The 61,617-nt window shown below is 43.5% G+C and overlaps 1 protein-coding gene and 1 pseudogene across 7 annotated transcripts; one reads left to right on the forward strand and one right to left on the reverse strand.

Annotated features, from left to right (window-relative positions):
• Positions 1-10,696: 10,696 nt before the first annotated feature.
• Positions 10,697-37,025, reverse strand: Znf101 (zinc finger protein 101). 7 transcript variants are annotated; one of them, XR_001872223.2, is made up of 8 exons: positions 36,890-37,025; positions 29,838-30,173; positions 28,259-28,665; positions 25,882-26,008; positions 25,437-25,497; positions 23,227-24,657; positions 22,009-22,148; positions 10,697-14,554 (listed from the first exon to the last, which is right to left on the reverse strand). XR_001872223.2 is itself a non-coding variant. In XM_017795994.2 (6 exons), exons 3-6 carry the CDS (start codon positions 28,295-28,297, stop codon positions 23,616-23,618), a joined length of 1,269 nt encoding a protein of 422 aa, XP_017651483.1. In that variant the 5' UTR covers positions 28,298-28,665; positions 29,838-30,173; positions 36,890-37,025; the 3' UTR covers positions 23,066-23,615. The 7 variants fall into 7 exon arrangements, 4 of the variants coding, with proteins under 4 accessions (XP_017651483.1, XP_029415170.1, XP_017651484.1 ...); XR_606919.3 differs by having other exon boundaries at positions 10,697-14,557; XR_003848002.1 differs by lacking the exon at positions 10,697-14,554 and adding an exon at positions 15,102-15,458.
• Positions 37,026-46,226: 9,201 nt separating this feature from the next.
• Positions 46,227-48,384, forward strand: LOC108490266 (annotated as a pseudogene).
• Positions 48,385-61,617: the final 13,233 nt, after the last annotated feature.

The following is a 61,617-nucleotide window of genomic DNA, read 5'->3' on the forward strand; positions in this document are numbered from 1 at the left end:
TGTGGAGAGCCACAGCCTCCGCCGCCATTACAAGATGGCGCCGGTATCCGGACCTTCTTAACAGTAAACATCCTGCTGCGCCCATAAGGGGCGTGCACAAGAGCCTGCTCTCCCTCGCCTCCTCCCGTGGTGTGATCTCCAGCAACCAATCCGCTTCTTATACGTCATAGATGGGACCTTTAGACTATATAAGCAACCGCTCTCCCGCTTCTCGGCGTCTTCGGTCTTTAAGCTTCTAAGAGTGTAAGATGCACATACAATAAACTGCTGCAGAAGGATCCTGACTTGTCCTCCCGCGTCGTTCTTGCCGGCGAGACGGAAAGCGGTCGGGGACACCCTACTCTTTTTCAAACGTGCCCTCCATTTACCTACATTCTACGTTATTGATAAAGATTGGGAGTGGGAATGTCCCAGGAGGCAAACGGTTCTTTGTGCCTCAAAGAACTGAGGATGAAACACACCAGTAGCACTAAAAGTGCTGATTTATTAAAAATGAAAATATCACAGAATGTACTCTACAAGAGTGGACTCGAGCAAACATGTGTCATAAAAGCCCTGTTTAGGTCCCAGGACTTTTACTACAAAAAGAAAGAAATTCTCTAAAGAGACAGACTTCTCTCTTTTTTTCTATCCAATACATGAATTTTATACAATACATCTTAATCACACTGAGATCCCCATCCCTATCTGTACCCCCCATAGCCCACCCACCAAATTTCATACATTCTGTCATATATGTTAAGGCCTATTGAGCCAAGTTTGTGTACCCAGATGTCCGTTGGTGTGAGTTCATTCTCTGGAGCCTGTTCAGTCTTCTCCTTCACCCAGAAATGATCAGCTTCCAACAGTTCCTTGGCTAAGGTTGGGGGTCTCCTGCCCATTTCCCCAGTTCAATGCTGAGTTTTTGTCTGCTTTGAGTTTGCATGTGTCTTGTGCATGCTGTGACCATTGCTGTAAGTTCATATGAGCAAATTCTCAGCAACCTGAAAGACTGTTTCCTTATGTCCATGCACCAACCCTGGCTCTTATAATCTTTCCCTCCCCCTTCCACAATGGTCCTGAGGCCTGAGTCTGCACTCTGCAGTCTCTTATTCTATACATTTGGCCAGTTGGACTTTCTGTCTTTCAATCATCCTCTGTTGTGTGAGGAAGCTTCTCTGCCAAGAGTTGAGGGACACATTAGTATTCTCTCTACTCTGTTCCACAATGTTTTGTGAGTTCTCCACACTGATTTCCATAGTGATGATAGATTTATCTTTTGGCAGTAGTAGAGGCCAATTTTGTTTGCTGGAAGGGGTTTGTAGAATCTTGAGTTGGCCCATGAGAGTCCAATTGGTCTTTCTTGGCTGCTATTCTGGAGTTAAATTATTATGGCACGGGGGCTAAGTGGTTAAGAGCACTGACTGCTCTTGCAGAGGACCCAGGTTCGATTCCCAGCACCCACATGGCAGCTACAAACCGGCCTTAACTCCAGTTCCAGGGGAATTCGACGCCCTATTCTGACCTCCGCGGCATTGCATGACATGGGTGCACTCACATACATGCAGGCAATACACTCATACACATAAAATAATAAAATAAATTATGGCACACAGTCCCTCTTAGCTGACCCAATCTTCTTGCCTCATTTATCCCGAGAGATATGATTCCCATAAATTTTATGGGAAACTGAGGCATAGGAGAGCTCATCTATAATAACTATTTCCAGCTGGTAAAGGTTTGTAGTCCCTACTTATTGGGGATCATGGAACTCTCATTCTAGCTGATCTGTGTCAGACAAAGACATCTCAGTTTTTTTTCTGGAACCAGTCTGAAGCCCTGTTAAAATTCCAGATGGACTTTGATTGCTTCTTGGAGAAGAAAAACAAGTTTTATTAGGAGATTTAATAAACAAAGGCCTAACAGCAGAACCAGGTGGAGCATTGGCAAGGACCAATTGGCAATGGAAAAGTAACCAAGAGAGCCAGTACCAAACTTCAGGTGAAAAGCCCCAAGAGTCAGAAAGCTGCTGGTAAATCACAGAAGCATAATCTGTCAGTTTGTGTGCATCATCTCTTATTAATCCACACTGGTTAACATTAAACCAATTTTTAAGGCATAATCCCACCCTCTTCTTATTTTCTTTAACAATTAAGAGATCTAATGCCCTTCAACTTTGGGGAGCTATTGTGCCTATTATCTGTTTGGTTTTGAAGGGTAAGAACATTCTGTGCAGTCTTATAAGTTATCAGAGAGCTATTTAGAGGTGCTCTGGTAAGGAGAGGGGATGACAAGTCAAAGAGCACATTTACTTATTCTAGCAGTGATTCCCATCCCTATACGGTGGGATATGACTTGCATGGCTCATTTGGTCTTGAAAGTGGACATGAGGAGCCTGGAAACTCATTATTGCCTGGCTGGTTTTAGTTCTCCAGATGATTAAACTGGAGGATGGAGCACAGGTGTGTTGGTCTGAATAAGGACTGTCCCCCATTGGCCGAGGCACCTTGGTTACCTTGGTGGTACTGTTTGGGGAGGTTGTGGAATGTTTAGGACATGGAGCCTTGCTGGAGGAAATACATCCCTGGAAGCAGTCTTTGAGAATTTACCTTGCCCCACTTCCAGTTCTCTCTCTGCTTCATGTTTGTGGTTGGAGATATGACCTCTCATCTCCTGTTCCAGCCACCTGCTGTCCTGCCTCCCTGCTATTATGGGCTCCCCCTCTGGAACAGCAAGCTGAAATAAACTCTTCACAAGTTGTTTTTGGTCACAGTGTTTATCACAGCAAAGAAGTGACTGATAAAGTGGGCTAGACTATTTTTTGGTAAGATGTTAGGAGTTGGAATGTATTCCCAGTGACTGAATGTTGGTCCATTCATACATTTTGAAGGTCACACAGGTTATTTCTAGCCACTGAAAGGTCAGGCCTTTTTCATATTGAGAGTGGACGCTAGAAGCCTGTACAATTTTAAATGATTTAACTAATAGCCACAAGAATGTTAGTTAGATCACACAGAGAGAAGAGGAGGTAATAAATGAGTATTTAGAGGGTCAAAGAGCCCAAGGTAAATTTGACTCCCAACTTGGAACATTCCAGCTCTCTGTATTCCTTGAAGTTCTAGTCAATCAACTTCGTGGAATGTTTAACACAGTTGTGGTTTTATTTGTGAAGTGAAGTTCAGAGATCTTCCTGTTGGACCAGCATCACATATTTTGTAAATGGAGCCCCAACATACTTGTTGCATGGAACCAGAAAGTGTAGGAAGAGTCTGTGGGGCAGTTTGGCAGGAATCTTAGCTGTAAATCTCACTTAAACCATTGAATTCACTTGGCTAGCTATGATTTAGTAACTAAATTTAACTAAGGAAATAAACCATACAGTAAGAATAAAACATTAATTATAAACAATTACATAGACCACTGCACAAAAATAGACAACCCATGTTAATACACTGAAAGGATACTGTTAAATGAACATATACAAATTCAATATAGTCTCATGATATTTTCAATGATAGTCTTCACAGAATAAGAAAATTTTATTATTAAAAAATTATATATGTATATACAATGTATATATGTATATATACATATATATGTGCATGCGTGTGCACACATGGAAGCATTCACCACTGAGTGATTTAATCCTGGAATTTCTCAGCATTAGGAGATTCCTTTATTAGTGATACACATTACTGTTCTGTCTAGATTGTCATGGTGTGACCTCAGTGTGACTCCTGTCACATCAAATTTAAAAACTGGTGTTATTTTATCATCATTACATTTTTTGTCCTTGAGCTTTTCCATACATTTCAAAGAGAACTGGGAAATGTAAGTTTTCACAAATTGATATTCATGGGATTCTTACCTCAACATGAAGCATTTTATATCTTAGATGTAAGGACCTCTGAGGAAGGTTTTGACATATTATTTACGTTCATATGGCTTTTTATAAGCATGAATTCTTTCATGAGAAGAGGAGGAAATGAGGCATTGACCACTGTTCCCATTCACAGGGCTTTTGCCCAGGATAAATTCTTTAATGCCTGAAAAGAACTGTGAGTGATAAAAAAAAAAACAAAAAACTTACAACATTGTTTACATTCATGATTTTCCTCCAGTGTGAATTTTTTCATGTAATTGAAGATACCTGTGGAATCTGAAGACTTTACCACATTGCTTACATTCGTAAGGCTGTTCTTCAGTATGAGTTCTTGCATGTAACTGAAGAGAACTTTGAGTTATGAAAGCTTAACACACTGCTCTCATATAATTTTTCTCCACTGTGAATTTTTATGTAATCAAAGGTATCTGTGGCATCTAAAGACTTTTTCACATTGTTTACATTCATATGGTTTTTCTTCACTGTAAATTCTTTCATGTAATTGAAAAGAATAGTGACATCTGAAGGCTTTACCACATTCTTTCCATACACAGAATGCTTCTTTCATGCATTTTTAAGAAACTGTCGCTCCTAGATCTTACCATACTGTTTATAAGAGTGAGTTCTTACATGTGCTTTAAGTAAATATGGGTAAAGGAATGATTTACCACATTGTTTACATTTATGGGATTTTTTCTCCATTATTTTTCTCTGGTATGTGTTCCTTCATGTTTTTAAAGGGAAGCGTGACATCTAAAGATTTTACCACACTGTTTATATTCATAGGGTTTTCACCACTGTGAGTTCTTACGTGTATTTGAAGTAAATGTGGATAAAGAAAGGACTTGCCGCATTGCTTACAGTCACAGGACTGCTCTTCAGTATGAGTACTTTCATGGAATCATAGAAAAGTACAACATTTAAAGGCTTTACCACTTGGTTTGCATCCAGAAGCTCTTTTTCCAGTATGAATTCTTTGATGCCTTTGAAAAACACTGTAAGAACTCAGAGCTTTACCACACTGGTTACATCATAGCATTTTCCTGCAGCGAGGCTTCCTCTGTGTGTGGAAAGTGAAGCAGGATGAACAGAGCTCTTTCCATACTCCTTGAGTTCATCGGGTTTTTCACCTTTATGAGTTTGTCGATGTATTCCAAATGAACTGAGAAAGCCAAAGGATTTTAAACATAACTTACACTCATGAGGTCCATTCACATTGCAGGTTCTTGTGTAATTCTTAATACCTGTAAAAGTATTAAAGTTATATTGCCTCCTTCTATATTTCTCATGCTCATACGGTTTGTATCCAGAGTGAGATATGATGTGCCTATTAAAGGATGAATTACTTGAAAATTTTCCACACATTTTGTATTTTCATAGTTTAACACAAGTAGAAAGTTTGTTGCTGATATTGAGATTTGGTAAACAGTGAGATTTCTCTATTCTGGATACTTTCTCTCAGAGTGTGTCTATGATGTAACACATAAAAAATGCAGTATACAAGCTGGGCATGGTGGCGCACGCCTTTAACCCCAGCACTCAGGAGGCAGAGGAAGACGGATCTCTGTGAGTTCAAGGCCAGTCTGGTCTACATAGCAAGTTCTAGGCCAGCTGGGGCTACAGGGAAACCGTGTCTCAAAAAGACCAAAAGAAAAAAAAATCTGAGGTAATAGCCACTTTACTGCTGACTGTTTGCCTGTAAGTAGGTCTTGGGCATACACTGCTGCTACAGTCAGGAAAGTGTATGCTGTTTGTGAAACCTGAATAACCCGAAACTAAATGGATTCAAGCCTCTGCAATACAGTTCCCACACACCTGTGATCCAAACAGTAACACTCATTAATATGGATTCCGAGTACTACTTTGAAGTGAAGTGTTCTGCACACATTCAACAGCTTTCTATTTCTCTTTGAAATTGTAGTAACTTATGGGAGAAAGCAAGAACACGGTCCCCCACCACCACACATGATGCAGTTTCCTCACAGTTCAAAGGACAATCAGCCCAAACCTGGGAAACTGCAGTGTTTCATTGTCTTTACAATAACCATACATAGGATTTGGGTGAGTTTTGACATTAATGTAACTATAAAAGGTTGCTGAGGACCCTAAATGAGATTATAGAGTGGCTTCTGAGGGACACCTGACAGGATTACAATCGATAAGGTAAAAGTCTGGATCACAGGGTGCAGAAAGATAGGATATCTTTCAAGTAAACAAAGTTAACAATCAATCTTGCTTGAGATTCTCAGGAAGAATCTAGAGAAAGAAATGGGGCCCTGTACAAAGTCATATACATTCAGGACTTAGGGTTGGTTAATTTTTTGTGGGGGTTTTTGTATTTTTTGGTCATTTTGAAACAGGGTCTCCCTGTAGCCCCAGCTGTCCTGGAACTCACTTTGTAGACCAGGCTGGCCTTGAACTCACAGGGATCCACCTGCCTTCCAAGTGCAGGGACTACAGGCGTGCGCCACCACAACTGGCTTTGGGAGGGGGGTATTTATTTGTATTTTTATGTGTATCAGTATTTTGCCTGTGTATATGTAAGTGTACATGTGAGTAACTGCACTACATGTTTGCAGTGCCCAGGGAGGCCAGAGAGGGTGTTAGAACTTCTGGAACTGGAGTTATCAATGATTGTTAGTCACCAGTGTGTGCTGGGAACTGAACCCTGGTCCTCTTCAAGAGCAGAGAGTACTCTTAATCACTGAGCCATTTCTCCAGCCTCAGTTCATTACTATTTTTACATAAAATAGTAATAGTATATATGAAATGAATATTATCTGTATGTCCACAACATTCAGGGAAAATGGTAATTGTGCAGGAATTCTTGCATCTCAACTGGCAAGATACTGAAGCTAGACTGTGGGTGAGGGGGCCTCTCCTCATGTCCCTGTAACATTTGTCTTCTTTTTTATTCATTATTTTTATTTTATGTGCATGTGTGTATTGCCTGCATGTAGGTAAGTGCACCCGTGTCATGCAATGCCCGCAGAGGACAGAAGAGGCTGTCAGATCCCCTGGAACTGGAGTTATGGACAGTTGTTAGCTGCCATGTGGGTACTGGGATTCAAACCCGGGTCTTCTGCAAGAACAACCAGTCTTAGCTGCTGAGCCATCTCTCCAGCCCCTCCATTTGTCTTTCTATCCTGTCTCAATTTTTCCCTCCAATAATTTGATCTTTTAATCTTAAGGGTTGATGAAGGCCAAAGATGCATTTTCTATACCTCATGAGGCTTATCAGATGCACAGAACCTATCTATCCAGCAATCGAGAGTCTAAACCGGTCTAAACTGGGAGTAACATAAGAGGTCAAAGTTTGGAGACCAAAAGATCATCATTTTAGAGAATCTGGACTGGAGGGAATCATTAATCAAGATGTCAAACCATATAAGAATAAAGTAGATTGCTATGTCTAAGATTAGTGCTACTGGAATTTCGGGATCCCTTTGTGGTTGCCAGATGATACATGGGAAAACAGGGCTCCCTCTTAGAATTCTTAGCCTCATTAATAAAAGAATTTTAGAAATAGACTCAAATGGAAGCTTAATAATTTTATTAGAAAAAAACTCTCAGGGAAGGATAACTACAAATCTCAGCAGCTTCCCAGAGGAGAAAAACGGAGGAGAGAAGAAAAAAGTCCTGTCCTGTTTAAAGCCAACATGAGGTCAGATACATGGCAAACTAGCAGCCACACAGCAAGGAGGACAGCTTTAGGAAAAAGGTAAGAAAGCCCAAAATACTGGGGCAGCCCAGAGTGCTAGGGGAAGCATGCTTAGGAAAGAGGTCTGTAGCTACTCAAAAAGCTACTTCACTAGGCGGAAGGGATTCTGGGTAAGGAAAATTCACCATCTCATTAACACACTAGTGACTCTGCCTAACTCTTTAGCATGACTTAAGGTAAACCCACCTTCCTAGGAGTGTTAGCGTGGCCAGGTGATGGACCTGACTGAACAGGAATCTTGGGTCTTCACTCAGGTCAGAGACTTTCATTCTCTTGGCCAATTTTCTCTTAAGGGGGCCTTTCTTGGTACTGTAACATTAGCACCAAAACCAGTAGGCCCTCTTTGTCATGAGATGTCTGGTAACTATTGTTCTAATTTGCCTTCAATTGCTGTGACAAAACACTCCGACCAATACCAACTTGGGAAGGAAAGGGTTTATTTGGCTTACATCTCCCGTCTCACGGTTCAGCACTGAAGGAGCCCAAGGTAGGAACTCAGAGCAGGAACCTGGAGGCAGGAGCTGAAGCACAGACCATGGAAGAAGGCTGCTTACTGGCCTGTTCCCCCTGGCCCATGCTCAGCCTGCTTTTTTAAACAACTCAGGACAACCTGCCCAGGGCTAGCACCACCCACAGTGGGCTGGATCCTCCCACATCCCTCAACAATCTAGAAAATGCCCCACAGACATGGCCACAAGCCATTCCAGTGGAAGAAATTCCCCAATTGAGGCTCCCTCAACCCAGGTTTGTCAAGTTGACAACAAAAACTATCCAGCACAATTGACCCTTGTCAATACAAATATATCACTATTAAACCACAAGCTTTCCATGTCTTGTCCCCAAGATATGTTAACCTAATATCACAACATAAGACAGTACAACTTTAAAAGTCCCACAGTACTCAAAAAATCCAAACATACATACACAAAAATAAATAAGTAAAATTTTTTTAAAAAAACCCAAACACTTTAACAGTTCAAAGTCTCTTTTAAGAGTTTTTTAACTGCTGGCTCCTGTAAAATCCAAAACAAGCAGTCTTATTTCAAAAGGGAAAAACTGGGTACACCTGAGCAAAACATAAGTCCAGCAAGTAACTCAAGGCTCAACACCTGGGATTCACCTGCTGCTGCCCTTGGGGGTCGTCCCATGGCCCTGGCACCTCCAAAAAGCTGGGGTCTCCACTGAAACTGAGGCTTCACCTTCACCAATGGGCTCTTCTGGCCTCTCAGGATGCAAAGCCTCATATTCTCTCCATGACCACTTCAGTCCTGGGGTCTTCACTGCAACTGAGGTTGCACTTTCACCAATGGCCTTTCCTGGCCTTTTAGGGTGCCAAGCCTCGGCTATTCTCTGTGACCCCTTCACGCTTTCAATGCCAGAACCATGTAGGAAACTCTTACACATTACCAAGTCCTGCTTCCAGCTTGAGATGGGGTTAGAGAGAATCTCAATGAAGTTTTAATTTCCATTTTTCTGAATGGTACAATTGTTGAACACTTGTTTAAATGTTTTTTGGCCACTTGCAATTCACATTTAAATTTTTTATTTATGTAGATGTATGTTTGATTATGTGTATATGCATTCAAGTGAATGAGGCCAGAAGAGGGCATCAGATTCTACGCTGGCTAGTTCTGTCACCTTGACACAAACTAGAGTCACCCGGAAAGAGGTAACCTCAACTGAAGAACTTCCACATCAGACTGGCCTATGGTCATGTCTACAAGGTATTTTCTTAATTGTTAGTTAATGAAGGAAGGCCCAGCCTACTGTGGGCAATGCCATCCCTAGGCAAGTGGTCCTGGGCTATATAAGAAAGGTAACTGAGCCAGGCGCGGTGGTGCATGCCTTTAATCCCAGCACTCTGGCGGTAGAGACAGGCGGATCATTGTGAATTCAAGGCTAGCTTGGTCTACATAGCGAGTTCCAGGCCAGCTGGAGCTACTGGAAGACCCTGTCTCAAAAAGACCAAAAGAGAAAGGTAACTGAGCAAATCAGGGAAGCAGCCAGTAAGTAGCCTTCTTCCACCGTCTACCTCAGTTCCTGTCCTAAGTTTCTGCCTTGGCTTCCCCAGATGATGGACTGTAACCTGTACATGAAATAAGCACTGCTTTCCTCCCCAAGTTGCTTTTGGTAGTGGTGTTTATCACAGCAACAGAGACACGACCTAGACCAGATCCCATGAGCTGGACTTATTTGGAAGTCACCCAGCATGGGTGCTGTGACCTGAACTCTGGTCCTCTGCAAAAGTAACAAGCACATTTAACCACTGAGCCATCTCTCCAGCTCCCATAATTCACTTTTCACAACTATTTTTTTCAGCAGCCTACTCGTTCATTGTGTTATTTCTTTGGTATTTCATTTTCTGAGGTTTTTTTTCTTTGTGTGGTGTGTGTGTGTGTGTGTGTGTGTGTGTGTGTGTGTGTGAAGGTCTACATCCATGTGTGCATGTGGAGGCCAGAGGTGCACATCAGGTGTAATCGTCAACTGTCTTCCTCATTTTTTAAACAGGGTCTCTTACTGAGGCTAGAACTCACAAATTTAACTAGAATAGATGGTCAACAAGTCCCAGGGCGCCTCCTCTTCGGTGCTGGGGTCACAGGCTCACATCACCATGCCCAGCTTTCTAAGTAGATGCTAGAAATCCAAATTAAGGCTCTCACATTTGCATAGCAAGCAAGCATTTTACTGAATGAACCATCTTCCCAGGTCTCTGCCATCTTTGTATAAATATTAATCCTGTCAGGTATATAGCTAGCAATGATTTTTCTCCCATTCACTAGGCTGTCTCCATTCAACTCTTCCCTTTGCTGTGCAGAAGCTTTTTAACTTCATGCAATTCCATTTGTCAACTTTTAGAATTATTTCCTGAGCTATCAGAGACCTTTTCAGGAAGGCCTTCTCTGGGTCTATGTCCTCAGGTCTCTTCCCTTTTGATTCCATTAATAGTATCAGTGTGTCAGACCTTAAAGCTTCTGATCCTTTTTCTTTTTATGTGTATGTGTGTATTGCCTGCGTGTAAGTGCACCCATGTCATGTAATGCCTGCGGAGGACAGAAGAGGCTGTCGGATCCCCTGGGACTGAAGTTACGGACAGTTGTTAGCTGCTATGTGAGTGTTGGGATTCGAACCTGGGTCTTCTGCAAGAACAACCAGTGTTCTTAACTGTTAAGCCATCTCTCCAGACCCAGCTTCTGATCCATTTTAAACTAACTTTTGTACAGGGTCATATACTGGGCCCACACAGAATCTTGCGAAGTTCAGCTTTCCTGGTGTGGTGTTTTGAATGATAAATGTCCCCATAGGCTCAAGAATTGAACGCTTGGACCCCGGCTGGCAGTGGTGTTTTGGGGATGCCATGGAATGTTTAAAGGCCTTCTTGGAGGAAGTACATCACTGGGGTAAGGCTTTGAGAGTTTATAGGCTTGTCCCACTTCCAGCTAGCGCTCCCTGCTTTGCATTCTAAGTAATACCCCAGATAGGTTACCTTATTGGAGCACAATTGGGCTTTTTTTTTCTTCAGACACATAATACCCCAATCACTGGAAGGTCTCAAGCAGCTCTTCAGTGGCTTGCTGACATTCCTCCTGGGTGTGGGTAGTGATGAGGAGGTCGTCCTCATGCTGCAGGAGGGTGATATTTGGGTGTTCTTGGCGATACTCAAGCAGGTCTGTACTAAGGTTTTCATTGAATAGAGTGGGAGAGAATTTTTAAACCCTTGTGGCAACTGAGTCCAGGTCAGTTGGCCACTGAACCCTGCTTCAGGGTCTGTCCACTCAAAGGCAAAGATGGGTTGGCTCACTGGTGCCAGAGGCAAAGAGAAAAAAGCATCCTTCAGATCCAGGACAGTGTACACAGTCCTCTCTGGATCCAGTAAGCTGAGTAGAGTGTAGGGATTTGGCATGGTCAGATGGATAGTTTCCACTCTTACTAACTTCCCTCAGATCTTGGACAAGACAACAGTCCTTAGTGCCAGGCTTAGCCACCGGGAGCAACGGAGTATTCCAAGGGGAATGGCAAGGGACCAGGATTCCTGCATCCCTGAGGCAGCAAATATGCTTTCTGATGCCAACCTTGGTGTCCCTTGGAATTCGGTATTGCTTTATTCTTACAGGTGAGGCAGAGTTTAGAAGTTAGACAATTATTGGTGGCCTGTGAGAAGCCAATCCAGGAGAATTGGTTTCTGCCCACACTCCAGGGACCTTTTGCATTAGCTCTGTGAGGAGGGATTGTTTGCTTTTAGTTCTTCTGGGTTCTTTTCTACTATTTTATATTCTTCTGATAAGGGGCAGGTTACTAAGATAGTTGGGTGTGGATTCTTTAGATGCAAGGTAGCTTCATTTTCACTAAACGTGATGGTGGCACCTAATTTTCTTAACAAATCTATGCAAATCAAGGGGTATGGGCAATCAGACATAACAAGAATGAGTTACAGTACTTTGTTTGAGATTCACATTTCTAGTGGTCGTCCAGGCATAGGTGCCAGTCCCTATTGCCCCCTGGATGGCGGTCCTCTTCTTGGTAAGGGGGCCCAGAGGTTTGGTCAATACTAAATGTGCGGCACCAGTATCTACTAGAAACCAGAGAGTTGGGCCCCCAACTTTCCCTGTCACCACAGGCTCACCTGGGCTCACTGGTATTCATGTTGGGGAGCCCTGGTCAGTCTGCGTTTGTTAGGCTGAGTGCTTGTTCCCCTTTCCCATGCTTACGCTTTGGACAGTTGTTCTTCCAGTGTCCTTTTTCTTTACAAAATGCACACTGATCCTTTTCCAACTTAGTCCGTGGCTGGTTCAGCCATTTAGGATTCCTTCCATTTTCACCTTCTTCCTCTCTGAAGGCTGCCATCACCATCTTGGCCAGCCTCTTTTCCCTTCTTTCATCTGAATCTCTATTATTAAAGTTTTCTGCACTATCTCTAATGACTACGACCTGCTCATTCCTGCAAACCTTTCCAATCACTGTAGCTTTCTAAGAATGCCTGGGGTCAACTGATTCACAAAGGCAAGACTGATAGCTTGCTGGTTATCTGCAGTGTCTGGGTCAATGGGGGTAAATTCCAAATAGGCTTCCCAGATATGCTCCAAAAACCCAGGATTCCTGCCCCCCTGAATAACTTCAGATATCTTTGAAAGATTAGTTGGTTTCCTGGCTGCTGCTCTCATTCCAGTTAGTAGGGCCTGGTGATGGGCGTCTAGTGCCCCCTTGCCATGGTCCATGTTAGGGCCCCAGTTCAGTCAGGTGGAGAGCAAGACCCCTCGCATCTGTGTCCTCCCCAGGTGTCCCTGGGACCACTACAGTTTGCAGGCCTCAGTCAGGATGTGATCCTTCTCTCAGCTGTGAAGAGAATTCCCAAGAGCTGCCTGCAGTCATCCCAGGTGGGCTGATAAGTGTAGAAAACAGTTTCCACTAAAATAATAAAGGCCTGGGGTTTCTCAGAGAAGGGGGGTCCGGGCTCCCCACCCGGTGGTGGGGGTCCAATTGGGGGTGCTACCCTGCTTCCCTAGAGGAAGAATAGCCAGAGGAGAACACTGTGGAGGAGGGGGTTGGAAAAAATGTAAAAGATGGAGAAATGGGTGGAGTGTTTCCTGGGGATTGAAACATTCCCTCAAAGAGGGGAAGGCTCCTGACACTCAGGAAGGAAACGAATGTCACATATCTGGGTGTATTGGTTATTTTCTGTTGCTGTGATAAAATACCTTGACCAAGGAAACCTATATAAGGAGGAGTTTATTTGGGCTTATGTTTCCAGAGGGCTAAAAGTCCATCATGGCAGCAGCTGGCAGGCAGCTGAGGGATCGCATCCTCATCTGTAAACAGAAGGTGGCAGCAGAATCCTGTCTCAGAGCAGAATTCAAGCCATCCTAAACATTCCTGAGCCGCAGGACAAAAAGCAAACGAGACCATTCCTGGGGACAGTTGGATATTGCAGGCTCTGGATACCTAACTTTGCTGAGATAGCTAAGCCATTATACCAAAGCCTGGGAGGAAAAGGCCCTCTGAGTTGGAAGGAAAAAGAAAACGAAGCTTTTCAAAGGCTTAGAAGAGCTCTAACGTCAGCCCCAGCGTTGGGACTGCCTGACACTGCCAAACCCTTCCACTTATTTGTGGATGAACGACATGGGGCAGCAAAGGCTGCACTGACCGCAGACAGCTATAACCCTAATAACTTGGACCACATAAAATTTGAATTGGTTCTGGTGGTCTTTTTCCCAGTGGTTTCAAACTCCTTAACAGCCCGACCCAGGTTCCAGAAGGAAGGGTGTTCTTGTGCCTGCCTGAAGTACAGGACTGTCCTGAGTCAGACCGATGCCATCTTCCAGAGCTCAGCTGTGCCCACTTGCCAAAGATCATTGCAGCTCAGCTTGTTGACCACTCACATCCCCACATAGCAAGGGCAGGGAGAGTCAAGGGACCCTCACCTGGGTGTCTAGCCACACCTCCCAACCTGTGGTGGGAAATTCAGCCCTAATTACTTGTGGCCTGGGGGGAACGGCTAGATCATATAGGCTGGGGAATCATATGCAGCTATGAGGAAGCCATCATCGATGCTGGGTGGAGACTTTCTGGTGCGGCCATGGGTGGGGAGAGCACCCACAGTCCTGTAAGTAATCTCTGGCCACTGCTCTGTAAGCCCAATAAACTCACTGGTTTCATGGAGTACATTTGGGGGGACTCATACCTCTTTTTGTTGTTGGGGCCAAGGGAAGGAGTAATGGATGTTGTTTATATGTCCCCTTCCAGAAGGAACTTTAACAACACTGTCGTTTGAGGTGGCTTCTCGGGTCTGACGGGATTTGAGCTGCAGACACTGTCACTGACTCTTCCTCTGCCTTCTGGCTACTCGGAGAGGCCAGGGTCTGGCAGGTGCTGGGAGGGCACTGCAGATGCAGCCACAGCCATGGTCTCTCCCCCAGCCACACCGTGCTGCTATGATAGTCCTCCACTAGGCCAACTGCCACTCCCAATATGTTTTCCTGCTGGAGAGAAATGTGCACCACTTACTCAGAGCATGATTGCCCACCACCGGGAATAGCACAGACTTTATCTGTATTTACTCTTTGATCATTTATGCCTTCTATGAACTGTTGCTCGGGATTTAAAGCCCTCCAGAAGCTCCCTAGCATAGCATTTGGCTTTCTGTCAGTTTTCTCCTGAGACACTCCAGCTTGACACAAAATCTTGCCACGTTGTCTTCAAGGGACCAGGACAAACCCCTTCCTTGGCTTTGTCCTGCTTTCTTTCTTTTTTTAAGGATAGCTTTTTAAAAATATTTTATTTATTTTATTTTATGTGTACGCATGTATTGCCTGCGTGTAGGTAATTGCACCCGTGTCGTGCAATGCCCTCAGAGGACAGAAGTGGCTGTCGGGTCCCCTGGAACTGGAGTTAGGACAATTGTTAGCTGCTATGTGGGTGCTGGGATTCAAACCTGGGTCTTCTGCAAGAACAACCGGTGTTCTTAATTGCTGAGCCATCTCTCCAGCCCCAGCTTTGTCCTTCTTTCATCTACTCTGCTTACAAACTTGATTCATATGCTGGTCTAGATAGTTCAGGTCTGCCAAAGCCTCTCCTGCTTCATAAAGATCATGTCCCAACAACAAGGCCACTGAGCTCCATACCAGTCTTGTTGAATTGACTTTAAAAAAAATTCTCCAGTCAACAAGGTCTTATCCGGTCCAGCGAACTGGAAACCAAACACTGCGTCTTTCAAGCCCAGTTCCCTCAGCAACACTTGTCCTTTTCTCTATCGTCTTCCAGTCCCTGATATTCACTTGGACCTTGTGAGGGTGGTGATGACAAAGTTCAGCCTTAATGGCTGAACTACCCATCCCATCTGAGACTGGTTTCTGTCATGTTGTCTCAGGTTATATCTTTGTCCTAAAGAGGAATGGGTAATTATGTTACTCAGTTTTTCTGCCTTCACAGCAGCAGATTGATCCCATCTGCCCCCATGTCCCACAGCTCATGAGCCAGTCTGTGACGGCCTCTTTCATTGCTTCTTTAAAGGCCTTTCCCAATTCGAGCAGCTCAGGTGCGAGTATTCCCTCATGATCATGGCTCCTTGCACTGAACCACTGTTAAGGCCCCATCTGCATGCGAATCACAGGCTTTTCCCTTCTCCAGTAAAGATCCACAGAGTAGCTTCTGTCTCTTACCACCCTCTCCTCACTCTCTGACTCTCCCCATGGCATCCAAGTTCTTGGATCTCAAGGACTTTCTAGAACAGATCTAACTTCTACTCTTTTCCTTTCTGCTCTGAGCCACAAGAAATGGCAAACCACCACCTCTATCTCATCCTTTCATTTAATTTACCTGCCAAATCAGAGGCTAACATGGAGGACGCTAGCCACACCTCCCTTTCTTGGTGTAATCCGTCCTTACAAACAAGTTCCTGCTGCAGCTACTTCTTTCTCAAAGGTACGTCTTATTACCCTCACCAGCAGCCAGGTAACCGCCAGTCACATGCCAATGTTCTCCGCCCCTATGTGCTATTCTCAGACTGCAAAATTTGCACTAAACCGTCCACTGTCCTCAGGACATCTCTGTATTCACACAGCAGACCCCACTCATCAAACAGCTGTGCCACTCCAAACCACACAGAGGAAGGCTGCCACACTGGAATTTCCCCCATGGACATCCCAAATCCTGATGGCTCAAGTCTTAGTTACATGTCTCACTATTCATAGCAGGAACGTGCAACTGCTGCTATCATGAGAGCACGCACCACGTGGGGAAGGACAACTATCAGAAATCCCCCTGTGGATGCCTCACTTTCAAAATGGTCAGATCAGTTGCATGCCTTGCTAGCCAAAGTCAAGACCATACAGTCACTCCTCCTAAACTTATCTGTGGTCCTTTCAGGTCCCTATGCAGATGCCAAGTGTTGTGAGAGACTTTCCCTAGGGAGACACAATAATCAATGTAATGGCTGCATCAAAATCCAACTCGATGAACCAATGAGTTTTTTTTTAAATAAATGAGTTAATATTTCATTCTTTTTATGATTTATTATTTGTGTGTATGTGCGTGCATGCATGTGTGTGCATCACATGTGCCCAGGTACCTGTGGAAACCAGATGACAGCACTGGAAACCCCAGGAGCTGGAGTTGAAGGTGGTTGTGAGCTGCCTGACATGGGTGCTAGGAACCAAACTTGGGTCCTCTGCAAGAGGAATATGAGCTCTTGAGCCATCTCTCTAGCACAACCAATGAGTTTTTATTGAGATTACTAACAGTATGGGTGGGGGGTTACTTACAGGAGCAGGAATAACTCAAAAGCAGCTGCATCACTGAAAGGCCCACCCAACATGGGTGATGACTCATGCAACCTGCGTCCCTGGAGCTCTCTGTTCAACCTCCAGGCAACCCAGTGGGATCCAGAAATCTTTCTGCAACTCAGTTGATCAGTCTCCTCTCCAAGTAGTTAGTTTACTTCTATAAAGCTGGAGAGGGGTCTTCAAGAATCTTCTAAGTTTCAGCTTTTCCAGACATGTAACATTTGTTCTTCCTTGAGTCTCTTTTCTCTCCCCCTCCCTCCTGGAGGGAGTGTTTCAATTAGGAGGAAACGATTATAGGACAAGCCCTCATACTTGCATGACAAGAACTGCAGAGAATGAGTTGTTTCTCAAGTCCTGAGCAAACATCATTCACAAAACAGATTTGGTAATTTTCCATTCTTTTTCTATCAGGGATCACACACCACATATATTATTCATAACTACGTCCTTTCTTATCCATGTTATATCCCTTCCAGACTCAACAAACACCTTGCAAGTCTTGGGTTCATTTCTGAGGGGATGAACCACACATTACATCTGAAGGGCTTGGGCACTGATCATCCTGCCTTGACTGGGTTGTACTTTCTGATGGACTTAATCACAGCACATGGCAACACCGAGATTCCTTCAGGGATCTCCTGATCACAGACATACTCCTCCTTCCTGTGACTGTGGAGCAGGACCTCATTTCTCCCTGGTATTCTGGATCAATCACTCTTGCTAACACATATGGCGACTCAAGGTCATCAAGAACCCAATGGTGCAAAAGGAAGTTTAAACTTCCATATGAATGGGATGTTTGATGTTTGTTGTACTTCCTGACAGAAGCACCGCCTGCTCTGCAAACTAACGTCTATGCCAATGAAGCATATAAGCTCTTGGGAATAGGAAACAACACATTGCTAGCAGGACTATAGTGGTGATGGTGAGTGGTCCCACGCCCCTTCTGCCCTTGAATCCTGCAACCTTTGGTCCTGGCTATAGGAGAAAGTATATGATATACAGGACACTAACTCAGAGCGCATCACGCCATCTGGACACCCTGACCCAGACCTTCAGGATTACTGCCACCTAGTTGGAGCTGGAACTGTGTCTCTAAGAGACCAGTCCACAGTTCTATGCCAGCTGCTACAGGATGGTGGAGAACTTTCAATACAATTGACTTCCATGGGCACAAGCACTACTGCTTTTCTTTGACAGTGAAATGAGTTCCTTGGTCATGAGCAATGCCTTGTGGAATGTCAACAATGGATAAGGCATTTTGTAATTCCATGGACAGTAGTTCTGATGGAAGCACAAAAAAGACAAATCTATGCTGTAACATCTATTCCAGGAAAGACACCTTCCGTGACAGAGTAATCCATTGTAGACGAACTGTGAACTGCCACAAGACCACCACCTGGTCACCATGGTGAATGGTGCCATATTGGGGATTCATTGTTGACTTCTGCCGTTGGTATACATAACACGCATGAGCACCGTAGCCAGGTCGGCCCTGGTGAAAGGAAGTCCATGTTCTTGAGCTATGAGTAACCTCCAACTCTGCCACCCTGACAAGAGTGGGCATGGACTCATTGGCCTTGAAAGTGATGGCCAGGGAAGAATGCTGACTACTATCGCAGAGCGGGTCATCTTACCTGCTTGATTATTAAAGTTCACCTCTGCTCAGAGGACAGTTTGTGAGTGTACATCCAACAAATCCTTCCGTAAATGCCTTTCCTATCAGTTTTCCAATTATGCAACTTAAAAGTTCATGACTACCCAGCCAAACACATGATTACAAATAATGAGCCTGTGTACAATCTCACATCTGGTCATTCTTCTTTCTAAGCACAGTGTACACCATGTGCATTGCCTGAAGTTCTGTCCCCTGTGAAGATTTCCCTTCATGGCATTCCTTCCGCACTGTACAAGAAAGCCATGATAATGCTGCAGCTGTCTACTTCTGGGTGGTACCCAGTGTACACACCATCTGTAAACCAGGACCTGACCTTTTTTTCCTCAGCCAACCAATCATAAGGAACACCTCCAGGAGCCATAGGTGCACGTCTGGAGACAGAAGGGACTGTAACAGGAGTAGGAACCATAGGCATTTGGGACACTTCTTCATGAAACTTAAGTTCTACTTTCTGGACCAGCACAAGTATACATGTATACCACTTTCATTACATGATGGATTACTGCTGTGCATACCAACTTTTTTTAGCTTAGTGGGTTAGTTAAACCCAGCTCAAGATGAACAGCGCACATTGAATGATAACGTGGTAAACTCCTGCAAAGTATTCAGTTTCCACTAAGGCCAAATGGCAGGACAAGAGATGTCTCTCAAAGGGAGAGTAGGTGCCCTCAGAGGATGGAAGGGCCACATTCCAAGATTTAAAATGTCTCCTCTCTGATTTACCTCACAAAGGCTCTGAACAGCATCCTTGCCTGACATTCACACTTCAAATACTACTGAGTATGCTGGATCAGAAGGCCCAGGTGACCAAGCAGAATGCAAGGGAAAGTAGAGAGCTCTCAGAGCATTCTCCCTTCATGGGCCCCTTCAAAGCAGCAGCTTGTCAGGAGATCTGATATATGAGCCAGAATATCACACCCAAATAAAACTATGAGTCTTTCTTGAGGGTTGGAGGAGCAAGGCAGAACAAATATCCTTCACATCAGAAGAAATGACTCTGTGACACCCAAAAACACTGGACTCAGAAAAATTTTCCAAGGGAGAGGTCCCTGAATTTTGGGTGCATCTATTTTCCATGTTCTGATATACAAATGCTTTACCATCATGTGCAGAGTGGGTGGTATCTGCTGCTCAGTTTGTCTAACTAGCATATCATTAATGTAATGGACTGGCAGAACACCTTAGTTATTCTGTTATCCCAAGCATCCTAACAGAGCCTGAGGAGCTGAGTAAAACAGCAAAAGTTAACTACCCATCTTGACAACCGAAAGCAAATTACTTCAGGTGGACCATAAGGACTGGTATGGGGGAGTACTGGGGGAGATAGGGCTAATGTACACCAGAAAGACAACCACCTCTGCTACAGCAGCTAGACAAATAGTAACGATTAATAGATTAAGCTTATTCTCCAAAATCCATCCCTCTTTTGCACCGGCCATCCAATACCATTAGAGAAAGAGATGGAGGAAACCACCCACACCTGCATCTTCGAGTACTTGACTGTGGCAGTAACATGCATAGTCTCCCTAAACACACGCTTGTTTTTCACTCCCCGTCTACCCTCGTAATGCCAGCTCTAACAGCTTCCACTTGGCCTGTCCAATCATCATAGCCCTCATCCCACAGGTCAGGGAATACATAGGATTGTGCCAACTCCAAAGTATAATTATTCCAATTATGAATTCTGTGCCTGGAGAATGAGTAATGGGACCCAGCAGACCCACTGTGAATTGCATGTTGGGCAAAATTGACCATCTGCTCTCCATAAGCACTACTTCAACTACAGGGCCACAACATGGGCTAGGATCTCCCATAATCATCAAATTCAATCAGTGTCCAACAGACCCTGAGAGTTCTGATTATGTTCTATTCCACAATGAACAGTTACCCAGGTAGACAGAAGGTTCTCCCTGGTGAAGGATTTAAGGAATGGCTCAGAATTTAAGAATGCTTATTCTTCTTCCAAAGCCCCAAGTTTGGTCCCCAGCACCCAAATCAGGTGGCTCACAACCCACTGTAACTCTGACTCCAGTGGATCCAGTGTCTTCTTTTGGTTTTTTGGTTTTAGTTTTTGTTGCTGCGGTTTTTGTGGTTGTTGTTGTATTGATTTGGTTTGGTTTTTGAGACAGGGTCTCCCTATCACCCCAGTTGGCCTGGAACTCACGTGCACATACATATACACACATACACATAAATAAAAATATTGAATTTTCAAAAAGATTAACAGTAAAACTTCAGTAATGTAGCAAGATCTTCCTCAAGAGGACCTGGCCTCCTGCCTCACTTGAATTCTGAGATCATCTATCCATGTCTGAGTGTCAGTTGTGAGGCTAAGGTTGTTGCTATGAATCAAGGTTTACTGCAGTTCCTTCACTCTGAAATTTTACTACTGATACAAGCCAAACAAAACCTTAGTGGGCCTCCTATTTCATTTCTAGAACTAGTTTGAGAGATGCATCTGCCCCTTAGTCCTACATGAGCCCAACACTGTGAACAGTGCTTGCCTATCTTGTCCATGACAGTAAGCAGGCTCGCTTTGCCCTTTGCAGTTTACTGCTTCCACCTGACCTTGCTACTCTAGCATCCCATTCAACCCACTGAATTCATGCTTTCAAACTGAACAGCCCCATCTACCACTGTAAGTCGTGGCACGCAGAGATGGGCAAGTGAGCTCTCCATGTATGCTGTTGTGCCTCTGACAAATTTATTTCCTTATTTATTTATTTATTTATTTATTTATTTATTTATTTATTATGTGTAGGTGCACACCTGCCACAGCACATCTGTGGAGGTCAGAGGACAACTTGTGGGAATCATTTCTCTGCTTCCATTCTGTGGGTCCTGGAATCAGAGCTCAGGTTGTCAGGTTTAAATACATTTTTAAACTTTTATGTATATGAGTGTATTTCCTACATGTAAGTGCACCTGTGCCATGTAATGCCCACAGTGGTCAGAAGAGTAGCTTCCCTGGAACTGGAGTTACAAATGGTTGTTAGTTGCCATGTGGGTGCTGGGAACCAAATGTGGGTCCTCCATAAGAACAGCCAGGTTCTAAATTTGTACTATTAGTGAAAGGCATATATTCTAGACCCTAATGTTGAGAATGAACAGGCTTTACATGGCAAATCCAAACCAGCATTCCAATTTCTTGAGCCTGTTGATTGTTTGCCAATATTAAACCATGAGATATCAGGCATCTTTAGTTCATTTGTAATAGACCATCTTTTGACCCAGAATACAGCCAACAAATCAAATAAACTGTATTTTTTTAATGCACAATCTGCAGCGGTAAACCCAGGATTTTTGCTCAATGTTCCCACACTGATGAATTCAGTCCAATCTACTCTTGTTTCTTCCACCATTATAACACACCAACAAGGCCCATACCCACACACACTCAAATACCGTCTATTTGTATAAATCAAAAACATCAAGTTCTTTAGGAACACATGGGTCACAATGTGCACCTTACCTCTAGGGTCTTGGTGAAGCTTGAATCTGCTCATACATGAGTGGGGAAGCTGGGTCCTGAGGGGAATCAGCATTATCTTGTTTAGTATTTCCTTCAGGAAACGTCCTTGCTATTTTCCTAGACCACGTGGAATTAATCTCCTATGGAAAGGGCAGAGATGACAATACTGCAAGGTGTGGGAAGAGGGATGCCTTTGTTACTTTGGGTTGGGTATTATGGGCCAGGAAAAATAAACCCACCCATCACTATTTGGACTCACACTGCTGGTGTGGTGACAGGCCTTTAATCCCAGCAGTTAGAAGGGAGAGTAGGAGACTATTTGTGTAGTGGGAGGCAAGCCTCCCTAAACAGTGAGTTCCAGGCCAGACAGGGCTACATAGTGAGACCTTGTCTCAAAAAAAAAGAAAGGAAAAAAGGAGGGAGGGAGGGAGGGAGGGAAAAAAGAATACATGTTTGCAGGAGGCAGAGGCAGGTGGATCTCTGAATTCAAGGCCAGCCTAATACATATTTGGAGAAGGGGGTGGGGCCAATAGGAGTCATTCCAGAGAAATGTAAACATATATGAAACTCTCGAACAATAAATTAAAAATACATTTGAAAAATAAGCCCACAGGAGCTGGAACGATGGCTCAGTAAAGAGCACTCACTGCTCTTGCAGAGGACTTGAGTTCAGTTCCCAGTATGCACATGGCAGCTCCCAACCATCTGTAACTATAGTTTCAGGGGATCCAACATCCTTTTCTGGCCTCCATAGACACTAGGCACACATGTGCTGCACATACATAGAATGCACACAAAACACCCATAACATGAAATAAAAATAAATCTTAAAAAGCCCACTACAATCTAGAAGTACAATGTTCCCGGCCTCATCGAGGTCCTTCCATTTACATCCACTTGATGTTACAAGTCCCCAACCTTTTAAAATCGGTGCCCACAAGGTAACTACAGACACCTTTCTGTTGCCAGAGGAGATCTTATGGGTGTCCCGGGATATGATGTGTACATTCTTTCTGCCTCAAAGAAATGAGTAAGACACACGGAAGTAACACTAAGAGTGCAGATTTATTAAAAGTGAGAATAACCACAGAGTACACGCCACAGAACAGGAGAGGCCTTGAGCATGCATCTCAAGAACCCAAAATGGATCCGTGGGTTTTCATTAGAAATGGAAAGAAAAAGTTCATTAAACCTAAAAGATAGGTAAAGTAAACCTACCTTTTGGTGATTGTAGAGGACGATTTTCTGTGGTTGCTGGAAGAGTTTATATGACCTCAAGATGGTTCACAGGAGTCCAAGTGATGGGCTTTCTTGGTTTTTGGGTCCCACAATCAAATTGTCATTGCTCAGTCACTCTTTTCTGACCCTATCTCCTCCTGCATCATTTCCCCCAGATACATGATCTCCATAATTTTTAATAGGAAGGAGGTATCTTTGGTAACTGCTTCCAGCTGGTGGGGTTCTGTAATCCCTATGCAGGCTATATCACATTGTTTACATAAAGGTTTACCATTATTTTGAGTTCTTACATATGTTTTATATGAACAGGAATAAATGTTCTAACTACACTGTTCACATCCATTGGGTTGTTGCCAGCGTAAGTTCTTTCATGCATCTGAAGGAAACGGGGATAAAGGAAGTAGATAGTCTTGACATTCATAGGGGTTTTCCACAGCATGAACAGACTGATGTCTCTTATAGGAACTGTGACGGCTGAAAGCTCTACCACACTGCACACACTGATAAGGCTTCTCCCCAGTATGTCTTCTTTCGTGTAATCGAAGATAGGAGTGATGTCTAAAAGCTTTACCACATTCTTTACATTCATAGGGTTTCTCTCCAGTGTGGCTTCTTTCATGAAATTGAAGGTAACTCTGACGCGTAAAGGCTTTATCACAGTGTTGACATTCATAGGGTCTTTCTCCTGTGTGAGTTCTTTCATGTAATCGTATGGAAGAGTGATATCTAAAGGCTTTACCACAGTGTTTACATTCAAAGGGTTTTTCGCCAGTGTGCGTTCTTTCATGCATTTGAAGTAAAGAGGGGTAAATGAAGGACTTCCCACACTGTTTACAGTCATAGAATGTTTCTCCATGAATTATTTTATGTCTATGATAGGAACTCTGAGATCTGAGGACTATACCACATTGTTTACATTCATAGTGTTTCTCTCCAGTATGAACCTTTTCATGTAATCGCAGGTGGGTAAGCCTGCTAAACGCTGTACCACAATGTTTACATTCGTAGGGTTTTTCTCCAGTATGAATTCTTTCATGTGACTGCAGGGCACTGAGATACCGAAAGGCTTTGCCACACTGTTGACACTCATAGGGTCTTCCTTCCACATGAATTTTCTGATGTCTTTGAAGGGAATTGAAAGAACTCAGAGTTTTACCACACTGATTACATTCATAACGTTTTCCTACAGTTGGACTCCCTCCACAGTCTTTATATTCATAGATGTGCTCGCCGTTGTAGGTCAGGTGATACAGTCCATAGGATTTTAAGCATACCTCACATTGAGAAGGTCCATTCGCAGTGTGGGTTCCCATGTTTGCTTCAATATTTGTGAGAGAATTAAAGTTACATGGCTTCTTTTCATGTTCTTCATGCTTGTGTGGTGTTTTTCCAGAATGAGATGTGACATGCCTATTAAAGGATGAATGACACATAAAAATGTCATCGCACACACTGCTGCTCACATTGAGATCTGCTATATGGGGCAAGGTTGCCCCATCATGACTGCCTTCTCCACTATCAGAGAGAATCTGCAAAATCAACTACTGTGAAAAATGGCCAGCAAATTAGTAACAGTTGCTCTCCTATTTTTGCTTATTAGAATTATTACTGTGCTTGCTTATTAGACTGCCTCGAACAACATGCTACCAAAATCAGGCATATCTGCCATACAAGAATAGTCTGAAACTAAATGGACTGATAGTTCTAGAATATGGCCCCCACAGAGCCATGATCAAAGCAGTGACATTCACTAACACAAGGTCCTGTACAACTTCCAGGTGAAAGGCTACTTGAAGATTGAAGCTTACACTGAAATATAAATTTTTGGTGAAAAGTTTCTACTGATGAGTAAATTTTAAATTGTTCTTATTTGATTTCTTAGCTTTGTTCATAAATTTTCATGGTACATTAAAATTTCTTTAAGGCGGGCTGGAGAGATGGCGCACAGGGTAAGAGCACTGATGGCTAATGCAGAGGTTCTCAACACCTACATGGTGGCCAACAATCATCTGGCTAACTCCAGTTCCAGGAGATCCAACTCCCTCTTTTGTCCTTTGCAGGCATTGCACACACATGGTTTACTTACTCACATGCAGGCAAAACATTCATACACAAAAATAAAAATAAATCAAAAAAATGTTTTTTATTTCTGCAAGAGATATTTGATTCCACTTGTGCATGCAAATTACCTTAGATTTATTTCAGGATTTTCACAATGGTCTTCAACAGTCTGATCTTCCCATTCATAACCTAAAATGGAGTCCCAGAAATTTTATGACAAATTATTAGAAATTCCTGAAAAATGTTTGTAGCTTCAATGTGCATTGTAACAACAACTAATTTATTCATCATATTCTTTCCCTCCACATCCAAATCACAAAGACCATCGTTAGCCAAGGAATACACTTGTTCCCTAATGTATTACGTGAAGGTAAAATGATATTCTTAGCCGGGCTTTGGTGGCGCATGCCTTTAGTCCCAACACTTGGGAGGCAGAGGCAGACAGATCTCTGTGAGTTCAAGGCCAGGCCAGCCTGGTCTACATAGCAAGTACCAGGCCAGCTGGGACTACAGGGAGACCCTGTCTTTAAAAGACCAAAAAACAAAAAACAAAAAAAAAAAAGACATTCCTACCTATAGCAGTGAAGTTCCTACAAGTTTCCAGCATCACATCTCCATAGAGAGTCTTCTGAGAAGGATCCAGCAAATCCCACTCTTCCTGCGTGAAGTTCACAGCCAGCTCCTCAAAGCTCACATAATCCTAAAACATGCCATATTTGTGTATAAAAGAACAAGTGAAGATGACAGGATTGCAAACCTGTTCTCATTAGACAGTAGGCCCGCAGAACTGTGTAGCATTTCTTCCATGACACAGAAGTTCTAGCAAAAACACTGAGCAATTTGCACAGAAACAGCAAGACAGGTCCAGTCTTCTCATTACGGAGCCCAAAGAGCAGGATGTGCTGCAGCCCTACCCCAACTCTTTCCTGCAGTGGATCTACTTCTTAAAAGAACACCCTACCATCCAATATACACAACAGAGCTCATATTGACACTCAAGACGCTGTCTATCCTTGAAAATTAATGCTCAAAAAGTTTAAGCTTTTTCCTCCATAGTTTTCAACTCCAAATAATCAAAGAAATCTATGAAAATAGTATCTGGTAACCAAGTAAAGAAACATGGAGTTCAGTAAATACATACAAGTAATAGGTTCTCTAGAACAAATACTTTGGGAATATTATTAAACATATGGCAAACTATACCTTATAACAAACAGGCACAGCAAGCCCTGGAGAAAATTTATTTCCTGAGGTACTACATTATAATATGCTGTGTGTGTGTGTGTGTGTGTGTGTGTGTGTGTGTGTGTGTGTATGACCAGCGGTCAGAAAACAACTTTCAAGAGTCAGTCAGCTCCTTCCATGTGTGCCTCAGGAATCAAACTGAGGTCATCATAGGGGCAGGTGCCTTTATCTGCTCAGCCATATCACCAACCCAAACACTCACTCTACATCCAAAAAAAATCACAAATAATGCAGAGAAATACAAATATGTAACACAAGAACAGAAAAAAAAATTATTTAAGATACATCATCTCTGAGAAATGTCAGTTACCATACAATTTAACCACCACCAGTTGGAGATCGTGTGTTCATACACATGCACTTATAGGGAAATTTCACATTCAAATGATGAAAATCATAAAGGAATATTGTGGTGGTTTGAATAAGAATGTCCCCCATATGCTCCAAGTATTTGGACATTTTTGTCCCCAGTTGGTGGCGCTGTTTTGGGAGGTCTTAGAAGGTGTGGTCATGCTGGAGGAAGCACATCACAGGGGATGGGCTTACAGAGTTCTTAAACCTTGCCAGACCTCTGCTTCCTTGCCTGCTTGAAGATGTGAGCACTTAGCTTCTGCTCCTCCTCCAGCCACCTCTGCCACCATGCCTCCCCACCATGATGGGCTCTTGCCCCTTTGGAACCATAAGCTAATAAACTCTTCCTTTTATAAGGTCCCTTGGTCATGGTGTGCTTCTACCACAGCAACAGAAAAGTAACTAATACAAATACTGTGCGTAATCTTACAGTCTCAAATTTAGTAACATATGAAATTAACAAATTCTTTGATATGAACAACACTCACAAGACAAATTTCTTGACCACATATGTAGTAACTTAGATGAAATGAACAAATCCTTTGAAGACTCCATCTAGAGATATACAGAGATATCTTAACAGTATAAATACATATGCATGTAGGAAAGACTAAATCAATACTTAAACTCCCCAAAGAACAAAGGGCTCTCTGAGCAGTTGCTACAGATCTACCTTGGGGTTCTGTTGGTAACTCTTCCTGTTTCTTCTCTTCTATCCTTTTTGTTCAGATGCTAGCCAGAACCTAAGTACACTTTTTCTGGTACTTTGGACTTTTCTTTTCTGAAGTTTTCCTCCCATGTGGCTGTCTGTCTGCCATGCAGCTGTCTGCCATGTTGGCTGGGCACCACACCAGCTGAACTCAAAGGGCTTTTTCTCTTCCTGTTATCCATCTCTTTTCTCTTGACAGCTGCCAAAATTTATAGGTCGCCTGTCCTTAGATTTTTCTTTTAACTCTCATAAAATTGTTCTCTAGTTTTCTTTTGAAGCCATTCTTAATTTGTTTTATTTATGAGAATAAGAACTCCAAGAAGGGACCCCAGTTTCCCTGGTCATGTGTAGCAATTCTGGCAGGACTCCCTAAAATTTCCCATAGCATTACTTGTTGGTATGGTATGGTATAAGCACATTACTCTGAAGTCATTATTTTATGCCTTCAATGGTGAAGAAAATAGAAAAGGCATTTTTGCAGTAGTAAAGTATGTAGACTCTAAAATAGAGAATGGCAATTTAAAAATAATGTTGTAAGGTGTGTGCACACAGGTGGCCAGCTGTGCTAGTCAGAGTTCTCTAGAGAAATAAACTGATAGGATGAATACATATTACAAGGAGATTTATTATTTATTAAGCCATTACCTGGTCCGGCCTAGATAGTCCAACAATGGCTGTCTCCATGCTGGAGAGGCTGATGACCTGGTAGTTGCTCAGTCCACAAGGCTGGAGACTCAGCTCTCAATCGGGTGGAGAAGGCCTGGAAGATTCACCGACAGCCTCTGATGTTCAGTCCACACTGGAGGCCCAAGAAGCTGAGTTCCGACGTCAGTGAAGGACGGCTGAAGGACGGCGGTGGTGGCAGCGGCGGTGGTAGCGGCTGCGGCAGCAATGGGACAGGGACTCACCCTCAAGAAGTGAAGGCGGGCAGGGAGGCAGCACTGCTTCTGCCTTTGTCTTCTTTCTATGCCGGCCACTTCTGAAAGCGCCACCCACGCTGGGGGAAGAGTCTTCTCTCCTCAGTTAGTCCTTCCTGAAATCACCTGGCAGACCTGCCCAAAGACACGTCTCTTAATTGATTACAGATCCAATCAAGATTAGCCATCACCCAGCAAAGCAGCAATATCCGGGACCTGGACCCCCACTGAATGTGTTCCCTGACTTTCCACCCGCACAACCTCCAGGTCTGTCTCCACCCACCGGCTCACACTCATACTGGACTGATCTCTGAGACTAAATATGTCCTGGGCTACTGGAACTTTCTGTCTCCTCTCAATAGGAATCTACAGTTTCTCATCTACTGATACTTCCATATGTAACCGTCTGTATCACACTGCTGGCCAAATCCTGACCTAAGAGCCATGACTCAAGCTCTGCTGAAGCCCCTGGGCTCAGAGGACAGGTCCTACCTGAGGCTGCTTCCTAGGGCTCAAGCCCAAGCTGGAAAGAGGCCATGCAAGGTAAAAGTTTCCAATTTGAGGTTCTGAGTTGGTCAGCTCTGAATTTTTACTGTTCCCAGCACTTCCCTGGCCTTCATTTGCATCATGGGGGAAGGTCTTTCCCTGAGCTCCTCTGGAGGCCAGTGACTATGCGCTATCCACCTATTTTCTCACTGTATTCCTGTCATACAGCTCAGGGTATTATTTATGAAGATTATGCAATGTCTCAATGAAATGAAAACCGAGTAATACAATGATAAAATCAAGAAGTAAAATGGGATGGGGAAAAGTCCAGGAAGAAAGAGAAAAAGGAAGAGGAAGGAAAGAAGAAAAGGGTCAAGCAGACCCCACGGCCCCAGGGCCAGCTCTTCCAGCGAAGTTAAGAACTTACACCAATTTGTTACAATGTTTTCAGAAGAGCACATACTTCCTAATTTAAACTATCAACCCACTATCCTACTACAAAAACTAGCTATGTACATGCACACATGCACACCCGCACATACACAAACCTACAGACTGACAGATGCATAAAATCCTCAGCAAATCAAATCTTCAGCTGTATTTTTTAAATTTCTGAGTACTATATTTCCATCATTTCTACTGCCCTCACACACAGCGTCTCACCCCACTCCCCCGTCCCTCTGTTTTGCAACCTCGTCCTCAGTATTCTAACACATGTACCACCTATGGGTGTACTTAGTGGTGCTTACACGTACTTATCTTTAGGGCTGACTACTTGGGCCAGGATAACCTACCATGGAGCTCATCCCCAGAGAAACTACCTGTCCTGCTGTCAGCAGCCACTGAACGCCTGTAGCTTTTCATCTAGAAATTTCCCCATCCACATTTGCATGTCAGCTGGTGGTTTCACGCAGGTCTTGTTTAGACATTCATATTGCTGGGAGTTCATGGGTGTATCTTCCCTGTCATGTCTGCAAGACATTATCTAGCAGCAGGTGTCCGTCCTGGTCCTCTGGCTCTTATAATCTTTCTGCCCCTCTTCCACGTGTTCCATGAGCCTTGGGTTGCACTGTAGATGTATCAACTGTGGCTGGGCACCCAAACATCAGTTATTCTCTGCATTCTGACCAGTTGTGGATCTCTGTAATAGTCTCCATCTGTCACAAAAAGAAGCTTCTTTGATGAGAGATGAGAGCTATACTTATATCTAAAGTTTTGGAGCTAGGACCCCACAATTCAACTGTATTTTCAAAATAACACAGTTATTGATGGCTCAGTGGTTAACATCATTGGCTGCTCTTGCAGAGGACCGGGCTGTGAATCCCAGCACCCACATGGCAGCTAAGAACCATCTATAACTCCAGTTCCAAAGGAATCTGATGCACTTTTCTGACCTCCTCGGGCATTGCACAACACTTACTTACATACATGTACGTAATACACTCATACACATAAAATAAAAATAATAAGGCTGGGCATGGTGACACATGCCTTTAATCCCAGCATGTGGATCTCTGTGAGTTCAGATCTCTGCAAGTTCAAGGCCAGACTGGTCTACATAGCAAGCTCCAGGCCAGCTGGGGCTACAGGGAGACTCTGCCTCAAAAAGACCAAAAAAAAAACTATATTATTTCTAATGAAAAAAAGCAAATAGATAACAAAAAATGGAAGCTATTCCATGATCATGGTGAATAAGAATCCTCAATATTATGATAAAATGTCAATTATCTTCAATTTGCACTACGTACTCAATACAATCCTAATAAAAATCCTACAGCTTATGTTGTAACCAAAACTGATGCTAAAGATTATATGTAAGAGAAAAAGAAAAGCAGAATATTGACCACGATTCTGAAGGAACAACATGCACAGCTACATTGCCTGACTTTACGACTTCCCATGAAACCACAATAATCATTAGAGTGCACTCACATTTCAGAAAGAACAAACAGATCGGCAGAACAGAAAACCCAGAAACAAACCACAAAAATAGAGACAATCTGTTGACAAAGGAGCAAAAGATTCAGTGAAGAAAGTACAGTGCTCTTACAGATGCTACGGGGCCACCTGTGACCCTACATGCAAAGAAGGAAGTCAGACAGAGACTTTTACACTTTCACAAAATTAACCCAAAGTGAACCCTAAACTCTCGGGCTACAGAACCTCTAGCTTCTGCTCACTCCCCAAAATCACCTCACCCCCCGACTCTCAGGAGAACTGATAAGCAAAATCTGCTGCAGCCCTTCAGCTCCACCACTCCCCAAGCAGCTGGAAGCAAGCCCAGTCCCAGCTCTACTTTGAGTTATAATTTACTTCAAGACTCCAGGCAAGTAGGCCAGGTCACATGGTAAGGAAACTTTCCCCACCCCCTGGAAACCTGTAAGACTTAGAAATAGGATGGTGCACCTGCTGCCAAGCCTGATGACCAGAGTCAGATCCCTGGGACCACAAGGGAGTAGAGAACCAACTCCAGCAAGTTATGCTCTGACACATATATATGTAGACACACACAGAGACACATACACACATACACGCACATACACACACACACACAAATAATAAAAATTTTAAAATATTAAAAATGTTTTAAGCAGGGCATGGTGACACATGCCTTTAAAAAAAAAAAAAAAAGAGTTAGAAACACCCTTTGATTCCCCAGAACTGAAGGGTCTTGGTCTCCATTTAGTACCCCTTGTAGATGGCTATACCTTGATGCTAATAATTCTCTTGAAGGGTAATTCATGTCAGTCCTTTCTACAGGACCTAACTTACATCATTTATAAACTATACAACATGAACCTAAACATGAAACACAAAGTGCAGAACTTCTAGAACTTTAAGAGAAGACAAGCGCCAGAAGGGCTAATGTGAAGGAAAACAAACCAAAGGGGCCAGGGATTACAAACCAGAAGACAGATAGGCCCTGGCAGACTTGACAAATGGGAACCGGAGAAATGAAAAGGCTTCTGCCCAGCAAAAGAAACTACATCAGCATGAATGCCAGCCTACAGAACGCGGGAAAAACCTTTGCAGCAACACTTTAGTCAGGACATTAATAACTACAACATACAAAAAACTGGAAAATTGCACACACACACACACACACAATACATGGGTCAATGAACCAAACAGTTTGGGGGGCGGTATTTTTGAGACAGGGTCTCCCTGTAGCCCCAGCTGGCCTGCCTCTGCCTCCCAAGTGTTGGGATTAAAGGCATGCGCCACCACGCCTGGCAACAGTTCTTAAAACAAAACAAATAGCCAATAGTTTTCAAAGTGTTCAACATCCTTAGCCATCAGAGAGATTCCCATTGTCACACGCCTTTAGTCCCAGCACTCCGGAGGCAGAGGCAGACAGATCTCTGTAAAATCGAGGCCAGCCTGATCTACATAGAGAGTTCCAGGCCAGCTGGGGCTACAGCGAGACCCTGTCTCAAAAAGATCAAAAGAAAAAAACTAAAATAAATTTTAAGAGCTGAAAATAAAATCATTCTGAAAACTGAAGTGATCCTGCGACCTTTACAAAATTGTATCAAAAAATCAACAGCACGCACTGTCAGTTTTAAATGTAGAAGGTCACTGAAAACAGTAAAATTAGACAGGCCTGGTGGCACATCCCTGTACTCCCGGCACTTGGGAAACAGGCAGGGGGATGCTGCAAATTCAAGACCAGCCTGGGATACCTAATGAGTTCCAGGTCAGCCTGGGCTACTGAGTGAGACCATCTCAAGAAAACAAAAATGGCTGGTGAGATAACTCAACAGGCAAAGAAACTTGATACCTTGAATTTGCTGCCTAGGACACACACAGTGGAAGGAAAGAACCAATTCCCATAAGGTGTCCTCTGGCCTCCACATGCAAGCCATGGTATGCGCCTGAATAGTAATGGTATTACACACTAAGTGTAAAAGAAAATAAAAAACAGTAAAACAAGTAATTATTCAGAACACTGAAATTTGAAATTTAATTCTCAGTAAGAAATTTAAATGTTTTATATCTTTATAACAACAAAAAAAACTTATCAAAAGTAACTTCAATTAGTTTGCAAAGTAGTACGGCTTTTTCATGCATCCTTAGTTTTAGTTAACCCTTCCTCCCTCCCTTCCTCCTGTCCACCCCCCATTCCCCAGGCCCCATTCCTGCTTAAATCTGCACCCTTAAAATTCCTCATATATTTCCTTTTTTTTTTTTTTTGTTTTTTGTTTCATTGTTTGTTTTGGTCTTTTTAAGACAGGGTCTTCCTGTAGCCACAACTGATCTGAACTCACTATGTAGACCAGGCTGGCCTTGAACTCATAGAGATCCGCCTGCCTCTGCCTCCGGAGTGCTGGGACTAAAGGTGTGCGCCACCACACCCAGCTTCCCCTTCTATTTTCATATCCTCTATATTCTGCTGTTCTCACTCCCTAAAGGCATCACCCCCAACGGCCCTTTTCCAGTTTCCTTACTTCTATGGGTACTCCAGGTTAAACCTAGAAATCTGAAGAGCTGAGGCTAGATCACCATATGAGAACATGCAGTGTTTATCTTTGTGAGACTGGGTTACCTCACTCAGATTTTTTTCTAGTTTAATTCATTAATGTGCAAATTTCATTTTTCTACAGTTGAATAAAATTCCATTATGTATATAAACCACATTTTCATTATCCGTTCATCAGCTGATGGACATGTAGGCCACTAGCCACTACCACTTCCTAGCTATTATGAATAGAGAAACAAGGACTATGGTTAGACATGTATTTCTGTAGAATATGGAGTCCTGTGGATATGTGCCCAGGAACGCTATAGCTGGGTTATATATGTTAAAAAAAAAATAAGTAAAAATTAAAAAGGAGATCCCCCGCATGTCTGGATAATGCTGCTCCTGAAAGCTAAGAGTTACTAAAGAACACCCCAGTGCCAGGTGTAAGATGCTACCTTATGAGTTCTGCTCGGCTGTGAACACTATAATCTACAATACCAACCTTCCAGGCAAGATGACCCTTGTATAACAGTGGCACAACTGTTATGGGGTAGCCAACTGCTCTGATTGGATTTGACGCCTGCTCTACAAAAAGGAGTCTTTGGGATTGCAAATCTAGTCAAAAATCCAGGCTGAGGGGCTGGAGAGATGGCCCAGAGGTTAAGAGCACTGAATGCTCTAGCAGAGGACCTGGGTTCAGTTCCCAGCACCCAAATGGCATCTAACAACTATCTATAACTCCAGTTCCAGAGGATCCAACACCCTCTTCTGATCTCTGTGGGCACTGCACAACACAAGTGCACTACAGGCATGCAGGCAATACACTCATACACATTAAAAATATTAAAAATAATAATTTTTTTAAATTCATAGCTGAGGTCTTAGCCTCTAGGCTAAGGTGAACTTACTACTGTTGTTTAGCTAAACTATGTGGGAATGATTTTCCACCTAAGACTTTATAACAAGCCTTTACAAACTGAAATTTTACATAACTTTGTAATCAAGTTAATCATGTTTTGAGAACATTTAAAACTATGAGCCAGGCATGGTGACACACATCTTCAATTCCAGCACTCAGGAGGCAGAGGCAGGTGAATCTCTGAGTTCAAAGCCAGCCTGGTCTACATAGTGAGTTCCAGGCCATCTGGGCTACAGGGAGACCCTGTCTCAAAAAGAATGTAATCAGTTTAACAATGGTTTGGAATCCCCATGTAATTAACTCTTAGAAGCTAAGCAGAATGCACTGCTTTAATCTTAGACCATGTTGCCTATTTGTGACTCAATTATGCCTGAGTGAGAACAATGTTTATGTGTGCATGAGATGTGATCGCAATAACACTAAAAACGATGATGCTGAAAACAATGTCTCCACAACATCTGTGGCATAACACATGGACATAGGTTGATGACATGTTTGTGGTTTGTGTGCTGTTCAGATTCAGTAGGGTCAGAAAAACAACTTCCTTTGTAAAATTGTTTCTCAGAGATTGCTCATGTCTTTCAAGTGAAGTGCTTGATATGCTGTTCATTGATATGAGAGGAAAGCCTTTGCTGGAACACAGCAGAACAAAGAACAAATAGAACAACAGACTAGCCAGACATGGTTCTGAAAGAACAGCTCTGAGAGAAACCAGACTATCCCTGAGCAGACCAGGCACAGCCTTGGTCAAACTACTCCAAGAGTGAAGACTTTTCTTTAACTGTTGTGAGGTCAAGTAACCTTCTAAATATTTGTGTTTATACCCACAGACAAATGCTGTTCCAGCCTTAGAGAAGCCTCTCTCTGCCATGCACGACAGTGAATGTAGGCTGTGTGGCTGCTCAGTGCTGATAATAAGCGATGACTGAGTGCTCAGTCTTAAACAGCACACTTATATCACCTCTAAGGTTCAGAGGTCATTGCAGAAGAGGGGATAGAAAGAATGTAAGAGCCAGAGGATAGGGCAAAGAGCTGTAAAATGATGGCTCCTGGGCACAGTACCACCAGTGCAGTCAGGATCTCACAGTAGCTATGGCTGTTTGTGATGGGCCTACACAAGATTGGGCCCATCAACAATCAATCATGGATCAGGGAGGGGACCACAGTGTCCTACTCCTCCTTGAGTATTGATTACTGATGGATCCTGGAGGAGGAAGTCATTGTCTGTAGCTGTGTGTCCACTGAGGTGTCCACCAAGCTCCAATGAGTAATTTCAAACCCATGGTCACATAGATGATCCTGGTTAGACTCAGTGAGTCTCACACCAAAACAAAAAAAAAGGAGACATGATGTTTGAACAGGAACTGTGGGGAGACATGATTAATAGGGGTCAGAGGAAGATTCAAGAGACTGGGAAGGGGGGGTAAAATAATCAGAAAGCACTTTATACGTGTATGAAACTTAAAATACAAATTCGTTAAAAGTTTTATGATACAAAAAGGAACTTTAGTTGGGCATGGTGGCACACGCCTTTCATCCCAGCTTTCAGGAGACAGAAACAGCTGTCAGACCAAGGCCAGCCTGGTCTACATAGCAAGTTTCAAGGCAGCTGGGGCTACAGGGACCCTGTCTCAAAAAAAAGAGGCACTTCATCTAGGTGTCATGGCTCATGTCTGTTAATTCCAGCACTTTGGAGATAGAGGCAGGAGGATCAGGAGTTCAAATTCATCATTTCTTACATGAGACCCGACCTCAAAACACACACACACACACACACACACACACACACACACACACACGGAAATGGGAAAAAAGAAAAACAGAAAGATGAACACAACACGAAAAAATCGCACACACTATCTGACTTTCACACTCCCCGTCAAATTACAATACTCAAGACACAAATACACTAGTTGGGAAAGAATAAACAGATCCAAAGAGAAAAAAACAAAAACCCAGAAATAAAGTCAAAAATGTTGTCAATGGATCTTTGACAAAGGAGCTAAACAATTCAAGGAGAACTGCTTCTGGAACACCTGGGAAACCTTCAAAGAAGCTCACTAGACATAGACCACAAAATTCACAAAATTAACGCAGATGTATCATAGACCTAAATGTGAGATACAAAGTTCAGAACTTCTGGAAGACAACACAGCACCGGGGCAACCTTACTTTAAGCCTGCCTTTGCAGTGCGACACCAGAACAGGCCCTGTGCGCCAGCACCGGCTCGTGACGTCACGCACAGTCCAGCGTTCCCAGGCGCAGGGCGGAGCCTCCTGCTCCCCGCCGTCGGCGCAGCGGTGGCAGCGGTGGGAAGCGCCCGGCAACACCGGCCCCGTGCCGGGCCCAGGTCGCAGGCTGGGTCGCTCCGGATGACTAGTCCCGCGCCGTCCCTCCCGCCCCGCCCCGCCCCGGGAGGACCCAGCACAGCCCGCTCCGGCGGCTCCAGAGGCTGCTGCTCTCGTCTGGACACAGCCGGCCCCACGCTCACCGCGGCTCTTCCAGGCTCGCTAGTGCTGTCTGCGGCTCCCCGCAGCAGGGATCACAGCACAGCACCCACAGCGGTGGACCAAACCCCGAAGCATGGCGGCCAGAAGGAACCCACCCCCTGCCGCCCGCTAAGGCTCCTGATTGGACGGCGCACGGAGGCCCTGATTGGCTACGCCCACCCCGCGAGACTTGAGTGACAGGAGTAGATCCCTTAACGCACTCTTTAGGCAGTGAAGGTAAAGCACCTGGCTCAGAGCTTGGGTGGTCAGCAGGTGGCCCTGGGGACTCGCGGATCTGTTGTGTACCTCCTAGGTGGGCTTTACGGGACAGGATCACAGCAGTTTTGTAACTCTGAGACACCTTGGGATCATGGCCCCTGGGAGAAACAAACTCTCGTTCGGTACCTGAGGGCAAAGAAGGGCACTGTGCCAAGCCTTTTTCCTTTCAGTGACAGAGTCTTGCTATGAACTCCTCAAACTTGTAATCGTCCTGCCTCAACCTACTGAGTACTGGGATCATAGGCTAAGTGCCACCATGTCTGGCAGTAATTTTAAGGAGTCGGTAGAGAAGTTGTTATTTTTTGGAATTTTCACCAGGTACTCTTCCCTTTATTTTCACATGTAAAATTTGAAGAAAATTGTCTCTTAAGTGTATGTAATTGAGTAACTGAAAAGGTGGCTTAATTGATAGAATGCTTGCCTAGAATGCAGGAAGCCCTGGATTCAATACCCCAATCAACATAAACTAATGGGGCATGGTGGCACATGCCTATAACCCTAGCATAGCACTATTGAGGTGGATCAAAGGATCAGAAGTTCAAGGTCCCATCCGTGCATCTCTGGAATAAAGCCAATTTATTGATGGTGGAGTCCGGGAACATCAAGGAAGAGGAGTCAGAAAGAACATAAGAAGAATCAGGAAGCCTACTGCTACATAGTGTCCAGATATGACCATGCCAACATGGATGGGGAAAATTTCACAAGGTCCCACCTCTTCATGAAGACCTACAGACAATCAATGGATACTGCAGGAAGGAGAGTGTTTCTCCAGGGACCAGCTCCCTAATAGGTTATCCAGTCCCAAATCGACAGCCCTAAAGACAGGTACACAGAAGCACCACCAAATGCACTCAGATTACATATATTAATATGTAACAATAATCAAAGAGATTGAAAATTTGAGTGGGGATGGGAAGAGTTGGAGGGGAGAGAGGGAGAGGTGGAAATGACTAGATAAAGTAGCCATGTATGGAATTCTCAAAAAGGAGAAAAAAATTTCAAGGTCATTCTCCACTACATAATGATTTTGAGGTCAAGATCTCTGCTATATGAGACCCTTCCTCAAGAAACAAACCAAAGGCTGGACATGCTAGCATACATGTTTAATCCTAGCACTTGGGAGACAGAGGTAGATGGATTTCTGTGGGTTCAAGCCCAGTCTGATCTACTAACAAGTTCCAGGCCAGCCAGGTCCACATAGTGAGACCCGATCTCAAAAAAAGTGTCCATCACTGAGTGGTTCAATGTGTAGAATGGTACAAATGTGGTATTTATACAAATCCAGGATTACTTGCAGAGAGACAATCTAACACTGTTTCTGAACAGGACAAGCACATGTACAGTATGAAAATAGACACCTTTCCAGATCACACAGCTACCTAGTTGTAAGATGGTGCTTACTGACTTAGCCATCTTGCAGCCTGAAAGTAACATGGAAAATGTGCGCTGGGCATGGGAACTCACAAATGTATTCCCAACTTTCAAGATGCTCTGACAGATGGGGGTCACAGTCCACATGGGACATACAAGAATTCCCTCAGCGGCCTTTGTGAGTATTGATGTAATTGTAAATAACATCAAAACTCTGTAAGAGGATTATGCCTGAAATGACACTGTCTTGGCAGTCTTTTCTGTCTTTTTACTTCTAAAGATGTGTATTTGGGAAAAGACTGTTTTATGGAAGTTAGCATACACCCACAATGACCTTTAATCACAGGATCACCAAGTGGCATTTTCAATACAGCTTTTTTCCAAAGGAAAAAAAGGAATGCCCTCTGTAACAAAGAAGAAAACGTGACCTTATGTACATGCTGACCTTAATTTAATATTGGTTATTTTTCCTACAATGTTTAAATAGTTACAAATATCTTAAAAAGCAAGTGCATTCAACTTAAAATGATACTTCAATTCAAGACATGTCCTTTATACCAAGACAATTCGTTTTAACCTTCCTAGGTTTAATGCAAATACATTTTTTCAAAATCGTATTTAACTATGTGTATCCCATTTTGGACAGTTATTGATTCCTTATAAGAGTTTCAGTTGGGAAAATGGTCTTCAAGAAGCTAAACTGTTTCCTAAGTATCCCTAAACTACTCACAGCACAAAGCACATTGGAGAGTGTAGCTAAAATGCCTTGGGGGAGGGTGAACAGTGCCCAGCCCTCCTAACTTTGGTCCCAACAACAAATCAAGGTATAATTTCACCAAACTGAAATTTGGGAAACCAGTGAGTTTACAGAGCAATGGGTGAAGGTTTATTTATAGGAGTGTGGGTGCACCCCCCAAGGCTGCAATGGAAAGTCATCATCCAAGCATGGATGTTGGTTTCTCCACCCTGCATAAAATGGCAAGTGTCTCCCTAGCCTTCCTCAGTCTATATTTCCTTAGCCTCTACTCCCCCACCCCCACCAATCTCCCCCCTGCCATGTGCAATTAGGTTTGGAGGTGTAGCTGACTCTCTCTGCCCCTCCTTCCTTGCTGCATGTATCAGTCAACAAGTTTAGCAGTGATGATCCCAGGTAAGTGGGCACAACCAAGCTTGGGAAGATGGCATCTGTTCATCCTCTGTCTGTCAGAGGACAGTCCTACAGAACAGAGGAGGGGATGGGGCAAAGGAGAATGATGCATAATGACATTCATATATGAAGATGTTGATGAAACCCCTTTACTGAAACTTTTTTTTTGGCGGGGGGTCTTTTTGAGACAGGGTCTCCCTGTAGCCCCAGCTGACCTGGAACTCACTACATAGACCAGGCTGGCCTCGAACTCACAGAGATCTACCACTTCTGCCTCCCAAGTGCTGGGATTAAAGGCATGTGCCACCATGCCTGGCAAAACCCTTTACTGAGCATGCTCAACTAAAAACTGAAGAAAACCAGATCCTTCCCCAAAGCAAATCAAAATAGCCAATCAAACAAAAGGCATTGACATTTTAATACATTATCCATTGCAAATCTCCATGGGGTACTGATGTACTTACAGGCTGAGATTTGTAGCCAAGTACTGTTCACATCTTAGTGGATGTGCATAAAACAGACTCCATCAAAAATGAAGAAGTGGAGAAAGATTTTTATCTACTGCAGGTAGGAGAACATGGGAGTTACCCACAAAGCAATGCCCAACTCAATGAAGAAGATTGGGGATTCTATTCATGGAGTCTATACATGCTCATACACGAAATCATGGGGCAGGGGGCACTGAGCATTCACAGTTAAGGAATATGTTCCTAAGCACGTCCAGCTTAAGGTCATAATATTAAAAGGAAAGATAAAAACATTTTGGGCATGCTTAGCTCAATGTCATGGAGCACACCTTTGGATGCTTAAAATGGTGGTGTTATACAGGACAGTCCTCTGAGTCAGACAGATGCAACTTCCCCGGCTCAGTTGTGCTCACTTACTAAACATCACCATAGCTGGGCTGGTCGCATGTTGATGCTATGCATAGAAGGAGGGATGCTATGCAATGGTGAGTTGCAGCATCCTCAGCTGAGTTTCCAGCCATACCTCCCAACCTGTGGTGAGCAATTCAGCCCTCATTTGGTGAGGTCTAGGGGAAGGGCTAGAGCGTACAGGCTGAGGAAGACTAGGGAGGGGCTCCCTATTTATGCAGCTATGGAGCAGCTGTCGTTCATGCCCGGGTGCAGACCTTCTGGTGCAGCCTTAGGGTGGGAGAGTGCTCACATTTACCCATTGTTCTGTAAGTAAGTCCAGTAAACTCACTGGTTTCCCAGAGTAGAATCGGAGTAGAATTTGTCATTGGGACCAAGGGAGGAGGGGATGGATGTTGTTTACATCTCCCCCAGGGAAGGAGTTTTAGCAACACTTGGCATAGCACGCAAGATAGGATGAAACCAAGATGAGTTTGGGAAGAGCAATGGTGGTGTCCCTGATATGAGGAAGGGAAGGAATGTTTGCAGAGGAGATTTTGACATGGTGGGCTATTCCTATAGGGTTGTGGGGGCAGTGGCAGTGGGTAGTGCAGTGGGTGATGAGATGTATAACCACCTAGGCAGAGGATGCCTGGGGGAAATCCTGGAATGGCAGTCTTCTAGGTGGTATGGAGTGGCACTACTGATTGATGGTGGGGTCTACCACGAGTGTATGGAGACATTTTGAGAAGAGCCGAAGGCCTAAAGCAACCATTACAAGATGTGAGAGTAGCGCATCAGGTGTCAAGGTATCAAGCAAGCAGCTGCAAAGACCGCCTGGCCTCCGCTACCATCATAAGAGAGCTAACTGAGGCTGAGATGGTAGATGAGAGGGAGACTACAGGTGTAAGAGAGGAAGTGTAGTGAGAAAGAGACAGGGATCTGAAGTCTGAATTTCCCTCCAGTCTAGCCAATAAATTGAATAAAAGAGAAAGGGAAGTAGAGGTTCTAGATTGCCACTTCTCAAAGCTGGGAGGTCAAAGGGTAGAGAAAATACAAGTTAGATCTGTATTAACAAGTCCTTCCTAGAACCCCCAAACCTGGCATCCATGGGAGAAGTCAGCTATCAAAGAAGAAAAGGACAAAATAGAGGTGACAAGCTGGGCATGGTGGCACATGCCTTTATTCCCAGCACTCAGGAGGCAGAGGCAGGCGGGTCTCTCTGAGTTCAAGGCCAGCCTGGTCTGCATAGTGGGTTTCAGGCAGCCGGGGGGACCAGGGAGACCCCGACCCCAAAAAAACAAAAAAAAAAAAAAAAAAAGAGGTGACAGAAGACATCCTTCAGTCCAACCTTTGATACAGAGAAGTAAAAATCCATGATCCAGTTTGCAGACAGGGGTCTTAATAATGGTCCTGTGCCAAAGCCCATGGTAATCAGAATATTGAGCACTGGGTGGAATTAGGGGAAAGCTTTAAACAAGTAATGAAAGAATCTCTCATAGTCTGGCTTTCAAGGCTGTGGGATATGGGGTCAGGTGGGCAGGTATGATCCATCTAAACGTTGAGGAGGCAGAGAAAATCAATACAACCCCCCATCGCTCTTTAAGATACAGACTGCTGCCGGGTGTGGTAGCATGCACCTTTAATCCCAGCCCTCAGGAGGCAGAGGCAGGTGAATTTCTGTGAGATCGAGGCACCCTGGTTCACATTGTAACTTCCAGGTGGGCTATGACTAGGGAGACCCTGTCAAAAAACAATCAACAAAAAGGCAAAAAAAAAAAAAAAAAGATATGGGCTGTGCAACCCGAGGCAGCGAGAGGAATCAGTCCCTGATGGACTGACTCATGTGAGCCGTTAGAGACACTTGGTGTGGTGGTTTGAATGGGAATATCCCCCATAGACTCTAAGTATTTGGACGTTTTATCCCCAGTTGGTGGCCCTGTTTGGGGAGGTCTTAGAAGATGTGACCTTTTCTAGAGAAAGTACGTCACTGGCGGCGGGCTTTGAGAGTTCTTAAGCCTTGCCGGATTTCCCTTCACTCTGTTCCCTGTACCTGCTTGAAGATGTGAGTGTTCTGCTTTCTGCTCCGGCCACTTCCTGCCACTCTGCCTCTGTACTGTGATGGACTCTGATCCTGTTGGAACTGTAAGCACAAATAAACTCTTCCTTCTGTAAGTTCCCTTGGTTACAGTGTTTCATCACAGCAACAGAAAAGTAAGGAATACACTTGCTCATCACCACTTGAGGTCCCGGTAAATATCAGGGGCTGGAGGACAATAGAAGAGGGGCAGGCTCTCCTGAGTAAATTAGGAAGAAAGCAGTGTATAAAGGCCAGGTCACTGGGCCAAGTCAAACTGTGTTTAAAGAAGAACTTGATTCATCAGGGACGTCAAGATTGGCATGGAGCTTTAGCGGTTTTCCTTAGTCTCTTGGTGGGGCCGGATTTTCATCAACTAGGAAAGGCTTTGGCAGATCTAATGACCTAGACCAGCCTGTAAAGGGGCAAAGCAACCTAGAGGAGATACCAAAAAGACAAAGCAGAAGAAGTCTGCTTGGGTTACTGGAAGGCGAATGTGGCAAGATTTGTGTCAAGCCCAAGTTCCTAAAGTGTAAACTGTTTTAAATGTTTTCTTGAGACCTTAATTCCTCGTGCTCTGAGAGACTGCTTGAGCCCCTGAACAAACTGTTCCTGGGAGCTAGAAGTAATGCCCATGCCTCTTAAATATCGCCCCTGCGTGAGCTTCAAAGCAGGCTGGCAGATCTTGTCAGAGACTGGGGTCCCTACCTTCAAAGGGACTGCTACTGAATGCTTGTTTGTGTGTAATGCGTCGGTTCGTCTTACCAATACGATCTGTCTCACGGCGGTCGACCGTGGCGATCCCGAGAATGATCTGTCTCACAGCGGTGGACAGTGGCGATCCTGAGACCGATCTGTCTCACAGCAGTGGACTGTGGCGATCCTGAGACCGATCTGTCTCACAGTGGTGGACTGTGGCGATCCTGAGGGGGTTGCCTGCGCAGGCCAGTTGGGGGAACCGACGTTCCTTCTGGAGCTCCCCGCTCTTCTCTCGAGCTGGACTCGTGCGCCACGCTGGGCGCCAGGAATGTCCCGACCCGCAGGACACTTCTACAGTGGCACGACGAGTGGGGGTCCTAGAAAGAATGACAAACAAGGAACACGAAGAAAGGGAGCAAGACAGTGTTCTGATCAAGCTCCGTTTATTGAGTACACACAGCGTATATTTATAGTAGGCTCAGGGCGGGGGGAGTGGAAGGCGGGAATAGAGACAAAGGAAGAGGGGCTCTGGTGGAATTTTCCACTAAGGGCTAATTGTCAAAGAGGGGCAGAGGAGTTTGTCTGAGAAGGCATGTGGTTAACATTTCCCAGGACTAACATCGGTAGTAAATATTTCTCAAGGCTGACTTGACTTGGGTCACAAGTTGTTTTCCCACATTCCTCAACCAGGTATTATCTTATAGAAACTTACAGAAACCCATTAAGACTGTCTTTTCTCAAGGCCATAGAGATTCGCAGGAAACCATAAAGCTGTCTTTTTCTCAAAACCATAAAGATGTTTCTCTTCTGGCCTTTTGGCTCCCAACAGGTTACTGGAAGGCGAATGTGGCAAGATTTGTGTCAAGCCCAAGTTCCTAAAGAAAAATTGAACAGAAAGCCAAAATCTGTGCTAAGGAGCTTCTGGAAGTCTTTAGAACCTGAAGTGCAGTTCAAAGAAGGCATCCATGTTAAAACAATATGTGATCAGGACTGTTCAGGGCAGGTGATGATTCCCTCAGAAAAAGCAATATAGATTTTTCATCTTACAAAAGGTTATATGAGGGGTGGAGACAGTTTGCCCAGTCTAAGCTTCCCCTAGTAGGCAGATGTGGTCAATGCAGAGGCTACAGCTGTGGCTGTAGCTGTGGAGCCAACTCAGAGCCTGTTGGATTCAGGGAACTCGGAGGTGCAGCAGGGCAGAGCATGGCCTGTTCTCCTTCTCCCTTGACCCTGTGCAGGGCAGAGCAGCTTGAGCCAGCACCAATGAGTTCATCAAGATGGAGAAATGCAGGGAGGCTCCATGGAAGAGCTCTAAGATACAGAGTGGACTGTCTCAGAGAGGATGACTAAAGATGGTGGAGAGCTAATTAAGTGAGTGCCCAACATGGATCTGTTGAGGAAACAATTAATGCAAATAGATGGGCTTTCCCATCCTGTATTAGACCTTGCTTATGTTTGATCTAGTATTTTCTTAGTTTCCAACTTTTTTTGGTCTTTTTTTTTTTATATGTGAATGTATTGCCTACATGTAGGTAACTGTACCCATGTCATGCAGTGCCTGCAGAGGTCAGAAGAGGGTGTCTGATCCCCTGGAACTGGAGTTACAGATGGTTTTTAGCTGCTATGTGGGTGCTGGGAATTGAAACCAGGTCCTCTGAGAGAGCAGCCAGTGCTTTTAACCACTGAGCCATCTCTCTAGCCCCAGAAGTTTCTTTTAAAACATTTAAGAGAGAAATGACTTTGACTGTGTCACTTATCTGGCAGTCATTGTGTGGGGTCCATTTTTCAATGGATGGGCATTGATAAGACATGCCTTATCTTGTCAAGTAGCACATTTTATAATATGGGTTTTTTTTGAGACAAGTCATTTGGTAAGAGGTCACTAATTATCAGGCTCCAAGTGGTCATGAACTGATTGTTACAGTGTAGAAATTTTGCTTTTACTTTTAGCTTTCTCTCTACATTTTTTTTTGTGTTAGATCACCAAGGTCTAATGATTGAAGATCTAGCTTCCAGCCACTTCAGAGCTGGATTAGGATGTCAGTTGGTGTTGCTAATTAGCCATAGGCCGTCAAAGCATAGATGGCTCCTGAGCCATTTTGGTGAGAATAGGGAGTGGTTTTCTTAAGACATTGAATGCCAGACTCACATAATTTGGAGATACAGAGGCTCAAGACATTTTTTAGAAGAATAAGATCCTTGTAGACAGGCTAAGCAAGGGTGTGCCCCATTACCCCACTGTGCCTTTGCATTAGAAGTCACTGAAAGCTCAGAAGGCTAGAGGTAGGAGCTCAGAGGACTTAAAGAAAAAAGACCAGAATAAAATATGTTAGAGCTGGAGGAAGGGATGGATGTGTAGGTATTTCTTCCAAATTAAACATTTTCTCATGGAGGAAGAAGGGAAGCTTAAAAGGTTCAAGAAGTACACTTAGAAGGCTCAATGATCTCCTGATAGACTCCTCCCCAAGCATATATAAACACTAACAAATGTTGAAGAGGCTGACTCTGGCCTGCAAGACCTCTGCTGTGTGTACAAGAATCTCCATGCCTGGAGCTGTTGTGAGTCATTATCCATGCGGGGTTTGCTTTTCAATGATGCTGTTGCCTGTCTGTTGGTCATGCTCCTGTAAGTAACCCCTCACTCATACTGTCAGTTGTTCAGACTTTCTGAAGACAGGAAGTAGACATGCACTGTAGGAAGAGAATTGGGGCAGAGCCCAGCACATCCTGTGCCCTGTGCACAGTAGTGAGAGAAGTGTCCCTCCAGCAATGTCCTTTCAGAACCTCTCAAAGCTTGCATTAGAACTTCTGTGTCATGGAACAAAATGTGTGGATAGCACAGAATTGTGTGAACCTCTTATCAATAGAGTCTATGGAATGCTTAGGATTCTGTGACCTTTGAGGATGTTGTCATGAGCTTCACCCAGGAAGAGTGGGCTTTGCTGGAGCCTTCTCAGAAAAATCTCTACAGAGATGAGATGCTGGAAACCTGCAGGAACCTCATTGCTATAGGTAAGAGTATTATCTTACCTCCAATTAGAAAATTAAAGAAAAAGCTTTTTCTGGTCATTGCTTTTCTGTGATATAGAATATCAAGATGGAAAATGTGGTTAATAAATCAGGCATAGTTACAGTGTACACTGAAATGATAAAGTATATTTTTTCAGTAATTTCTAATAATGTATCATATTTTCTGGGACTACATTTTAGGAAATGAGTGGAAATACTGGAATATGGACTATTATAACGAGGACATCTGGAAGTCAGTTTCTCTGGAAGACTATTATAAAATCTCGGGTCCTATTTTGCATGTAAAAGTGGAAGCTGCCAGGCGTGGTGGCACATGACTTTAATCCCAGCACTCGGGAGGCAGAGGCAGGCAGATCTTTGTGAGTTCAAGGCCAGCCTGGTCTACATAGTAAGTTCCAGGACAGCAGGGGCTACAGGGAGACCCTGTCTCGAAAAGACAAAAAAAAAGTGGAAGCAAAAGTCATTTGAAGGAATTTTAATGTCCCAAGAAAATTCAAGAAAAAGCTAACAGGAAGAACAAAATCAAGCTTAAATTTTTTCAGCACTGGAATATTTTCACCAAAATTACAATAATATGCACTAAAATATAAGAATGCTGGTCAGCATTTGCAGAGCATTTCACTTGGAAATAGCACTAATGTTACTGTTTTGATAGTATCTCTATGAGAATTATATTGCTGAACCATCTATTTAGTTTCAGACCATTCAGATATGGCAAGAGGCATATACTTCACCATATTTGGACGACAGTATATGGCCTGGACCTTGAAATAAGCAGTCAGAAGAAAAGCAACCATTACTAATACACTTGTTTTTCTATTTACAGAAGTTGCATATTAGAGACACTCTATGAGAAGAAAGAAGATGGTCAGAGTTCTTCAATCCTGATACTAAATCTCAATATGAACATGAAGATTTCTATTGAACTAACATCATGTGACTTCAATGTATGTGGAAACTTTTCCATGAGTTGTTCATCCTTTAATACGCATACCACATGTCACTCTCAATATAAACCCCATGATCACGAAGAACATGGAAACAAGCAATATAGCTCAAATTTTCTCACAAGTTGTCGAAGATATATGGGAACCCACATTGTGACTAGACCTAGTGAATGTGAGGCATGTTTAAATCTTTTAGTTTTCCAAGTTCGTTGATAATATACCAAGAAACTCGCAGTAGAAAAAAAAAATCAATCAATACATGGAATATGAGTTTATTTCTCACATGTGGAGAAACTCACACTGTAGGAAAGTGTTACCAGTGTAATCAGTGTGGAAAATCTCTGAGTTCTTATACCTCCCTTCAACAACATGAAAGAATTCATACTGGAAAAAGCTTCTATGAATCAAACAGTGTGGCAAGGCCTTTAGATATCACAGATATATTGCATGAAAGAATTCACATTGGTGAAAAAAACCTATGAATGTAAACAATGTAGTAAAACATTTACACATCACAATTATCTTCAATTGCACGACAAGACTCATACTGGAGAGAAACCGTATGAATGTAGGAACTGTGGTAAAGCCTTTACACGTCTTAGTCACCTTCAAAACATGAACTAACTCATACTGGAGGGAAACCTTATAAATGTAAGCAATGTGATAAAGCTTTTAGACAACATACTTTCCTTCAATTACATGAAAAAGTTCATACTGGAGAAAGATCTTATGAATGTAAATGTGGCAAAGCCTTTACATCTCACTGTTCACTTAGATCACAGCAAAGAACACATATGGGGGGGCTATGAATGGAAACAGTGTGGTTAAGCCTTTACTTATTCCAGAAATCTTCGAAGTCACAAAAAAACCTCATACTGGAGAGAAACCCTATGAATGTGAACAATGTGGTAAAACCTTTATGCAAAACACTTCTCTTCAATTACACACACACACACACACACACACACACACACACGCACACACACACACACAAAATCACACTGGAGAAAAATTCTATGAATGTAAATGTTGTGATAAAGCCTTTAGAAGTCACTTTTCACTTCAGTTACACCAAAGAACTCATGTAGAATAGAGAAAAGACACAATATAAGCCTTTAGATGTCAAACAGTCTGACGATATAGGAAAGAACTCAGCTACCTGAGGAAAACCCTAATGGATAGAAATAATACTGTGAAGCTTTTACACGTCATAGAAATATAAAAGAATTCATATGGGAGAAAAAACCCTATTTATGTAAACAATTCGGTGAAGATTTTAGATGTCACAATTGTCCTTGATAACAAAGATCTTTGCCTGATTTGACTCTTTTTCTTCATATTTTTTGCAAGTAATTCACCATGTTCGCTCCAGTCTGATAGTCAATACCTCAGTATCGTGCTCTGTATTTTCAGTTTTTTGGAAACACTAATGAAATCTGTGATAGCTATGGCAACCCCTTTCAATGGATTATATTTGGAGCATCTTATTTTGCTTCTGTGGTTTCTTTCGCCTCTTCAGCTCCACATTTACTTGGTGATGGGTATTTTCAGCTGCAGTGTATAGAATGTGTTGGCCATCTTGTAGGTGGTCCATTGTTGATGTAAATGTTGAGTGTTGTGTGATTGTACTTTTTAAACAATAATGGCTGTGTTTTAAAGGCAGTGGGGTTTCATTTTTTATACTTTCAAAAACTCTTCAGATGTTCTTGTTCACATTCTATCCTGGCTTGCCTCAGTATTTAGCCCAGGCTGGATTTGAATTCATGATTCTCCTACTCAGCCTCCTCAGTCCTTGGTTTATGTATGTACCCAACACACCCAGTTCAGTGAACAATTTTTTTTGGTCTTTTTGAGACAGGGTCTCCCTATAGCCCCAGCTGTCCTGGAACTCACTATATAGACCAGGCTGACCTCGAACTCACAGAGATCCGCCTGCCTCTGCCTCCCAAGTGCTGGGACTACAGGCGTGCGCCACCATGCCCGGCTTCAGTAAACAATTTTTAATAAGGTATAATGTAAAATGATTAGCAAAAGGGGATGCCATTTTATTAATCAAAATATGATTATCAAAAAGTATATTAATAACTTCACATGATATTCTAAAACAGTTTTACCTACCTCATAGAAATGTGAAGTAGAACATTCATCAATTGTAGAGCTGGCTGTAAGATTGCGTGTGTTAGTAAAACTTACAAATTATTTGATGTTCCACGTGACTTTTATGTCAATCAGTGATTCGTTTGGGAATTTCATATTGAAGTGTTGGTGTGGTGGCACATGCCTTTAATCAGGAGGCAGAGGCTGGTAGATCTCTGTGAGTTCAAGGCCAGCCCAGTCTACATAGTGAGTTCCAGGCCACCTGGGGCTACAGGGAGACCCTGTCTCAAAAAGACAACCCCCCCAAAAAAAAACCCACAAATACTTAATGGAGAGTGAGATGCCTCTATGGAAAAGGCCCTTGGCATCAAGCTTGACTGCTTAAAGATCTATGGAAGATTAATGCATTCAGTGCTAATTCACAAAGAATCTAGAGACACTGAACACTTGGTATCTATTCTGAAAAACTCAGGAAATTAAAGATACTGGCTGGTTACTGCTAGCACCTATTGACAGAGTACCAAAGGGAAAAATTATCTCAGAAATTCAATTTTCCAGATCCAGATGTGCATAAACTATCTGAAAGCTCCTGTGGGTGTCCTCAGAATCTTCTCTACAGCAGCCACAGGATGGAGATTGCAGGAAGCCAAACAGAAGCCTTCAACATATGACTGACTGACTGTTTCTGCAAGTTAAATCTCAGTCTGTCAGTGAGCCAAGGAGGTAGTGTCAGACATGAGTGATTGTGAGCTATGAAACTGTTAACTTAGAACGCAGCAACCAAGAAAGGCTGTCATTTGGCTTATCCTGGAATAGCCCTAGAATATACAAGCCCCTTTCCAGCAAACAATTCCAATTGTTTACAGCAGTTTTTTTTTAATGTCTGTTACTTGAGACCTCTTTCTTTTTCTTTTAATAAAAAGTACCCCAGGCAGAAAAACCGAACTCCTTAGTCACATGCATGCTCTAGGCTGCTTCTGTTCTGTAAGTGTATTCTGTGGTTTTCCTCTCAATAACTCAATAGTTTTACTATTACTGCCCAGTATCTTGTCCAATTCTTTGTTCAAAACACAAAGAACCTGGACATTGCTTCACAGGACACTTCCAAGACCTTCTACAGTAATAACCTTGGTGAAACCAGCCGTGACCTAGGGGGATGACGATATGGGAGAACGAATCCTCTTCTGCGTCGCTAGTGTGGATTTCCCTCACCACTCTCCAGTACTGTATTGTTTTGATGTCAATGACTGTGACAGCTGTATGCACTGACTGGTTTGATCAGAAGCCAGCATGATTCACCCTCCCACATCACCTGCCCTGTAAGGAGCTCATAAAGAACAGAAAGACAAGAGATGCTGGTCTTACATCCCTGAGGAGCAGGAATGGGTGCCTGTGTCTGGGTGCCCTCCATTGCCTGCCTCACCCAGGACATCGATGGGTGAGGGGAAAGAACGGGCGCAATGGTTACCTCTCTAGCTAGAGCCTGGAATAAACTCACGGTCAACTAGATGAATTCAATGAATGAAGAAAGATGTCACAAGTTAGACGACTTCATGTTATTTAGAGTATGTGGTCTCTGCTTTCTGGAACAGAGTCAAACTGTTGTTTTGGCATTTTCAAAGTTTCTGTTTTCAAAAGCCACCCAACAAGGGAAACATAAAAATGACTTAACTTTTGTTAGATCTTCCCCATTTTTTAAATACTTCTGTGTAAGATTAACATTTTTATTTTTATGTGTGTGTGTGTGCGCGCGCGCGTGCACCTTCTTGTCTGTAATGTGCACGTATGTGTGCAGGTGCCCACAGCAGCCAGAAGAAGACATTGGAACCCTTGCAACTGGAGTTACAGGTGATTGTGAATTGTCTGATGTGAGTGCTGGGAACCGAAACCAGGTCCTCTGCAAGAGCTTCAAGCACTGAGCCATCTCTGCAGCTCCAGATTAACATGATTATTCATTCAAGAGTTCGGGGGCTAGAGAGATGGCTCAGTTAAGAGCACTGGCTGTTCTTGCAGAAGACCTTGATTTTCTTGATTGTTTTAATTGGTGCAGAAGGGCCCAGCCCTCTGAGGGCAGCATCATTCCTAGGGCAAGTGGTCCTACCCTGTTTGGAAAAGCTAGCTAGACTGAGCCAAAGAGCAAAAGAGCCAAACTGCATTTCTCTCTGGTTCCTGCCTCAAGTTCCTGCCCTGAAGTGGCACACACCTATAATCTCAGCACTTGAGAGGCAGTGGGATCAAGGCCAGCCTGGTTTACATAGCAAATTCTAGGCCAGCTGGGGATATAGGATGACCCTGTCTCAAACAAACAACAGCAACAACAACAAAAACCTGTTGATCCAAAAACATACTTTTTACCTAAAAGAGATTATGAGATAGTTGTTTTATTACTGTTGTTGCTGCAACAAAATATCTGACAAGAAATTATATAAAGAAGGAAGGGTTTATTCTGGCTCACAGTTTCATGGGATACATTCCATCATGGTGGGGAAAGCATGGGAAGAGTAGAGTGAATTCAGATTATCACATTACATCTGTAGTCAGAATCAGAGCAAACAGGAATTTATAAAACCTCAAGGTCGCCAGGCGTGGTGGCGAACGCCTTTAATCCCAGCACTCGGGAGGCAGAGGCAGGCAGATCTCTGTGAGTTCAAGGCCAGCCTGGTCTACATAGTGAGTTCCAGGACAGCTGGAGCTACAGGAAAACCCTGTCTCAAAAAGATCAAAAATAAAACCCCTCAAGGTCAGCCCAGTGACCTACTTTCTCAAATAAGGCTCCATATCCTAAAGGTTCCACCACCTCTTCCAAGCAGAGCCAGCAGCATGAGATTGTGTCCAGAGACATGAAACTATGGGGGATGTTTCACATTCAAACCACTATATTCTAACCCCAAATATAAGTATGGTCCAGGAATACAGATTTAGCTTCCCTCAAATCCCATGTTCCCAGGTTATTACATTATTGTGAATATTCCCTCTTTGTATAGTAACAAAACAGGAAGTTATACACCAAGGCATTTTAGAATACATTGTTGGTGATATCAGATAGACATGTTATATCAAAGTAGGGGAATCTGTTACAGGCATTAGATGCTATCTGATGACATTTTTAGTCTTTTGGTGGGTGAACATTAGGGGGAGGATGGTAATAGTGCAGTGATTGTGATCCTTCTGAGAGGTATATGGAGCTCAAAAGTAGATTATTCACAATGGTTATGGTTGGAGTCCCCTTTCTTTGAGTTTCCCTGGCTCATTTGTAAATGGGATGGTCTTCTTAGTGGATTGAGAAGCCCTGTATTAATGGTACCCCAATTGTTTGTCTTGTCTTTTACAAAATAAAGCTTATAATGGGATGTTGTGATTAGTGTGCCATTAAATGACCATCACTCTTGTTGACTTCTATTGTGGCAGGAATGTATTGTAGAAAAAAACAGTAGGTCCTTTCTATATAGGTTACCACAGTCAAATCATCTTCAGTGGTTAAGGATACAGCCAAGTAGAGGTTGGGGCAAGATTAAGGTGTTTCCCACTGAATCTAAAATGAAGTGGGATAGCTAGGAAAAGGACGGTAGAGGTCCTTAGAGTTGCAAGTTTATCTCTTAAGGCGTTCCCTAGAGTTCTCTAGGCCCTACCACGTGATCTTTGGGGCATTCCCATCTGAAACATGGCCTTGGGTTGCCCATATCTCTAGCACTGGGGTTGAAAATGCTGCCACTTCATTTGGAACAACCTCTATAGGCTATAACATTGTCAACTGTCAGGTGTCTGGCCTTAGCATCCCAGCAGGTCTAATATATAATCTCTGCTAAGGTTTTCTAAAGAGAAAGTGTTAGTGATATGTCTACTTGCAGCCAATAAAGGGAGGATTTTTCTTTTTTTGTATTTTATTTTTTAAAATTTATTGAGAATTTCATACAGGCATATAAGCATATAAGGTGTTTTGATCAAATCCATGCCCACTCCCTCCCCTCCAACCCCTCCCATATCCCCATCACTTTTTTCTGATAACTTCATATACTCCTTCTTTTTTTATGGGGCTTTTTGCCCTAACATTCCTCCCCTCTGAAGAGGTAACCCTAAAATCTTTTAAGGATTAGGAGCTGGAGAGATGGCTCAGCAGTTAAGAACACTGGTTGTTCTTGCAGATGACCCGGGTTCGAATCCCAGCACCCACATGGCAGCTAACAACTTTCCATAACTCCAATTCCAGGGGATCCAACAGCCTCTTCTATCCTCCGTGGGCACTGCACGACACAGGTGCACTTACCTACATGCAGGCAATACACACATACACACAAAATAAAAAATAATAAATAAAATGTTTTTTAAAATCTTTTAAGGATTAGATAAGAGCTCCCAAATACTTTTGACATTTTTGGCCTTTGGAACAGAGTATGTTGCTAAGAGGCCCAAGGACATTTTGACCTTTAGCCGAGAAACTGGTTACTTTTCTTTGGGGTCTTTTTACACTAACTGTCTAGCCAAATCCTAGCTCCTATTCTTATCACACCATCCTCTGAAGAGGTTACCCAGCTTGTGGATAGGGAATCAGGATACAGTCCACTCTTACATCTTCCATGCTAAACAGGGACACAGGGTGAGGCAATTGGAGTACCCCTTCAGTGGCTCTATCTAAAAGGTTCCCAAATTGCATAACTCTTATGTGTAGGGGGAAAAGAAAGTCCTTGAATCATGACTAGGAGATGTGATGGAGAAGTAAAGGCAAGAGTAATTAGCATTACAAGTTCTAGACAGGGAACTAGAAAAAAGTCAGAACGGCAAATTTCAAATGTTCATACGGGAGTCCACTGGAATTTCTTGACAAGAGCTTCCAAAAGCATCCCTCTACTGGGTTCCTCCTCATTTTTCTTTTATCTGCGAAGGCTGGACTTGAGAGTGATGGATTCAGGATTTGCTTTCAGGCATTTTGATAGCTGTTGGAGTGGATAGAATTAGTGTCAGTTTCCTCTCAAAGGCTTCTAGATAGGGGGAGACAGATAGGTTTGAGACAGGGTTTCCCCATAATGTCAGCTGGCCTGGAACTCGCTATGTAGAACAGGCTGGCCATGAACTCACAGAGATCTGCCTGCCTCGGGCTCGGCTTCCCCAGTGCTAGGATTAAATACATGCATCACCATGCTTTTTTTTTTTAATCTTATACATATTTTGGATGGCACCGCTTGTAGTGATTACATCTCCTATAACATGTCTCTGGTAGTCATACACATTTATACCCTTGAGTGAACACCAGCTTCAGCAAACGTCTCACCCTCAAGCTGCACACTAAGAACACTCTTGGAAAAAATTCCATGACAACCAATAAAATATGAGAAATTTTAATGTGGTATTTGATCAGCATAAAGCAATTTAATAAAATATCATTTTAACTAACTTATGCGTGTGTATAGTGTTTGTATGCACTGTCTGTGAGTGTTGACATGTGTACTCAGAGGCGCTCGATGGAGGTCAGAGAAAAACTACAGGTGTCATTCCTCACCTTTTACTGATTTATAACACGGTTTCTTTGTTTTCCTTTACTATTTGCTAAGCCAAATGGCCTTGAGTGTCCAGGTATTCGATGTCCACTTTCTGTATCACTGTAGGAACACTGGGGATGGTGTTGTGCTACCATCTCCAGCTTGTACATGAGTTTTGTGGATTCAAGATCTTCACATTTCTGTCGTAAGCAATTTATCCACTGTATCATCTCCCCAGCCAAAATAGCCTTGTCTTTCAGATGTTTTTTACATTGTAAAGACTCAGAAAAGAGAGCTTTTACTCTGGTAATTTTTTTTAATTCTTTTAAACAAGAAAAGAAAGGTTTTTATTTACCCTCAAGAGGTGCTATAAATGTCAGAAAGTGTATCATTGACAAGGAAAAGAGGGCACTGGATTCCCTTGGAACTGGAATTACAATGGTTAGTCACCATGTGGGTGCTGGGAATCAAACCCGGGTTCTCTGCAGGAACAGCCAGCGCTCTTTAACTGCTGAGCCATCTCTCCAGCACCACGTTTTTAAAATGTACCTGTTCTTTGTAAAGCAAGGCTAAGGAAAGGCAGTGACTTATGTCTACACTCTAGGTTATGACAGAAATAAAGCTGGTAGGTCTTCTTGATTTTTTACAAGGCACCAGTAACTGGAGTCATCAATGATTTTTTTTCCAGCCTACCTTAAGCCAGCAGGAGTGGCTTGATTTTAAAGTAGACACTTTTTTGTCTTTGGTTCTTGAAGACTCATCCAGCAGCTGCTCTGTCCACAATTTGTCTTATAATCTTTCAGGGGGAACAGAAACAAGGATGTGAGCGTGGCAAGTTACACTTTGCTTCCTTCGGCCACAGGCTTCAAGCAGAGCCCCCTCGCCACTCACCTCTTAAAGATTTCATGCGCTCAGTACCATAACTGTCTAGGGTACTCTGTGCCCATAAAGAGTGACAGCTTTCCTTTTCTTTCAGTTTAACAGCTGTTCACTAAGGCCTCCTGCTACCTTCATTCCTATAAGAACGCAACACTGTGTAACTCAGACTCACTTACGGCCAAAGTATGAGCAAGAAAAGGGGAGAAAAGAAAATAAAACCTTTGAAAATCCGAAGACAACAAAGCTTTGCTTTGCTCCAAAGTGCAAAGGTTTCATTCCCCAAATAGGATGAGTGAGTCTAACTTGTGACATCTCATTTCAGCCCTAGGATGCAGTTGGCTGGCTGTGAGTTTGTTGGCAGTTTTGGTGAGAGGCATCCATTCTCCACTGTCTTTCTCCTCACCTTCATCTCTGTCCTAGTTGAAGTAGGCTGAGGAAGGCACCAAGCTACAGCCAGTCACCGCTGTCTCCAAGAATGGAGCCCTGGTGCCTCTTGTTTTTCTGTTCTTACTCTGTGACAATCCCCACCTCTGCAAATTATGAGCCAAGTAAGGGGGAAAGCAAAGACTTCCATCTTTTTTTTTTTTTTGGTCTTTTTTTGAGACAGGGTCTCCCTGTAGCCCCAGCTGGCCTAGAACTCACTATGTGGACCAAGCTGGCCTTGAACTCACAGAGATCCACCTGCCTCTGCCTCCCAAGTGCTGGGATTAAAGATGTGCATCACCAAACAAACTAGTCAGTTCAGCTATCTGCCAGTCACAGGCACAAGAATGAAAGAGGACTGGAAAGTGGTGAGGAAAATATGCATTAGTGACACACAAGGGGATTCATTTTCTGACGTCGTGGCTAGCTATACCAACCATTCTTCTGTAGGAGGTCTTTGAGGTTCCTGTGAATCAGGTTCTTTATGTTTTGAACAAAGGATTGGGGAAGACACAGGGAATTGTTTTAGGTTCTGTGACTGTGATAAAATTCCCTGACCAGAAGCAACTTAGGGAGAAAGGGTTTATTTGACTCATCATTCCAAGTTACAGTTGATCATTTTGTGGAAGTCAACATGAGGCAGGAACTCAAAGAACTAGTCACACCACATCATGGTGAGAACAAAAGGGAATAAATGCATAGTTACTTGCTGCAGCTTTCATCACCCCTGTAGTGGTCAGGGCCCAGCATTGGCAGCAGGGCCATCCACACTGGTCTCTGAAGAAACTCTGAGCCTACCACAAGGTGCCACACCTCAGCTGCTATCCATGACCCCTTCAGTCTGGCATCTTTCATGCCTTCAAAACCAATACCATGTAGATGATACTAAAATTGCCAAGGTCAAATAGAAATGTTTCCTGGGGGCCCTTAGATCACTGATGCATCAGCTTCTGTGTGCTGACCATGGGGAAAACACTTGTCTGTTGTTCAAATGAAACCAGTAGGTTTCATATCTGTGATGCTGATCTATTTGATAATTGCAGTTGCTCCTCCAGATTCTTAGCCTTTTAAATATCACTTGAATGACCTTTGGCCCTAATAAAGTCCTTTCTCCCTCTGAAACCTCACAAACCATCCTTCACAGCATTTTTTTTTTTGGTCTTTTTGAGACAGGTCTCCCTGTATTCCCAACTGGCCTTGAACTCACTATGTAGACCAGGATGGCCTTGAACTCACAGAGATCCTGTTGTGATGTGCTTCACCAGAGAAGACCACCCAGACAAAGTTTTGCTGAATGAAAATTGTTGCTGGCCAGGGCTACTACACAAGACTGTCGGAATCCATGTGTGTAGCCCTGTATGGTGGTTTGAATGAAAATGTCCCCCCATAGGCTCCAAGTATTTGGACATTTTGTCCAAATGATGATGGCACTGTTTTGGGAGGTTTTAGAAGGTGTGGCTATCCTGGAGGAAGAACGTCACTGGGGGTGGGCTTAGAGAGTTCTTAAGCCTTGCCAGATCTCCAGTTTCTCTCTTGCTTCCTGTGCCTGCATGATGATGTAAGAACTTAGCTTCTGCTGCTCCTGCTCCAGACACCTCCAGCCACCATGCCTCTCTGCAATGACTGTAATTTCCCTGGAACCACAAGCTCAAATAAACTCTTCCTTCTATAAAATGCTTGGGTCAGTGTTTCTATTACAGCAACAGAAAAGTGACTAATACAGTAATTGGTACCAGAGAGTGGGCTGTTGGCTGTGAAGAACCTGACCATGTGGGGTTTCGAAGAAATGTGCAAGACTTTGGAAGGTTGGGGTAGAAAAGCAGTTGATTGCTGTAAGCAGAGCTTAACAGGTCATTCTGTTAGATGCCTGGAAGAAAGTAGTGCTGAGAACAATGTAGTTCAAGGAAATAAGGACTTAAGCAGCAATTTAGATATTTTGGCAAAGAGTTTGGCTTGAGTCTGTCCATGACCTAAAAGCCTGCCTGAGGCTAAGTTGAAAAGCAGTGGACTTTCTCTGGCAGAAGAAATTTCAAGACAGCATAACGTAGAAATGGTGGCATGGCTGTTAATGGTGAATATTATACCAATTTACAGTGAAAAAGCAAATAGGACAGAAAGAAATCTAGAATGTACAGGATGGATTGAAAAAGAGCACTAGGAAGATTAATGTTGGAGGCCTGGCATGTAATGGAGAGGATCCCATTGATAAGGAGATTAAAGTGATTAATGAGATTAAAGCAATTAAGGAGGGGCCTAGAGATTCAAACTTAAAGAGTGGAGAGAGTGCCTCCTGGGTAAGACCACATCCAGTTAAGCCTCCAACCTGTGAAAGGAAAATGCCACAAGAGCATGGAAGAGAAAAGCTTTCAAAGGGTGGGGTCCATCCCAAACTTGCAGACAAACTTGGCAGTGTTTTTCACCTGGTGCTGGCTTTAGAGGCATGAAAGATGTAAGAGTGAAGGGTCATCAGTTCTTCCTCCATGGTTTCAGAGAGCCTCAGAGGCCTGGCAACATGCAGCAGGGGTTCTCCTGCATAGAGAAATCCCTGATAAGCCATTGCGAGAAGCTGAGAAGGTGAAGCCTGGTTGGCAATGGAGACCCCAAGATGATGTTCATGATGCCAGAGCTGTGAGGCATCTGCCAAGACCACCTGCATACAGGGAGTAGTACCATCACAAGAGAGATGTGTGTTGCATGAAGCAAAGCTAGAGAAGCTGAGCCATCTAAGCCCTTTGGAAGTAAAGTCCCAGAAGTCAGACATGGAGCTACTGGATTTCGTGTTTGTCCTGCTGGTTTTCAGTCTTGTTTTGGTCTGGTATTTCCTTACAATGCCCCCATTCCTCCCTCTTGGGATGGTAATGTATACTCGGTGCCACAGTATGTTGTGAGTATGTAATTTGTCTTTTGATTTTACAGTTATTTCACTGAGTCTCAGAAGAGACTTTGGACTGTGGACTTTGGAATAGTAGTGAGACTGAGAATGACTATGGGGACTTTTAAAGTTGGACTAAGTGCATTTTAGGTCATAAGCCTGTGGAGGCCAGGGGGTGGAATGTGGTGATTTGAATGAAAATATCCCCTATAGGCTCCAAGTATTTGGACATTTTGTCCCCAGATGATGGCACTGTTTGGGAGATTTTAGAAGCTGTGGCTATCTTGGAGGAAGTAGGAAGTACATCACTGGGGGTGGGATTAGAGAGTTCTTAAGACTTGGCAGATCCCCAGTTCCTCCTTCCTGTGCCCATGTGATGATATGAGAGCTTAGCTTCTGCTGCTCCTCCTCCAGCCACCTCCAGCCACCATGCCTCTCTGCCATGATGTACTGTAATTCCCCTGGAGCCATAAGCTCAAATAAACTCTTCCTTCTATAAATTGCTTGGAACAGTGTTTCTATTACAGCAATAGAAAAGTGACTAATACACCATGAGTCATCTCTAGGGTAAGCTTTTTTTTTTTTTGGTCTTTTTGAGACAGGGTTTCCCTGTAGCTCCAGCTGTCCTGGAACTCACTATGTAGACCAGTCTGGCCTTGAACCCACAGAGATCCACCTGCCTCTGCCTCCCAAGTGCTGAGACTACAGGTATGTGCCACCACACTCAGAAAAAGATTTTTTTTTGTCTTTTTGATACAGGGTTTCCCTGTAGCCCCAGCTGTCCTGGAACTCACTATGTAGACCAGGCTGTCCTCGAACTCACAAAGATCTGCCAGCCTCTGCCTCCCAAGTGCTGGGATTAAAGGCATGCACCACCACACCTGGCATGGGTAATCTTTTTTAACCATAACCAGGGGTGAAAAGTTTAAGTTCCCAAGATTACAGGTAGGGATCCCCATTAACAATTTCTAGTCTATTAAGTAACAATTCCTATTTTGCAGAAGCAAGCCAAGGACAGCCTATAGAAACCATAAATCTTCAGTTAGCAGGTGCTCTCCAGGACACTCTGACCTGTTCCCAAGACAACTGGGGCCTGCTGACATGTTCCCATACCCTAGGCCAACTACCTGATAATTTCAGAGACTAGAGTCAGCCTAAACTTTAACATGGCGTAGCTGTGGTCAAGGTGCCCTATTACAGTCCCCACTGGTTCTATGGGCATGAGTCAAATCCTAGACTCACCTAGATTATATTGTTCTCTTAGGACCATGGTTTTTACTGCATTCACTTGTCTAATATAGCTAGTTAGGCAATTGATCAGAAAAGGTCCGACTGTCAGAGCCAGGAGTAGGAGTAGTAGATGCCAAGAAAAGTCTGTGAGCAGGGTAGTAAGCCATGGAGACCAGGAAAATAAAGACTGATATTAGTTGTCAGACTAGTGCTAAGTTTTTCCTGATAATTTTAGACTGATTTGTATAGAAGCAGCAGGTCTTTCTTAAAGCCATATAAAGGCCTTCTTGTTTTATAACGATGAGATCTAAGCCTCTGTGATTTTGTAATACCACTTTTGTTAGCATCTACCTGACTTTATGAGGGACAATGTGGAGCAGTATGCAGAGGACCCTTCCTCCTGGACCCTCAAACTGGTTAGACGATGTACATTTAGGCCTGTTTCGTGCTTTTGGGCTGGGGTAACTGGGACTATTCTCCAGTAGTCATAATTGCAAGGACTTTCCTGTTAGGGTTCCAAGCAGCAGCAGTTTCCCCCCTCCCCAACAGGGGCCTCACCTTGGCCTTTGAAGTCAAGGGAAACAAACTCTGCTGAGAAGAAGCCTACCTTTCCTCTGACCTCCAAAGATAAGATAAGCAGATTCTGCCTGATAACCAGAGATTTTAGAAGTTGTTTATCATAACAGCTTTTCTCTTTTCTTAAGAGGGAAAAAGTAAACACTTCCAGACCCTAATCCTACCTGCTTTTCCTGCTTCCCCCTCCCTGATTTCTCCCTCAAACATTCCCCCTTCTACACCCTAAAGCCCCCATATATAAAGTCCCAGCTCACAGCCTGTGGGCTGACATATTTCCCTGACATCTTTCCCTTCCCGGCTCTTCCTTCCCTTCCCTGCCCTTCCCTGCCTTCCCTGACATCTTTCCCTTCCCTTCCCTGACATCTTTCCCTTCCCTTCCCTGACATCTTACCCTTCCCTTCCCTGACATCTTTCCCTTCCCTTCCCTGACATCTTTCCCTTCCCTGAGGGAAAGGTGCCCCGTGCGAAATAAAGCTGTATCCCGCTGAGAATTCCATCTGTGCCTCAGTGCCTCATCCATCCGCTCGTGCTCTCCATCCGCACCCGCTCTCGCCAACATTCCTACCTATCAGATGGTGCCAAAACCAGCTCTTACTTCAAGGGACCTCGCACGTAAAACTTTCGGACTCGCTTGTCGTTACTGGCCTCTGCGAACACCACTGATTAGGCATTAAAGTACACTTCCACCCTCTATCTCTCTCCCCTCTCCCATTCCTTTCAGCTGTCTCTCCCTCTCTCTCTCTCCCCTTTCCCCTTCACTACTCTCCGCCAGTTT

This window comes from Nannospalax galili, unplaced genomic scaffold (assembly GCF_000622305.1).
Source record: "Nannospalax galili isolate Female #2095 unplaced genomic scaffold, S.galili_v1.0 scaffold529, whole genome shotgun sequence".
NCBI classification, from domain to species: Eukaryota; Metazoa; Chordata; class Mammalia; order Rodentia; family Spalacidae; genus Nannospalax; species Nannospalax galili.

Excerpts from the sequence above, each read along its gene's own strand:
- Znf101 (XM_017795994.2), bottom strand. The coding sequence starts at position 28,297 with ATGGAGACAGCCATTGTTGGACTATCTAGGCCGGACCAG. Across the intron at positions 26,009-28,258 it reads GACTATCTAGGCCGGACCAG|GATTATGTGAGCTTTGAGGA; the intron begins GTAATGGCTTAA and ends GGCATGTTTTAG. Across the intron at positions 25,498-25,881 it reads TAGGAACTTCACTGCTATAG|GTTATGAATGGGAAGATCAG; the intron begins GTAGGAATGTCT and ends ACTCCATTTTAG.